At 42.6% G+C, this 70,706-nt stretch overlaps 2 protein-coding genes and 4 long non-coding RNA genes across 12 annotated transcripts in view; 3 read left to right on the top strand and 3 right to left on the bottom strand.

Moving 5' to 3' along the window:
- Window positions 1-3,809: 3,809 nt before the first annotated feature.
- Window positions 3,810-16,579, bottom strand: LOC107201896. Its single transcript, XR_001520466.1, has 3 exons — window positions 16,440-16,579; window positions 11,720-11,832; window positions 3,810-4,190 (listed from the first exon to the last, which is right to left on the bottom strand). It is a non-coding gene; the product is annotated as an uncharacterized LOC107201896 (long non-coding RNA).
- Window positions 16,580-16,718: 139 nt separating this feature from the next.
- NEK2 (NIMA related kinase 2) lies at window positions 16,719-25,453 on the top strand. Of its 3 annotated transcripts, none has more exons than XM_015623415.2 (10): window positions 16,719-16,884; window positions 17,068-17,285; window positions 18,314-18,551; window positions 19,268-19,350; window positions 19,605-19,731; window positions 20,491-20,710; window positions 21,660-21,714; window positions 21,797-21,867; window positions 22,735-22,782; window positions 24,306-25,453. In XM_015623415.2, the coding sequence occupies exons 1-10, from the start codon at window positions 16,789-16,791 to the stop codon at window positions 24,530-24,532; spliced, it is 1,383 nt and encodes a 460-aa protein (XP_015478901.1). In that variant the 5' UTR covers window positions 16,719-16,788; the 3' UTR covers window positions 24,533-25,453. The 3 variants fall into 3 exon arrangements, with proteins under 3 accessions (XP_015478901.1, XP_015478902.1, XP_015478903.1); XM_015623416.2 differs by having other exon boundaries at window positions 20,491-20,701; XM_015623417.3 differs by lacking the exon at window positions 22,735-22,782 and having other exon boundaries at window positions 16,720-16,884.
- An 8,106-nt stretch (window positions 25,454-33,559) lies between these two features.
- On the bottom strand, window positions 33,560-34,364 carry LOC117244116. Its single transcript, XR_004496594.1, has 2 exons — window positions 34,040-34,364; window positions 33,560-33,887 (listed from the first exon to the last, which is right to left on the bottom strand). It is a non-coding gene; the product is annotated as an uncharacterized LOC117244116 (long non-coding RNA).
- Window positions 34,365-40,930: 6,566 nt separating this feature from the next.
- On the bottom strand, window positions 40,931-42,681 carry LOC107202411. Its single transcript, XR_001520676.2, has 2 exons — window positions 42,473-42,681; window positions 40,931-42,022 (listed from the first exon to the last, which is right to left on the bottom strand). It is a non-coding gene; the product is annotated as an uncharacterized LOC107202411 (long non-coding RNA).
- A 377-nt stretch (window positions 42,682-43,058) lies between these two features.
- Window positions 43,059-53,074, top strand: SLC30A1 (solute carrier family 30 member 1). The gene is made up of 2 exons (XM_015623138.3): window positions 43,059-43,749; window positions 47,153-53,074. Exons 1-2 carry the CDS (start codon window positions 43,116-43,118, stop codon window positions 48,061-48,063), a joined length of 1,545 nt encoding a protein of 514 aa, XP_015478624.1. The 5' UTR covers window positions 43,059-43,115; the 3' UTR covers window positions 48,064-53,074.
- A 9,055-nt stretch (window positions 53,075-62,129) lies between these two features.
- LOC117244180 overlaps window positions 62,130-70,706 on the top strand; it is a 14,392-nt gene continuing 5,815 nt past the window's right edge. For 2 of the 5 annotated variants that reach the window (XR_004496759.1, XR_004496760.1), the window contains exons 1-3: window positions 62,131-62,581; window positions 63,166-68,346; window positions 70,389-70,706. The exon at window positions 70,389-70,706 is cut by the window's right edge and continues 4,046 nt beyond it. This is a non-coding gene — a long non-coding RNA (uncharacterized LOC117244180). Of the gene's footprint in view, window positions 62,582-63,165; window positions 68,347-70,388 lie in introns of all 5 variants that reach the window. The other 3 variants (XR_004496763.1, XR_004496762.1, XR_004496761.1) reach the window with 3 other exon arrangements.

The raw sequence follows: 70,706 nt of genomic DNA on the forward strand, positions 1-70,706 counted from the left end.
ATCATCTTGTTTCCTGAAGCATTCCAAATATCCTACTGATAAAAATCATAAAACTAATTGTTATACATGATATCTTTTTATGATAGTTGCTGAGATACACGGCTAGTTAGTAAAATAAGCCTATACCAGCTATTCAGAGTGAAGTCAGAGATGAGGCTCCTATTGACTTGAATGGAGCTGAGACTTCGTGTTAATACCTTAGTAGAACATTAAGTTCTGATTTTACAAATTCAGCTGCTGAGACATTAAAAGTTAAGGAAATTTCTTTCATCAGCTGGATAGGAACCTGTCCTTGCTTGCAGTGCCTGTCCTCACACGTCTTGGCATTTTTGCCATGTTTGGGTATCTTCAGTGACCAGCTCCAGCATCTGTATTTAGCCTGGCTCTCCACAGGAAGGGCACAAACTCATTATGTCCAGCAGGTTGGGATCAAGGAGAGGCCATGTCCGAGTCACTGGCAGTGAGCCTGGAGCAGCTCTGTGCCATGCTTCCTGTGCGTAAGTGCTGCAGGCTGAGGGGAATGCAGCTCTCTGCTGAGCAGGGATATCCGGCATGGCAGGAGCCAAGCTCCCACAAGGCAGGTTGAAATTGCATTTTATTTGAGAAATGGGAAGAGAAGTCCAAGGGAAGTGAAGTGGTTTTGACTGCAGTTTTAAAGAGACTGCTGCTCAGTTTTCTTCACCCTGTGCCATTCATTATTTCAGGACTTTGCCCTCATTCTCAGGATTGCAAGACCCAAATTACAATGTGGGAATTAATACATCAAATAATTGCAGACAGGGAGAGGATCCACTCCAATATTGTGTAGTGACTGTAGCCAGTTGTCTCTGTTTTATAATTATATTTGTCTTAGTACTATTCATTCTGCACTGATACCTGTGTTAGAAAGAAAGGAACTGCATATATTTTAAATTTAACCTGCACTCTTTTTTTCTAGTCATGTATACAGAATGCATCCTTCCACTGACAGTTTCTTTTGTGCGTTTTAATTAGAAAGAGAGCCAGAAAGAAAATAAGCATTTTTGCCTAAGATATTCTACAATTTTAACAAGATGTTGGACCACACGAATTCCAAAAATTCATTCTAAATAAAATTACTTTATGATTCTAGGCCTGACTCCTATTTAGAAGGAATTGCCCCTTCCCATGGACCTGTGTGCGTTATGTACTTTGATGCCCCATGCTGATGGGGTTGTTCTGTTCCTCCAAGCTACAGCTGCTGTATCCAAAGGAGCCAAGTCCAAAGTTGCTGCTGTGCCTGGACAGCAGGGTATATGTGTGTGCATTGTGTATGGGGTTATCTGCTGCTCAGAGATTCCTTGTAACACCAAAACTTGGGGGGGATGTGGGGTATGTGTGAAACGAGGACAGGATGACAATGTTCATAGCAGAAATACCTCACAGTAATGGCTGTCAACTCCATTACTGTCAAATTAATTCTGAATTGTTGCCCATCATACACTGCTTAGCTTGAGGGAAGTGAAATGGTGGCTTTGCCTCTGTGGCAGAAATGAGAGTAGCTCAGCTCTCTGAGGAGCCTTGCAGAGTGGCAAAGAAAATGTCAAATATCATTTGGTCAGAGAGCATTTTTAAAGTCCTCCAAGAAACAGTGCTTGCTCTATACACTATTTCCACTAGATATATGAAACAGAGGGAGCTCTTCGTTTAGGAAGTATCAGCTTTCAGACAAAGCTGGGGATGTTTGGAGTTGAGGCTATGTTGGGACTGAGACAATGTAATTTGATTTTACAGGCCAAATCTGCACCTCCAAGCAGATAAACTTCTGACTTGAGAGCAGCAAAGAACAGTAGATGCAAAATCAGACTAATAATAAGCATTATCAGGCTCAGTTTCTGGACCAACAGTTAACTTGGCATGTGACACCAGGCAGGTCCACAGCATTATCAGCACTCCTCCTCTAATCTGGCACAGTGAGAATCAGTGCAACAGACCTTATAGTCCAAATCAATCTCTATATTTGAACTCCTAGGCAATATCTCAACATGTTTACACACTCTGGTAAGTGTAAGCATATAAGCATGAAAAGGAGTGCTAAAGACCTGAATAAATGCAAGATTATCTATTTAGATGCCTAGTTAGAATTTAAATCCCCAAAGAAGTTTGTTTCTACCTCTGTAGTGCACATACTGTGTCCAGAGAAAGGAAAAGATAAGGACAGGCTGAAAACAAGGGAAACTGATCCTTCAGTGGACCTGAATAATTCCCTGGATGCTTTTCTGTTGAGCTACTGGTTCATTTAATTTTTTTTCCTTTCCTCACAAGAAAAGGTCTACAGGAGCTTTTATTGAATCTCCAGGCTTACTAAATTGAAATTTTGTGGAAACACATTGAAGGAGACACTGGAAAGGTGCAGTGTGAGTCTGTGAGCCAGGTAGGGATCTTAAGAAAGAAGCTGAGGGTGCGGAGGGAGTTGAATGTGACGCTCTTGTCTAGAAGGCACAACAAAGCTGAGTGCTACCAGACCTTTACATTAATACCAGAACTATCTTAGATGCATAAAGTGTGAGATAATGACAAGACCTTCTGATCTGTAATGTTACTGATGAGAATGCTACTGGTACAGGGAGAATTAAATGTTTAAGAGTTGTATACTGGGGGTGATCACACAAAACCTGGAGTCAAGCAACTGCTGTTGTCACTTAGGGCTTCACAGATTAATGGTCGTTCTCCATCTTGCAAAGTGACCTTAAAATTGCAGTCAAAAAGGAACTTAGAAATTACAATGACAGTCTGCACTAATTACTTACTCTGTGTACAAGTATTTTGCTATCCATGCATTCTGTGTGCCAGGCTAACAACAGTGCAAGATCCCAGCAGGTGCTGGGGATAAAACAGGTGTAGCTGATGGGGTGATCTCAAGGAGAGAACAACCCCTGTTGCAAACTTGTCTGGCAGGGACTATTCAGGCTCGATGGATTTTGCCCTCTCCCTTGCTTTCTTCCCTGGGCTCAGAGCGGTGGCCGTATGGCTCCCTGTGGCCAGAGGGAGAATTGCTTTTCCTGAGCAATTCCAGTGAGGATTTTATTTGTGGGGTCACTTTGACATAATTCTAGGAGGTGGCATTGTAACTTTTGACTTTTAAATGCTTCAGCCTTGCCCATATAAAGCTTTGGAGCATGACTAATTAATACAATAATCACCTCTTGCAGAGAACACATTAACTCCCTGAACTTCCAGGACTTAGAGGATCAGAGAGAATGCTGGAAATCACTGAGAAATTGAATTAACAGATTCTCAGGATGGCAGCCAGTAAGGGACTTCATGCACTTGTGTGCGGAGGGATGAGCACCATGCCCCAGGGACTCAGGCAAAGCTGCTGTCTTCACTAGGATTACACCATGTGGGTACTTCCCTGAGGACAAAGGGGAATCAGGTCCAGAGAGCTTTGGAACCCTGTATTTATTCAAACCAATATTCTGTGAATCAAATTATCTAAGAAACTAAACATGCATTTGACCACTTTTGACCACAAAAATGCTATTTTTGCAAACCTACATCAGGGTTGCATTTTTTTCTCACTGAAACTCTGTATCTATTTTCTAGAAAATTCCCCTATTACTTCTGCTTTAATTCATCAGTGGTCTGCATGACTGCTCTCAAATTTTGATTCTCAGAGCCTGTTATGTCTCTTCATCCTTTTTAATGATGCGATAAACTTCTAACAGAAAGCTAGACAGAAGTAATCAGGGTTTTTGAAATTAGTTTTACTCAACAATACAAATAATGTTTTCTTTCTGTTTTTAAGTAGAGAAAGAGAGGGCAATTACAGATCAATGTGATCAACAAAATTCGTTCCAATCTGGATTTTATTAAAGATTTCCAGGCTCCAAGATAAATACAAGATGATACTGAAAGCACCAAAATGGAAGCAAAATAGTCTCAGATTCTGAGTTTCAGCCCCTCCAAAACTGAATGAGGTATCACAGAAATCAGATTTCACATTCAGAAAGAGCAGTTCTCCATGGATTTAAGTATTTGTTTGTCACATACCACAATAATTGTAATCACCCTAATTTTACAGACTTTTGGGGACTGTAGACTGCCTGAGGTGTCAGCAGCCATTACCCTAAACTGTCTCATGTATACAGTAGCTACAATGTATCACCCTACAGTGTAGCATTACTATAACAGTCTGTTCCCTTCTCTCTTTCCAGAAGGATGGTAGCAATCTGTAAGGAAAAAAAACAAAACATAATCAAAAGCTGCACAGATGGTTGTGTAACAGCTGATAGGTAGCTGATAGGTAGCTGCAGTTGCTGGTGAGTATTCTGGAGGTGGCAGACAGCAAGGGCAATGAAGAATTACTGACAGCATTTAAAGGGACTCTGCCAGGCCATGAAATAATACCGATAAAAGAAATACTTATCAATTTTTCCAGCAATGAGACTACTTAAATGGGGAAGAATTTCTCCCAAGGACAGGGACATCCTTCCTCCCTCCCTTCCTCCCTTCCTCCCTCTGCTTTGCAGAAGCTTTCAGAAATTATTACCCTGGAAACATAAACGTCTTGCGTGTCTTGCAAAAACTTTTTGCTGTGCCCCACTCTGCATAAGCTGCAGTGACTTGTAGGAAAGAGGTTGGATTGTGACAATAACCACAGTTCCCATCAAGTCATCTTCTGATGGAGTGCCAGTCACGTATCACTTCAAACTGCAGAAGGTACCTACTGTGGAGTTTGTTTGGCACAGGAAGGAGATCTGTGGTGTCCTTTAGGAAAAGCCTTGGCAAGCACCATGAGACCAAAACCATCAGCAAGTGGTTGTTCATACCCCAGAGTGCTGCTGGCTCAAGGCACAGTCAGCCAGACCAGAACTGCTTTTCATGTTTTCCAGTCATCCTTAGCAGTGGGTTTGGAATGTGGTGTAACAATCACATATGAATCTGACATAATGTTCTCTCAAACATTAAGCCCTTAATGACAAGGACTGGTGTCAGTTTAGTTATGTTAGGAGCTTGTCCTCACTCAAAATTCAGTCATTCCTGATGCACTTAGCTTCTCTAGGCAGTCCTGCTCATTTTATGGGTGTCCTCATTTTGTTTGAGGGTCCACTCTGTGCACAGACAAATGAAGCATAGCCATAACCTGTAACTGAGTTCTGTTCCTACTGGGCATTTTCCCTAAGCACTCTGAGGTGCCTCTAATTTCTGATAGTGTAGTCCAGCCTTTCTAAGAAAGCCTGACAAAAGATAGCAACATAAAAATACAGAACTATCCTCTATTGCAGTGACTTTTTTACCCCCTATTGGCTGTCACAAGACTGAGGGCAAATAATCCAACTGACAGGTAATTCCCCCAGAAAATCCTGAGATCTTCCATACCGCAGTTTCTCCCTCTGGTCCCAGATATTTCCAGGTAGCTTTTGACATTTTCTGTTGCTGGATTTGCTGAGTGCCAGAATAACTCCCCTTTCAACATGACAGGAACAGCTTCAGTGACCTGGAAAATCACAATCTGTTTCTTCTCTTCCACTTGGAAGATTAGCCTTGAACTTCCTGTGCTGCCACCAGCAGCTGAGTCTCATGTTGTGATAGGCACCACGAGCCACAGTGCTGTGACCTTAGTGCTGAGCCTGCCTGCTGCCTGTGGCTACACAGGAACTGCAAAAGGTCCCCTGTCTCTGATCATAGGTGTCCTTAGCTCACTCACTGAAGTGCTCTGAGCCTGGTTTCCCAGTCACAGCTTCACACCTCTCCTCTGCAGTGAGGGTAATGAGTGTCTAGTCAGCACACCAGTGTGGGCTCCGAGGGGAAAAATCAGGCTCTTGCTACAGGATGGCATTCAGGATCATGGGTGAAATACAGAAAAGGCAAATACACTGTGAGTATTGGAGAGTCCTTCAGTAAAGGGCTGTGCTAGATTTAAGAGACAGCCTAAATTACTGCCACTAAAGGCAAACAAATATTTTTTTGCAGAAATAAATAAATAAATAAATAAATAAAATTATATATATATATATGTATATACTTTTGGTCTTGACATTTCATTCTCAAGGTAGTTCTATTTAAACAAAGTGTGAAGCAAAGGACAAGCTTTCATAAGCGTATTGGCTGTACCAGTCCTGCAATTGCTGTCTCTCTGCTTTCTCCTGTTAATCTGAATGTATTGTGTCTGTCTTTTCCATAATGAGTTACACTCAGAAGCTGGTGCTGCCTAGGCAAGAGGTCATATTGATGTCATTAAGTGCCTTCCTGAAAGCCTCCTACAGAAATAAAGTTTAAAAATTGTGAGAAAAAAGAACGGTGGCCACCTTGCTCTTTAAATACTTCTGTCTAACCACAGTGTTTGCTGATTGTTTCAAATCAGAACAGATGAAAATATTTAAACATACATGAGCATGAAAGCAAAATTTGCTAAAATGTATCTGTCAAATGTAAATGTTCTAGAGACATAGATGGGCCCTGCCTTACAGAAGGGATGTGATGAGGCAGTGAGTTCCTTAAAGAGTTATATGCAGCCAAGTTATTTCCCTTCTGTTATTTCCATTAATGACAGTGTCCCTACAAGCCCCACTGCCCACCTCTTACTTGCTCATAAAGTTTAAACCAGAAAGAAAAATGCTGCCATCTGTCTTAACTTTCTGATGAGATTTTACCCTGCTAATATAGATACAACTTTGGTTAAAGTTTATCTTTCAAAAAGAAACACTGTCCTGATCAGTAAGCATTAAAAAATCAGAGAACGTTACATTGGTTGTCTGCTCCTCAATTTACTTGCTCAGTTAAAAATCTGTACCTTTCCCTCTAATCTGTCTGATTTCATCTTCCAAAAATCAGTTTGTGTTGCACCTTTCTCCATTTGTCTAAAAAGCTTGTAAGTACCACGCATTTTCTCCACATGAAAGCACTTACTCACTGTAATCACCTTACTGCAATACCAGTAGAACTGATTTCAGTTTTGTTTGAGAATAAAATACCACAGATCGATAACACATGTAGTTCAGGAAACAGTGGAGCTAATGAAGTTCATATTCCTGAGGATTTGTATCTCATAGTTAAATTCACTAGTGCCTCAAGAGTACACAATAATCAAGGTCTTTCAGCAGTGAACCCACCCACCATCACCATCATCATCATTGTCATCCATTTGAACTCTGGTATAATAATATAGTTGAACACTTTGAGATGTTTCTTCCCTGTCTGCTAAGTTATTTTATTGGAATTTGTAGGACAGCAAGAGACATAGAGACTGAGATATATATAGGTGATATGATCAGTTAAGGTATATTTCCACAGGGAAACAAACAAACAAAAAAAAAATCAGTTTATGCAAAGAAAGCACCAGCTTTTAAACCTTTGCAGTAGAAAATATCACTCCAGATGCTTCCATTTGAACTGTCTTGTTTTCAAAACCATTTTTTTGTTATTGTCATTGGGAAACCCACATACTAAGATCCTCACTAAAGGTATGGGTATTACACTTGTACAGCAGCTCCAAAATTCAAATCTTCCTTGTTGAAAATCGGGAAGCCAGTTTCTTTTAATTTGAACTCAGGGACACCATGGAGTCCTGCACTATTATGCACTATATACCAGAATATTTGCTTTCTGAAAAAAAATTCTGTCTCCTCATCCTCTTCTACACATGGCCTTTATTTTCCTAATGTTCAGTTGCATCAGATATAACTGATATTCTTGGCTTAACAGTTTATTCATTCCTCAAAGCAAAGGATTGTTATGAGGTTTCTGTATGTTTTTACAAGGAGCTATAGGATATCATATACTTGCATTGTCAAGAGTACCAACAGTGACAGGTGTCTCTGTTAAAACACTACTACAACTATTTATGGATCTTACTACATGGAAAATACTGTCCCTAGCCCATCTATCTCACACTGGTCACCTTTAACATTGCAAAATCTGACCATGTATTATGGCCAGTGCACAATTAAATGAAGCACTGCTATTTGAGATGTCTGGTATGAAAACCCATTCCTTCAGTATCTGCTACCAAAAACCACATGGGTATTCTATTTGCAATAGATGAGCACCATTTTCTCTTCCCCTTTTGCTACTAAGTAAGAAAAATGTAGGACTGATGAGGACTAAACTCTGCCGTTGTCCAAACAGAATAGGAATAGGGGATCACACTGTGTCTCTGCTGGCATTGTTTTCTTTAAATACTAAAATATATGACCAGTTTTGGGGCTGAGAGATGGCAGTCATCCTGTGTGAAGAGAAATGTGTTTCATTTGATGCCTTCTTCTGGTGTGTGCAGGTAGAACATGTTGTAAGACATTTTATGTTCTGTTTCACAGCATCCTCCCTTGATAGCAGTGGATGTGGAACTTTGAAAGTTAGATTACAGATAGAACTACATGGAACAAGCCAAACCATGGTCTTCATAAGCAATAAGTGGTGGCCAGAAATTTTAATTTCTGCTGAAAAATCTTCATGCCTCATTACATATAGAAGGCAGACTTGACCATTATAGATCATCGGAGCATCTCCCTTAAAGACAGGAATTTCCAGTTGCTCTCCCAGTAGGACTAAGAGATGAAAGTATTAACATATTCTTATAATCCTTATTCTTGGTATTGGTGAGTGACTTCAAAATTTCTGAAACAACACTGTTAGATGACTTTACAATAAGAGGAGAGGTTCTTGCTGTCTTCCCGTCTGGCTCCTCCTGTGCAGCCTCTTTCACTGGGGTTATTGGGAACATTTCTCATCTTCAGCTACATCAGGACAGGAACAGTGTCTCGTTAAGTTTGGGCTGCTTTGTATTGAAGATTTTGGAAAATTGTGCCAAAAGAAGGTGGAACTCTCTTCCATTGTTATTTAATGGCCATACATAAATTACAGATTTGTGTTTCTGTAGTTTGCCTTACTTCAGAGACACTTTTTGCTATGTCTGACAGTGGTTGCTGTAGTTTAGATGGGAAAAAGGGTAATGGTATTGATGTGATTTGGGCTTGATGAGGTTTCTCAATAGATCAGGCTTTAAAATTTGTGCCTGAGGTTCTTCAGTAACTTAAAGAGGATATTTCAGAAATGGATGCTTTATCTTCTTGGATAGCATGAGTAAGTGAGAAGCCTCATTGCAGAAAGTGCTTTCCAGCTGAGGTTTCATTGCTCTGAGCATTAAAATCTGCACATAACTTTCCTCTGCCACCAGAGGTCATGCCCCTATTTTCCAGCATGCTGAAATCTTCCTCACTGTTCTTTTGGTGAACCTATGGCATCAGAGCATATACCCATTTCCTAAAAAGATACTTCCAACCTGGACTTAAACTGGCAGGGAGCTTCTGCCTGCTTCAGCAGGAATTTACCCAATTGTGCAAGCTGCTGGTAGACAGGACCTATTTTGTTTAGATGTAGCATTCACTCATGTAAGAAGATAGAATTCTCTTAGACACAACACCAGTAAACTCAATGCATGTTTTTAATAAACATGGTCTTAACTAAAGACCTTTACAATCAATTTTGCATTTTGCTTGCAGAGTGATCTCACTTCAGCAGTCAGTCCTAGCCTACACTACTCTCTGCTGTAGCACAATCAGACCCATTGCCATGGCATTTAATAAAGATGTCAAAAAAAAATAAATCATCAAGTTCAGATGCTTATCTGATACATATTGAAATTGATTAAGCACCTATGCTAGACAATCATAAGAACACAGCTGAATTTACTGTAGAAGGAAATGTGAAATTCAAATTGGTATCACAAAAGATGGGCAAAGACTGAGATGGAATAGAAACAAACTAACTTTGATTTAACTGCTGCTTCTCCAATGGTTATATTCTCCTAGGAATAACCTACTCAACACTACAGGCTTGATTTTGTAGAAAGGAAACACACACTCACATTACTTGCATATCAATCACACAACTCTAAGGTGTTTTTTAATCTTCCTAAATATTAAAAAAAAACCCCAAACAGTAAAATTTGTCTCCATAACTGCAGAGGTTTTACTACTTAACTTACAAAAAGAAATGTAATAAAGGTAAGTTCAGCAAACCTCTTTTAGGATCATGAAAATTAAACTTTGTGAATCTTTTTAGCTAGTAAAAATGAATAAACTGAAAAATAAAATTACATTTCCTCCTCATCTAGGAGGAAATATACATATACTGCATGCATCTAGATGTAATCACGTAATTCTAGGACTCTAACCAAGAATAATTAGAAATAATTATATCAATTTTCAACAAGTTATTTGAATATTTAATTGCACATATAGGAGAAATGAAACCTTCAGCAGAAGCAGACTGTAAATCCAATTTTTTTCCTTGGCTTTATCTGATAAGTGGGGATTTTTTGTTTTGTTTTTTCACTTATGGTTTTAGGAATTTTTACCACATACAGCACTGAAGTGTGATAAAGCTGAGATTGGTCTTCTGACCCAGAAAGTCTCCTAGTATGGTACAAACCACAAAGTCTTAGAAACCCAGAGACACTGCAATTAAACTGAAATTTAAAAAAAAAAAAAAAAAAAAGGTATGGAAAAAGGACATGAAAAAGGATAGAGAAATCTTGGTTAACTGTGAAGCCAGCATAAAAAGCAGCAAATATAGCTGCAAAAGAGAAAGTCTCCTTTATAGTCAGCTGTCACAGCTCTTCTGTGAAGGCTCCAAACTGACTGATGTACTGACGGGGCTCATTTGCCATAGTCTCCAACTTTGCTCCCTAAGATCCTATGCACCACTTTAAGTCTTCCTAGCCAGCTGTCATTGTCAAACAGTTCCCACAGAAAGCACAAAAAATCAAACAAAATATGTTTTGACAAAGAGACCAGCAAAATATAATCTGAACTATTGTGTCACCATGGTAGGAATGTCTCCTGAGTTCACAGACTGAAGGTGGCTCAGAGAAGGACAAGCTGCCCCATTCCTCTTGCGGGTGACCAGAAGCCTTGTATCAGCACTGCTAAAGCACTTCAGTTTCTCTTGCCAGCAGACACAAGGATGCACATTTAGTGTGCACACTTGGTGTCACTGCCACTGACTCGTGCAGAGGATATACTTCTTCCTCTATTCATAATGGAGGTGCCAAGGTCCCTTTGGGGAATTCACCTGAGAGAGCAGGGGATGTAACCGAGAGCTCTGACCAAATGTCCCTGTACTGACGGTGCTGAACTTGTGGCTTGTGAGCTTGGTGTGACTCACCCAAACAATCCTGACAGAATCACAGAATTGTTTGAGTTGGAAGGGGGCTTAAAGATCATTCAGTTCCAACCTCCCCTGACATGGGCAGGGACACCTTTCATTAGATCAGGTTGCTCAGAGCTCCATCCATCCTGGCCTTGAACACATCCAGGGATGGGGCATCCACAGCTTCTCTGGGCAGCCTGTGCCAGTGCCTCACCACTGCCACACTGAAGAATATCTTCCCAATAGCTGTTCCAAACTTGCCTTTTTTCAATTTAAAGCCACTTCCCCTTGTTCTGTCCCTATATTTTGTCAGTCCCTGAGTTTAGGAGAGAATCCCTTGTTCCATGGATCTCACAGTCCTCAACATAACTGAAAAAAAATAATTACTATATTCACATATATTAAAATGTCGTTATTTATACACTCAAACAAAAAATGTGTAAGAAATTCTTCTTCCCTCTCCCACCTTAAAAGTCACTGACTGCAAAACAGAATGTCAGACTTAAGAAACAAGCAGCCCAGATTCCCCTGTGACTTTGAGTCCACAGATACAAATCCTTGCCATCTGAAGTGGTCTCACAATCTGATTGTTACAACTGTAGCTTACCCTTTCCTGAGTGCAAGGCAAGGCAAGGTGACACAGATTCTTGCAGGGCTCCTCTGTCTCCTTTGTGGACACTGGCCTTTCACAGCACAATTTTCTGCACACTACTGAGGCACCTGACAAATTTTTGATTTAAAAACATTTTGATTTAGGAAACCCACAGAGTTTTTGTGGATTTTTATGCAGTGTAAGTGCTTCATTTACTATATACTTTCCTGAAAACATAGGTTGTCAACATAAAAATGCCAGAAAGCTTTCTTTCATTTTTGTTCCTCCTACTCTTGTAATTCTCTCTTTTATTTATAAAGCCTTCCACTGATGCATACAACAATTTATTTCAAAGCTTAATAAGAGAGACAGCAGAGTGGAAAATACTCTTTAACCAGAGGACTCTGAGAGGCAGAGTAACAGAAGGATGAATATCAGTCTTTGTTTACTGGAAGCAAATAAAACCCTGGTGACAGTCTCCCTGACACTGCTCTGCCACTTGTGGAAGCAAGGAGAATAGTCCTTAGCTAAGTACATAATTTTGTTAAAAATGTAAAAGGCAAAATACTGCACAGAGTGCATAAAATGTCAGTGATTTTCCCAAGCTGTCACAATTCCTAACATTTCCCTGGCTACAATTTATCTCAGAATTTTGGTGACAGGATAATCAGCACAACATTTCAAATCTTAAAAAAATATTTCACAATCTCAAGCCACTTCTTTCTTCCAATAATTTTTTATGTCAGTATTTTCAACTTTATCACCATGTGATTGAAAATGAAGGCCTCTTGCCCCAGGACACTTGTTAGAGCTCCCAGCAAAGGTAGGTGACTACATTTGCTATGTTCCCAGAGGCTCCCCACAGTACCACACTGCCTTAGGACCATCCTTTCCAAGAAAGATGCTGCAGTCAGGGAAAGCTGGAGCTGCACATCGTTTTGCAGGTGTGATGACCTGGGAGAGAACCTGGAAGAGATTCTGCCATCATTGCTCATGATGCAACTTTAATGTGAATTCTGTGCATTTTTCTCCCACAGGAGAAACAAGGTAGGGAGGAATCGTATTACTGGGATTATATCTACATGGGTTTGTAGACATTGGGAGTTAAAGAAATAGTGACTGAGCTGGTAATGAAAATATCTGGGACAATCATGGTGCACGGAAATCTGGTGATGGCTACACTTGAAAAACTTTCTCCCAATATATTTGAGGGGATTGTAAGTACAAATGAATTAATGGGAAAACATTTGAGACTGGCTGTTCCACAATAAGAAACTCCAATATTGTTGCTTTTTAAAAAATCAGGCAGCTCAAGTCAGCAAAATATTTACTTACTGTATCACTTAAAGCATTTTTTGAGGATTTTGAGAGCTCCTAGATATGAATTTTAATCTGGAAGGTTTCCCTTTCAAAAGAGGATAAATTGAGGCACAGATCCTAAACTTGTCCGCTTTCCTAGGAAGAACTTAGTAAGCCAACAGAAATCATGGATTATCATACTAGAACCCTTCCTTAGAGACAATTCCAATTCTTTAAATTTTGACTTATTAAGGATTTCAGTACACTCTGTAATTTCACTTTTGAAGTTTTATACACATTGAATAACCAGTCTTTAATCAGTTTAAATTAAGTTTAAATAGTGGCCTTAAAGATCAATTCAAGCACTTTCTGTTCTTAAGGTTAATGAATACTATTTTGAAAATTAGCATATATATGAAGACATATATAACATATAGGGCTGTTGGTTTCATTACAGGAAAGAGAGCTAAGTAATTGCATGCTTTCAAAATGTTCAGCTGTGCACTGTACTTAAATATTACTTTACAGAACATAAGGAATGGATAATAAAAAACCTGGAGTTAGTACAATTCATATGCTCCCCTCTGAATGTAAAAATGTGTCTTTTCTCGTCAGTCTCTTCCTCATTGATTCCTATCCTCTTAGCTTGTCAATTTTACAGTCCTTTGTGTAAAGACTTGACCTGCTGATGAATTTATTTCAGGTGGGTTTTGTTTTCCTCACCTGGATGGTTTGAAATGCAAAACATTCAAGGTACAGCTACTGCAACAAACTCCCTCAGTGGAGCTTGCCTTGCTGCACACATTGCTCTTGGAATCTCACTCACCTTTGAATTCAAACATCACAAAAGATGAAAAATAGCATGGTCACAAGTACTATAATTAATGCTGCTAAATTTTGCTCCTTTGCTGTCCTGTCCATGGCTGTGTTGTGCAGAATTTCTTCAATTAACATGTTGTTTCTCTCACAAAGCAATAGGGGGAAATTTTATCCTCTGGTATTTTTTAGAGTGTTTCTCTCTAATATCCTGGTATTTTATATGTTTTTATTGATCCTGTGTATGATTTTGTTGTTAAAGTCAGTAATATTATAATTAATAATACAGTAGTATTATATTATCATATTGTTAATATATATTATAGATTATTACACATTATATATAATACATTATATATTGCATATAATAATATATTATATATTATATGTAACAATATATTTTATACACCATATTTATCATTATATATTATATATATAATATAATATAACAATATTATTATATAATTATAAATATGTTATTGATAACTATTTGGTGGTTTTTGAGGGCCTGAAGTCAGCACATGTATTTTCAGGACTAGAAATCTGAGAGCTGCTCCTGAACTAGAGACCAGAATTTAAAACACAATACATGAAAAAAGAAGCCCCCATTTCAAACTTTATATGTATTTTTGGAATTATTCATGTCTGGGTTCACTTGTCCATATATAAAAGGAAAAAAATTCTTATAATTTTTATAAGTGTGAAAATCAGAAAGAAAGAAAATGGAGGGCCTGTTAAAAATTGTAATGACCACTTTTAGAAATGCATTTTTCTCAAAATTATCCAGCCCTTAATAAGTATAATAAAAAAATAAAATGACTCTGCTGCTGGCTTTTGAAGCATGAAATTTTGACATTTCTCTGATTCAAACCAACATTTCTAAAGAAACGTTTCAGACATCCCTAGACAAAATATAGTATTGAAATCCTAATATATTTCTTTTGAAATATAAATAGAAAGGCTCCCATTGATAGCAGTGGGAATGCACGATGACCTTTTGCTAATTTGAAAGTACAGAAGTTTGAAATGGAGATATTTGAAACCAGTAATGAAGCTTACAGCCTGAATAATACATACTGTACTGCCTGTCATTTTTATTGTGTAGTGCCATAATTTATTCACTATGCTAATGGTGCAGGTGAGGATTTTCTTTCAAGGTAATTGAAATCAGTAATAAACACAAACCCTTTAGATCACCCTGTTACTCATTAATTACAAAGCTGAAATGTCTTTACATTGTAGAATCCATTTGCTCATTTTTCCCTGTAATGGTAATACATTCTCCACAGATAGAAGTCTATAAAATTTTTATAATGGACAGCAGGAGTTTTTGTGCCTCCTGATGATAAAAGTAAAGGTTTCAATTTTTCTGAAGACTAATAGAAGAATATTTCATAAGTATTCAGCCATAGCATGACACCTACTCAAACCTATTTCAAAGCCGAAACAAAACTGGGAAATATTTGAGACCATGTGGAGATGCAAAATGAGGAGCTACTCTGTCCTGTTGCTAAATTTCTAGGTCAGGACATACTACTGTTCCTTTTCACACCTGATTCAGGAAAGGTGTCCCTGCCCATGGCAGGGGGTTGGAACAAGATGATTTTCAGGGTCCCTTCCACCCCAGGCCATGATGATTTTATATTATTATGTTATAATGCTTTGCTGAAGGAGGTCCTGTTTCAGTCACAGCTGCTACTACATGGATAGAGATTAAATTGAATGCAGAATTGCAGCTTGGCCTCATTCCTTATCATAAATAATGCTAGAAAATACACTATATTGTTCTTAAAATGTATATAATGACATTAGTATCTTGCGGTGTTACTCAGTGGCATTTCATGTAACCACAGTATTTGCTGGCTCAGCGTTTGGATGTGGACCCACAGTTTGCTGTTTCCAAATTTTATGTTTTAAGCCATTATATTTTTTTGTTTTCTGCATGATGTAGCATGGGTATTCCTATGTGGTGGGACAGGAGAGCTTCCATGACTTTGATAGTTTTTCATGAGTGATTTTTTAAATAACTATGAGAAATTTTTTGCACTGGTTTTAAAGGACGATTTTCACAGAACGTGGTGAGTTGGAAGAGACCCACAAGGATCATTGAGTCCAACTCCTGGCCCTGCACAGGACATCCCCAGGGTCACACCATGTGCATGACAGCACTGTCCAAATACTTCTTGAGCTCTGTCAGGCTGGTGCTGTGACCACCTCCCTAGGGAGCCTGTGTCAGTGCCCAGCCACCCTCTGGGTGCAGAACCTTCTAATATCCAACTAAATCCAACTTCTAATATCCAACTTCTAATATCCAAGCTTCAGGGCATTCCCTAGGGTCCTGTCACTGTCACCACAGAGAAGAGATCAGCGTCTACCCCTACTCTTCCCCTCACGAAGAAGCTGTACACTGCAATAAATCCAGACTAGATTTACATAATTTTAAACAGCTTAAGGTTATCTTAGCATTTCTGAATAGCAAAAAACTCTGCTAAGACGTTCCAGCTTTCTGGCATTCTATCCAATAGATGTAAGCATTTCAGGATAGGTGATGACTGTTATTTTTAATGGCAAAAACCCGCCCCTTCCTAGAAGCTCTGAATATGTGAGTTGATACTGATACCTGCAGGCCCGGTGATTTGTTTAATCAGGAAGAAGAGAAGACAAAGGGGAAAAGCCGGGGAAAAGCAAGGGAAACAGTAGGACACCCTGCGGAGGCGGTCTCCCTCAGCCCCGGGCGGGGCGGGGCGGGGGGCGGCCCCGTCCCGATCTCGCGATGGGCGCAGGCCCCGCCCCCGGCGGTAACGGCCGTACCCGCCGGGCCTCGCGGACGCTGTTTACGGCGGCGCAGCCAATGGGCGGGCGGGGCGCGCGGGCGGCGCGGCCAATGGGCGGGCGGGGCGGTGCGTTTGAACGGCGCGGCGCGAGCGTAGGGGCCTGCGCGGCCCGGCGGGGTCCCTGCGCTGCCCGCCATGCCCGGCCGCCCCGACGACTACGAGGTGCTGCTCACCATCGGCGCCGGCTCTTACGGGAAGTGCCGTAAGGTGCGCCGTAAGGCCGACGGCAAGGTGAGGAGAAGGAGGCGGCGGTGGGGGTAGCGCAGCTTTGCTGCTGCCGTGCGTCCCTGCCCGCTGGTGGCGGCTCTCCGCGACACGCGAGGGAGCGGCTGTGGCAGCCCTTCTTCCCCCTGCACGGCCCCGGCATCCTGGGGAGTGTCCCAGTCACTCCCCAGGATGTTTCTGCCTCCGCAGATCTTGGTATGGAAGGAGCTGGACTATGGCGCGATGACGGAGTCGGAGAAGCAGATGCTCGTGTCGGAGGTGAACTTGCTGAGGGAGCTGCGGCACCCGAACATCGTGCGCTACTACGATCGCATCATTGACAGGAGCAGCACCACCCTGTACATCGTCATGGAGTACTGCGATGGGGGAGACCTGGCCGGCTTGATCGCCAAGTGCGCGAAAGAAAGGCATGTGAAATGTGCTGGTGGCGCATTCCAAATGTCCTGTACAGTCCAGAGGGAAGGGAAAATTACTTTGTAACTTCTGAACAGTTTCCGGTTTAACTCCTTGGACCCAACAACCCTTCTCAAATGTGAGAGGTTTTGTACAAGGTTACAACAGTGATGGGAACTGTGCTAGTGAAGGCATCACCGGATTGGATGTTGGTGCTGAAGTAGTAAAAAACCCAGAGCTCTCCTGTGAGGCAGAAGCTTTTGAGGGGTTTCTGGCTACGAATAGGGGTTGAGAACATAAACCAGGAGGTCACAGCTCTTTTTGACAGGCAGCTTGTTCTGTGGGTTCTGGCCTTCCCCATGAGTAAGACTCCTGAGACCCTGGAACACAATGTGAAAAACTATTTTATCTGCCTATATATAAAGTTTGGAGAGACATCAAGTTGATAAGGCTTCACCTTGGTCTAATCTTAGACTTAGTATCCTACTTAAGTATAATGTTAGTTTTCACATTCTTAGATCAAACAGATACATGACAACACCTCTTTTACTTTGTGGGGGTAGTCTAAAACAGTTCTGCAGCTGCTTGCCAGCATCAATGTTTTCATTTAAGGAAGTTTGTATTAAAAAAATCAGCTGTGTTTTGTGTTTTAGCAATGGCTAGTTGCTCATGATTAATAGGTGGCAGTGTGTTGTTATCTTAAGTGATCAGAGGGGCACATCTCATTACAAAAACATCAAATTGATATTTGTGTTGTAAGTAGTGAAAATGCTATGTGTTTGTTAGATGGTTTGGGGAGAAAAGAAATACTGCAGGGATTCTGAAATTAAAGCTTCAGTGTCTTCTAACATATTTGTTGTGACTTTTTTTTAAAAAAAATCAATTTAAAAAGTAGAATACATAGATGCTTGTTGCTGGTAGTGGTTATTTCAGTGGTGTTTTATGATAGTAGTATTAAAAAGTTATGGAACTAAAACTGGCAGAGACTAATCAAACTGATGTGTGCTCAGAAAATCCATTAAATGATGTGTTCATTTTTCAGGCATTTTTTGGATGAAAACTTTGTTCTCAGAGTGTTGACTCAATTAACATTGGCCTTGAAGGAGTGTCACAGACGGAGCGATGGTGGAGTTACTGTGCACCGTGACCTGAAACCAGCAAACGTCTTTCTAGATGGCAAACAGAATGTGAAACTTGGAGATTTTGGACTGGCTAGGATATTACACCATGACACCAAATTTGCCACAACGTTTGTTGGCACTCCATACTACATGTCTCCTGTAAGACCTCCTTCTTATGATACGTTATCTTCCCCTTCGCCCCTCCAAGGTGTGCTGTGTTGCTCTCAGAGTCCATGGATATTGGGGAGGTTTTAATGAAGCCTTATTTGCCTTAAACACAGGTGACTTTTTTCATAGAGTACATATGTTCTGGAGACAAGGTTATTTTGCAGTTATTTTCATCTCCTTTCTTCCCCACACAATCAATTTCCTTTTAATTACAGTTGCTCTTCACTGTATAAGTTTTGTTCTGGGGACATTAGAGTTGTTGGAGAATATTGTTTATTGTTTTCGATATTGTACATTGAAAAGGAGCAGGGAAGTTAGAGAGCTTTTATGCTTCATACTGTTAAGGTAAGGAGCTTATTAAATTACCTCCTAATGATAGGATTTTAATTTGTAGTGGAAATGAGCAGGAATGACTTATTCCCTGATACAGGGCACTTCTTGTCAGTCAACATAAAACTTTCCCACACAGAGTTGCATCAATTAAAGATGGGTGGAACACTTCAATCTTCTACAGTGTAGTACTGCCACAAATAGTTAAAATCCTTCTAGTAAGAGTAGATATTGATATTAATTAAGATGGAATATTAGAACATCAGAAGTTGTTCCAGTATATAATGGTTTATTTCAGGTTTAAATAGTAGCTGATTATCCTGCAATAGTGAAACCATGTCTTTGTTAATAAACCTAAGATTGTTCTATTTCTTTAGGAACAAATGAACTACATGTCATACAATGAAAAATCTGACATCTGGTCGCTGGGATGTCTCGTGTATGAATTATGTGCTCTTTCGTAAGTATGGTGGTATGATAACAAACGTGGAAACATATAACTGCTAATGTAGGTGTGATTATATTTTTTGTAGATGAAAGCTTAAAGGTTTCAGAGACTAGTCCTAGATTTTTATTTCTCTATTTGTCTTGACATTGGGTAGTCAAAACAAACCTTGACTGCAGGGCTTCTTCGTAGTCTGATACTTTTTTTTTTTTCTGAAAATAAGCCTTGTAAAACTAGTGAAAGAATCCAAGAAAAAATTTCTTCTTCAGGCCTCCATTTACGGCTTACAACCAAAAGGAGCTGGCAGAAAAGATAAAGGAAGGGAGGTTCAGGCGAATACCATATCGTTACTCAGATGAGCTGAATGACCTTCTCAAGGAGATGCTGAATGTAAAGGTAAGAACCAATTACTAATTTTCCAGCTGTAATTTGAGCTAGTACTGAAATACTAGTTTTCCTTCTCAATTATGAAACAAACCAATCTGAAGCAGTGGTTGTTATCACCTTGTCACTGGCAGTGTCACTTGTAGAGGAAGGAGTTATGCTTGGAGTCCATCAAAGGCAGCAGCTCAGGTGTCATGCCAGGGTCACACGATGCCAAAAGGCTGCCTCAGTATTAGCTTACATGGGATTTCCTGACTGCATGCTTATTGAGGTCTTAGAATTTCAGCATTAAGATGGTTCCAGCGTGTTTGGAAGCTGAAAGGGGCTATTTTGTCTTCATTTTGGGGTTTGCTTTATATGGCTAATGTATAGCTTGTTCCCCCCCATGGCTGCTGTGGGGGTGCTGAGAAGAACATGGCATGGGACAACAGAGCTGCAGTAAGCACCCAAGCTTCCAGCAGGTATGGATTGTTCAGCAGAGTATTAGCTGAGGAATCTGCTGACAGCTGCCTCTCCAGGCTCACCCACCCCCTTCTGATCCTGCAAGAAGAGGGTCCCTGTGCTGGGAGACAGACTTGCAGCTCTGGATTTGGAGGCTGGTAATGGCCTCCTCCCTTAGCTTTTATCATCTGGTTGTGCTACTGCTTCCTAACTCCAGTTTTCTCCAATCTCTCCTTTGCTTTGTAGCACCTCAGCTGGTCTTGCTTGGGAACCTCTGGCCTTAATGTTTCTTTTTACAGATGGAACATGTTGGTAATGTGTTTCCTTTAGGATTACTGCCGACCTTCTGTTGAAGATATTCTGCAGCGCCCCTTGATAGAAAATGTGGTGACAGAAGAACTAAAACAGAATTTTGATAGAAGAGGCTTGAGACCACGGGAGCCAGAAAGGCAGCAGTACTCAGATGTTGCAGTGAACGAGCTGAAACGGAAGGAGCAACAATTACAGGAGCGAGAGCAAGCCATTAAAGAGAGAGAACAACGTCTGGAGCGTATGCTATTCCATTTTGGGAAGGGGGTGGCAGTGGGATTCTGATTCAGTGGGAGGAGGAAAAAGTAGAAAGTTTTCACAACCCTCATTTTAATGCACTAGGATACTGTAGTCCTGCATTTACCACTAGAATTGTCTAATGACCAAACCAAGAATGCTCAGGGCTTACTCTGCTATACTAGCTTCTGTTTTAAGTTACTAAGATAGAATTGGCAGTTTGTATATGGAAGTCTGGTTTGTGGAAGATTATTGAACATGAGTGGCAGTTAGGGAAGTATGCAGAAACATAGGGTCTGCACTGTGCAGTGTAGGTTGCTTTTCACCTACTGTGCAAGTAAAAATTGCCTATACTAACATGTAACCTATGGTGAGTCTGATGCTGGAGGAAAAAAAAATCTGAGTAAACTGTCAACTGCTTTTATAAAAGCTGTACCCCCACAGGTAGCTTACTTGTGTCTGTAGATGGCTGGTCCTCAGGTGCTGGCATTTCCTGCCTACATAAAATATCTCTCTGCATATGCAGTAGTCTCTCTGCAATACAGTTTTTAGCCATGTGTATGAACCTGAATAACAGCTGCTACTGTTGTGAGCAGTGTTTAATCATAGCTGAATTATAATATCTGGTATATAAATATTTAAATCTGTTGTCATGTGTGCCACGAGTTAATGTGCATAATAGAAAGTTGCTATCTATCTGTTATGTTGCAGATGTGTCAGAGTTTGGGGCAGAAGTGTGCCTGGCATTTCAGAGTACTTGTCAGTGCTTGATTAGTGCATTGATGAAGATGTATCTACACAGCAGTTACCTTTGTTTAGAGCCATAGAATCAGAAGTGTGGGTGCATCTGACTGGCTATTACTGCTGTCTTTCCCTGTAACAGAAGCCTACCATGCACAGTCACTCTACCATTTACATGTTCACACTGCATACTACCGTATTTCTACTTCCAGAGAGAGAACGGGAGCTCTGTGTTCGGGAGAGACTGGCAGAGGACAAACTTTCTAGGTATCTTACTAACCTATAGTAGTCTGTATTAGAAACTCTACAGTCTTACAACAAAAAGCTTAAACTTCTCTTCCCCAACCAGAGCTGAAAACCTGCTGAAGAGGTACAATCTCCACAAGGAGCAGCGGGAGGTAACGTGTGCGGAAGGTCCAGGTATGCAAATACGCAAGAAAGCACTTGCAAAGGTCCATGTAGGCTGGTGTGAACTGAAGAAAGTCCCTGGTGCTCAGCATGCTCGGCACAGTCCCCTTGGGGCACGGCAAAGCCCAGTTATGCCTGCACGGTTGAGAAAAGACTTTTGATTTTCCGCTTTGCAAAAGGACTTAATGAGTGATGCTCAGCCAAAAGTCTGTGTTAGCACTGTTTGCACTGCAGTCTTGTGCTGTCTGGGAGGTTAGGTTGTTGTGGTGAGCTAAGGGAAGTGCCTCCTTGTAACCCAAACCTTTCTCAGAGCTGCACTTATTTTATGTATGGATGTCTTTTTACAGATCTTTAATTTAATTAATTCTAATAAAATTGCATGTTTCTAATAAATTCAGCTTTCATTAAACCCCCAAAAGCTTTAACGTGGGAAATATTATTTGTTGCAAGGAACCCAGCTGTGAGTGGTGGGTGCATCATATAAACTATGAAGAATACACATTGCTATTATAAAGAAACTCATATTTGGAAATGTACTAAAATACTTCCTGACTGCCTCTAGTACAGGCTGTTTTACTGTAGTATTTTATACTCACTTTGCCCTTGGTTGTTCAGCCTTTGCTATCATAAGGGTATCATCTGTTAATTACTTCCATATTTTATTACTAAAAATAATATTCAAGTATCTAAATGCCTTTTAAAAAAGTGGTAGGAATAGTGAAGGGATGGGTCAGAAGTCATGCTCTGGAACAAAGCCATGTGAACACTCTTTAACATGCAGTAACACTCTTCATTTAGTTTTGGTCTGATAAAGCAGGATAAGCATGTCCCTGCCTCCCAACCAAATAAAACTGAAGTAGCTTTTTTTTTTTTTTCAAGAACTGCCTATCAGAGCAGGAAAGGACACAAGTAAAATGTCCCTAGAAAGTAAGTGCTCCTTGAGCAGTTTATAACATTTCTGTCAACATTGAGAATTCCACCCGTCTCTCAGCATCTTGTCTGACATCAACACATTAAAGAATTTGAGAACAAACTTGCTTTTGGCTTTCTGATGTTGCATCTAAAATTGGATGACTGAAGGCAAATGAGCTTTAGCTCTGACTTCTGTTCTCTTCTGCATTTCCCATCCATTTGCATGATATTTTGACCCTACCATATTAGTTTTTGAAGATAGGCAAAACCATTTTGGATGGTTAATACCTCAAGCTAGATAATGCAAAGTGAACATAGGGCAAGGTTTGTAAAAACTATCTGTAGAGCATGTGACTTGCTGCTCTTCCATTTCATTCTATGGTTCTCTTGTAACACTGTCTAAAATTATGCCTATTCTCATACAAATGGAATGTTTCTCCAATAGTGGTACCAAGATTGCTTGCTTGCATTTTCAGTTGCTCAAATATTACTGGACTGCATCTCACACATCTCTTAGATCCCTGACTTCTAGGAGAAGTCTATTGAGTGGTTCTCTTTTACAGTAAAATGTAATACAAAAAATCCTGGTTTTTAAGACATTGTCCTAGACACGACCCTGTTTTTGCAGGGATTTTTCTTAGTGAACCATTTAATGTTAAAACAGATCTGATTTACAGTAATGAAGCTAAACAATGCTGAAATATTTGCTGGCTTTTTTAATTCCTCCTTGCTTTTTAAATTCCTTCTTGCTCTTTTATGCTTACTGCATTCTTGCTATAGCCTAATAAATTGACAATTAAGGCTTCAGTGTTAAGATTAGAATAGTTAGACCTTTGATTAAATAAAAATCACACCTTAAGTTGGGCCTTGTGAAGTTGGCTCTTATGTGAGGCAACTCAGGTGTTACAAAAGCTTTGGATGGCAGTTGTTCTACTCTTGAGTCAGTAACTGCCTTTTGATAGTGGCACGCTGTAGGACACACTACGAAAATTCCTGTTCTAGAGGCTGCAGTGAAAGTAGCTTATTAATTTTTAATACATCTAAACTCATTACCCATCAAGTCAGAGCCTAATTTTGTACCCCAGTGACTTATTATAAGGATAGAGTTGGAACAATGTGGGTAAAATACAAAGACCACTGGAAAGGATGCAAAGGCAAGGTTTTTCAAAAAAATTAAGCTGAGAAGCTGAAAATTCATTCTGCATTTTCTTTTGAAATTGGCTTATGTTACTTTTTTTTTAATTCCTGTCCTTAAGAAGAAATATCATGTCTTTTCTTCTGAATCAACTAATCTTTCCTTAGGGATTGGGAGGTGCACCCTAAAAGCTACTCTGACATATGTCCTTTAGCCACCATAATTTAAAAGGCTTGTTTTCAAATTTTTTTCCCCTCAAAAAATAGAAAAGAATTGTTGCTAATACTTGAGATGCATTTAATTAGATCACTTAGAGCCATAGGTAGATGACAAAATGGGCACCAGGGTTAAAGGCAATAAATGCTGGAAGATGCACTAATGCAGTACTTTTTGATTTCTTAAGATAACGCACTCCTGCTTCCCCTTTCTACAACCAAGAAGAACTCACTCCTTGATGGAAGTGAAGAGAAAGCTGTGTCTCCTCATAATATGGAAAACTATTTCCTTTCCAAAGGGAAAAACTCTGATCTCAAAAGTCGTCTATATGCTGCAAATCTACGAGCTCAAGCACTGGCTGAACTGGAAAAAAACTATCAACTAAAGAGCAGACAAATCTTGGGCATGCGTTGAAACTGTAACAGATATATTTATCTTTGAAAAGAAGATTAAATGTATAGGCAGATACTTGTGCCTCCCTCTCTTAAGCTAGAACCTAATGAAGAATTATTTTTACAGTTGTACAAACTCTTAGTTTATGATAGGTAGTTTATGATAAATGCATAAGATGCTCTATGATGAAAATAGGTACTTTTGATACCAAATAAAACAAACTGAATTAATTGTATTCGTAAAGAAAAATATTTTGGTCCTCCTGTTTACCATACATTTCTGAAAATATAAAGAATGAATTTATATAAATTATTTGTTTAAAATCTGATGTGGAAAACTTTTCAGGTGGAAAATGTACAGAGATTCATAGTCTATAGGTTAAAATGATGCTGTATGTAATGCACAGTTGTTGATAAAGGAAGCGATATTCTGTATATGTGGGAAAACAGTGCCTTCTTTTCTGCAATTGTAAATATTTTATAGCAAAAAAGCACAAAGATTTTATGCATCTCTTCCTACTAAGTAAGTGACTTATCAAAGCAGGTTACTTTTAATGTTATGTTTTGACTAATGAGTGGGATGGGTCAAAATAATGTAATTTCTGGGTTTATATTCCTTTCCTGCCTGAGCAGCTGAATGCTTTGTCCATCCTCCTACAGGACCTGCATCAGGGTATGGCATTTGAAATAACAACTTCTTTGCCTTGCCTTGAAACTGTATTATAAACTGATCCCCTGAGACTGCTGTCTAGGATGGGACACTATACAGCATATTAGCATCTGTGTTTTGGGGTGGGGCAGTTGTCCTTTAAATAGTAAAACCTTATTTTCTTGAAGCTTAGGAGGTATCTCCATCTTACCCTTTACAATTCCCTGCTGGTGTAGGAGTTGCTCACTTAAGGTGGTGTAAGTTTCATAAACTTAGACTCAATGAATTTTAAAATATCCTTTGAAACTGGCATATGTTTTATATGAAGATTTTTTTTTTCTTTCTGGATTGAAATGTCATAAAACATACATTCTTGGAAAACAGCTTGTTTTCAAAACATCTCTTTGCTTATTGGGCTATGAATGTTATCTGAGGAGGTATTCTAGATGGTTTTTAGTTCATAAAAGAATCTTCATTGAAACATCAATTTAATTTGACATAGTAGATATCTTAAGGGTCTCTTCCAAGCTCAGTCATTCTGATTTGCAGGAAAGAAGTACTTGTGTAACCCAACAACAATATGCTCTAGCAGATTCTTAACAACCAGCAGAACTTAACATTTGCTTGCAGAGTGGTTGCTGTTTTCACCACAACCTTTGCTTAAAAGAATTAGACATCACTGTTTTGTTTGCTGATCTAAAACTAACAACGTTTTGGTGGTCATTCCCCAGCACTAGGTGTGGTGGGAATGTGCCATGTGGATCAGTGCAGCTTTCCTCTGCATTCCATCATATTTCTGAAGCTTCTCACACGTATGTGAAGGGTAAATCCCTGCTTTGTCACCATGTTTGCTCACTCAGGTTTTTCTGTTCTGTGCCTCAATCACCGCATTGCACTGCTATGCAGTTCTGGCCTTCATGGATCTTTATGGCTTAACCCATAAAACATTAAAGGGTGAGATGCACAGTGGTGTTAGTACAATCGGAAAAAATACAAAGGATTCAAGAATGTTTTGTCTGTAAAACTCAGGTGTCAGTGAAAGGAGGAAAACAAGTAGCCAAGAAAATAATACTGATTCATGAAATTCTATATTCATAGCGTCACAAAATGGTTTGGGTTGGAAGGGACTTTAGAGTTCATCTGCTTCCAACCTCACTGCCATGAACAGGGACACTTCTCTAGATCAGGTGCCTCAGAGCTCACAGCCTGGCCTTGAACACTGCCAGGGACCACCCAGGAAACATCCATAAATTCTCTGGGCAACCTGTTCCAGTGCCTCGCCATCCTCACAGCAAAGAATTTCTTCCTAGAATCTAATCTAAACCTACTGCCTTTCAGTTAAAAACCATTCCCCCTTGTCTTGTAACAGTGTGCTCTTGTAAACAAGCTTGCCATCTTCTAGGCTCCGTCCAGGTACTGGAAGGCCACAGTTAGGTCACCCCAAAGCCTTCTCCAGGCTGGACAATCCCAATTCTCTTAACCTTTCCTCACAGGGGAGCTGCTCCATCCATCCAATCATGTGAAAGGGCTGGTGTTTACAAATGCTTTGCTTTTAACACGACCAAGGTAAGAAAATGGCTTGAGAGTATTATTTCTTCTCTTGGAGCACACATTTCTGCATTTAAAAGTAAAATGCCTTGAGAGCATTGTCTGTGGCTTTCCTCTTTAATTCTCTAGTAACCTCAAGATGGCGCTGTTGACTTGTCATTTATAAGACCTTCCTCTATTATACATTCATCCAGAACCTAATATCTTATTTACATTTCTTTTTACCTGTTTTGTTCTAAGCACGTTGCTGCAAAGATGCTGACTTTCTCTGGCTACGGATGCTTTAGTACTTGCTGGTGCAATTAATTATAATTATCTCCGATTTTCCATTTTGCATCTTTATGCATGCATTATAAAAATAGCTGAATCAAGGTCCTGGTTAACAACTATGCTGTTATGAATCCGAAATGCTACAGAGAGTGCAAACTGTATCAGTCACAATGGCAGTAATAAATGAGAACAGCTTAGGTTACAACTGTAGCGTTAAGCTGCTTAACTGCATTTCTTACAGTGTCTTCTTGAAGTATTATCACTCTAATATGACAAATGTAGTATTTCTTGAGGTTTTTGAAATAAGAACTTCCTACCAAGATGTGCCAAACATAGTAAAAGGCATCCTGGAGATGGTATTCATTCTCTCAGGATTTTTGCTTTGAAATCCTGAAATTCACATTTTCCTACAAGGGCGTAATTGTTTTTCTAATAGAACGTGTGTAGCATTGGAATCACACTCAGGATGCACTTTTCAAACATATTCAGGAAATAGAACATTCACAAATAGAACATTTATGGGAATGGTGACTGCTTATGGAGTACTTCCAAAACATTGCCATCATGCTGGTGGATATACTAATGTCTTAGAAGGGAAGGGAAAAGTGTGCATATGGACATGGTACAGCTTAAGCCTTATAGGATTATAATAATGGTGTACACTGTGGAATGTTGTGAGAGAAATTAATTAATGTTTAATACAGATGTCAGGAATTTTAATAATATGACTAGTTGTGAGCACCTCTGGAGTTGCAGAAGTTTTATATGCATAAGAACAACAAGGATAACCTGGAGGGAAAGTTGTATTTTCTTTGAAAAATACGGACTAGTCTCCTGGTTTTCAGCTGTCGTGCCCTGTAACCTCTGCAGCCAGCTGAACAGCACTTAAAACAGTGTGAAAGGGCTGACTGGCTGGGCAGATAAAAAAATGAAAATCAGACATAAATATAGAGGACCATCAAACTTCTTCATAAAAGTGCAAGATGCCACTTCTGAGTCTCCTTCTCTTTGGGTCTCTGTGTGGCCCCTGCACCCCAGAAGGGTCTTCTCCACAGTGGTAAATCTGTATTTCTCCAGCTGTGGCAGACCTTTGGCTGTTGCTCATCACCCATTCCACCAAAGGGATGTGGAAAATATGTGGGGGGACCACAATGCCATCAGTGGAGCTGATGCCGTGCTGGAGATCCGGTAACCCCCCACATGGGGTGTTAATAGAATCTAGGTATAATAGCATATGAAACTTCTCAAAAACAATCTGACAGCCAGAACCCACTGTTCTCTGTCATGTTCTCCAACTCTACAAGAGCTGTAAAACATCAGTAGCAGCATTTCCATCTTTTCATTCAGCTTTAGTGGTTACTGCTTAGGGTCGATGGTTTAGCCTTCAGAGCTTGCCATAGATTGCCAGGGGTTTAGGGCTTACAGGGTAGGGTATCCCTGTGGTCCAGGGCCTTTGGTTTATTGATCCCTCTGCTGTCACGCCTCCTGCTTTTTTCATTTAAGATTCATAGCCTATATTTAGTGTTTTGTGGTTTGCTAGAGTAAATTGTAAACTCCTTAGAGATACAATTCTCAAATTCTACCCCTGAAGTAAGATCTGTAATCTTTCTTCACTGCACAGGGTTCCTCTCTCTGTGGTCTGTGTTGATTGATACTGGGACTCCTCTTAGTTCAGCTAATGAAGTCCACAGAATGGGTCAGACACGAGTGAGGGAAGGGGTGGATGGATCGGGAGGTGTCAGGTGTAAACCCAGGGTCGGCATTTCTCTTCATGAGGAGCTCGTGGGGATAGAAAGGAGACGCAAGAGACTTCTCTGTCTCCCACAATCCCCTTCTTCCTTCAGTATCCATTTTCCAATCAATAAACATTATAGTTTACTTGATCACTTTCCTGCCAGGGGGCACAAAGCGCTCCAAAATAAACCTTGCTAGAGTCCAGCTCTGCCTGGCCATTTTGCAGGGGCCTACAGGTGGAAGATGAGCAATTTGGATAGAGGTTGAGCTGAAATGCGTTTTGCCACTTCTGATTTTCATCCAGCTTTCACAGGGGGTCTCACAGGAGATCTCTGTCCCTGCAGCCCACTTGCTTTTCACATTCACATGTGTGCCTAGGTGGCAGTTCAGGGTCACTGAAGTGGCTGCTGCAGTTTGAAACAGAGGCTGTTGATTCATTCTTTGGGTTGCCTAACCCCTTCCTAACTGCAATAAAGCTAGTGAGCAAGGACACAAAAAATTGCCTTGGAGGAAGTGGGACCAAAAGCATAAAGTTTATTTTTGACTGTGAATAAAGTGTTCATCCTCATAAAAAGTGTTTTCTCCTAACCCCCTTCCTTCAGACTCACAGGCTGAGTGATGTTTTGGGGTGCTGGCACTCCAGGGAGAGGGAGAGAAGACAGAAACTGCTGGTCAGTGGAAGAAAACAACTGTGCACCCTCTCCCAGTGTCCCCAGTGCCCCCAGTGCGCAGGCCACACTGGGGCTTCTCAGAGCTGCACCCAAGCGTCCTAATCAATTCTACGTTTTGGAGAAGAGCAGGATGGAGGGTATGTGCCACCTTCTCCAGAGATGCAAGAACGGGATGCTCGTGTGTCACCCTTCACCCTTCCAGCGCTATTATTTGCTCTGTGCCATGAAGCCAAGTACCTACCTACCCCAAGAGTCCTGTGGTGTAAAGAACAGCCAGCCCTGGATGATGTCCTCACTGTTGTTGGCAGGAAGGTCCCCACAGATCACTATGTCCAGCAGGATGTCCAGGGACTAGATCATCTCTGAATGGCCACAGTAGCAGTGGAAGCAGATCCACTCTGGAGGGCTGTGCTTTGGCATTCCCGCAGGACACAGGCACAGCTCATCAAGTGGATGCTGCTCCCTCTCAAACCCTCGTTTGTCCGGGCATCCCTGGGGATGTCAGGGCTGCACTGGTGGCACAAGGCACTCCCACTGCCTTCTCACCAGTGCCTGAGTATTGTTTACAAATTTTGGGTTGTGAAAGAAAACCTCTGCTGCTGCAAGGGGACAGTTGAGTGGGGAAAACCCTGCTTTTATCCCCTTACCCCTACACATGTATTGGCAAAGAAAAAAATATCCTAGGCCAAAGCTGAAAAAGGGAGTAGAACAGCCCAAATCCTTCTGCGACTGAAAACAAAAAAGGAATCCCTACTCCTCCAGGACATCCCAGAAGTCCTGGGTGCACTCTGGATGGTCCATCACAAGCACGAAGCCGTCGGGGAGCTCGCACTAGTCCAGGAGCCTCAGGACGGCCGCGGAAGCCACAGAAGGACGCCGTAAGGAGCAGCACCGGTTCCAGGGGAGGAGGGGACCGCGATGCCGTCAGGGGGCTGATATTGCCCCGGGGGTCCGGATCCCCCTGCCACCCCCCCAAAGTGGATGCTCCGGCGTCCCCCTGCCCGGCCCCACCAGTGATCGGCACTGCCCGGGCCCGGAGCTCCACGGCCCCGGTGACTCCGCAGCGCCCCGGGGAGAGCCCGGCGGAGCCGAGACCGCGGCGGGGCCCAGGGGGAGGGCATGGGAGGGATGAGCGGGATAACGAGAGGAGAGGAGGCAGAAAACCTCTCGGGAGTCACTGCTCCAGTTGATGATGCTGCAAATGCTCTACTGGTCACTTTTTTTTCTTTTTTTTCTAATTTTTTTTTCAGTTTATATTCCATCTTCAAAGCCACTTTCATGGAAGTGAAGTAGCACTTGCTGCCGAGGTCACCTCGGTAAGCATTATTGCCGTGATTTGCAGAGTTTGCACGTGGCCTGACATATTTCCATTGCCTCAGTTGTGTGCAAGACTTGCTGTCAGAAATGGAAATTGATTCTACAACCTTTCTGCAGGTCCTGCCCCTGCATCCCTCATTGGGCTGTTTCTCCACATCTTCAGCTTGGGAATATTCACAGCTTTCTCAAAAAATCCCTGAAACATCTCAACCAAAAACCCCAAAACCAACCAAACAAACAAAACCAACCCAAAGAGAGCCACCTCCCTCCCCCCTCAAACCCCTACATTTAGAAAGTGGGATTGAAGAAACTACTATGCTGAAGAGAAGTATTTTGAGGTCTGTACATACTGAATAATGCTATTTAATTCTCTCTAATTAGTAGTGGATAAGATACACTGTATGTAAACAATTGGTACAAAGTTGGAGAAAAACTGTGAATGTTTTGCATGGATTTATTATTGTTATTATTATAAAAACATGTACTACCAAATATGCTGCCAACTTCAGTCCTAATCCATTATCTCACAATATTGGGTTGTGAATTAATATTTTTTAGTGATCTTACAGTAGAATCACCAACTGTTCTCTTACAGAAAATCAGAAGCATCGACAAGGAAAGCACTGAATAAAACCAAGTCTTTGCAGTGGACAGCTTTCAGTATATGCAAACACAGAATTGTCTCCTACTCTCCTTGTTAGTAACCAAACACAGAACAATGATCATCTTCCCCTATTTACAGGCTCATTCTCCCTGGTGACACAGCCTGGAAGAACAGGAGCTGCTCACTTCTTTAATGCCTGGAGGACTCCTTACCATGCTGTAAATCCTCCTGTGCTGTGCCAGCCCCAGCAGTGCTGAGGAATGGGACAAGAACCCAGCCTCACTCCACATGTCCCCAACTGCATTAAGACCCATGCAGTCTTAATGCAGTCAGGTTCCTTCCTGTCCTTGGCAAGTAATAAATAATAATAAATCCATGTAAGTAATAAATAATAATAAATCCATGAAATAAGCAAGAACATAATATGTAACATATAATATTGTATTCTGTGTATAAATATATAACATATGCATGCAAATATTAAAATACAAAATATAATGTCTAATAGATACATGTATGTAGTGTAAATATATAATATAATAAAGAATTAAGTAAATGCATGTACCAGACATTTCTCTGCCTGTGAGTTATTCTAAGAAAATTCCTATTTATGATTTGCATTAGCTGGCAGTGAGATTTTGGTCTGTTTTAAGCATGTAGCTAGAAGAAACAACCCCATGTTGTCTTTGCACAGCTATTGAGTCCCTTTCAAAACACCAACACAGGCCACAAGGTAAACTGAAAATGTCTTTGTGGCAAAATCCAACCCATTTTATTACTTAAATTAAGCCCAGTAACTGATGAGAGGAAGTTCACTATGAATTAACAGGGTGAGCCTGTCTGTATGTGCACTCAGTCTCTGCTTCCTCATCGAGGTTGCTCTGAGTAGTGTCTCTCTTACTTATGTGTTTTATGAAGTGGTTACTTCTTCAAGAAAGAGGAAGAAAAATTATAGGGAATTTTACATAGATTACTGAGGAGGTATCAAAAGACTATATTTGATATGCTTTCAGTTTTTAAAATTTTGTCTAAGCTAATTGTCCCTTGGGACAATGGGAGGGAGAGTGGATATTAAAACAATGGTACTTTCTTCACAGGTACTTGGGGTTTCACTGTAATTTCCCTGCAATGGTAGAAATGTTAACCCTAATTCAGCATCATTGGAAGCAAAGAATTTCCATGTAACTTGTAACTTCCATGTTTTCAAGGCACAGGTTATAATTGGGAATTCTAATTTAGTACCCATTTTACAATTACATCTTCCTCTGTGAGTTATGGAGAAACTTTTTATAAAAATTTGGGCTTAACATCATAATAAAAAGTCCATTGACCCCTTCAGCTGTTAATTAGGGTCATCTCTTTCCAGTGTATTATTTCTGGATTTTCTCTTACATTGATCATCATTAATGTTTTATCTATCTACTTCTGAAACATTTCCAGTGTGTGGACCTGAGTGATTGGGGCTGCTCTTGCCAGAAGACACTGGCAGCCAGGGGATAGCAAGACTGCAGGGCTTGAGATACTGAGGAATGAGATGGCTTCCCCACAACCTGAAACCTTTCCATCACTCCTGGATAGATTTCAAAAAGACAGTACACAATTTAGGTAGAAGTCCCTGATGTGAGAATCTCTGAGTCAGGGTTTAAAATTATATCAAAGCCACAGCTCCTAACGATCAGCCTTTGAGCAATAATTTCAGAACCTGCCCTCAAGATTTTCTGTAAATTTTCTTTCATGTCCCTTAGAGCATCTACAAAGGATGGGGAACTCCTAAGAAAACCTGTTCTTTTTCACAAAATATAAGTCCCACTAAGAACTATTGTAGTAAAAGCTGTTGACAAATGCATTTCCCCCATCCCCTGCTGGTAAGTCCTTTAAGTTTGAGGCATGAGTGACATCAGAAAAATGACAGTATGGGGGCTTCACAGCTCTGAGAGACATCTGCCATGCATCAGACACTGCTGAACTGAGGTTTGTAAACTACCAAGGGAAGTTGCTGCAGTAGGAAATGTGAGGGTGAGATTATTAGGTTTTGTCCTTGGATGGTAAATGCAGGAGGAATTCTGGCCCTGTGGGAGCTATTGATGCTATTGTGGCCTGGTTGCACACAAAGTCCTGTCCTTATGATTTAGAGTGCTTATTTGTTTCCAAATCTCTTTCCCCACCATCCCTCATTTCTACTCTCTCTGGGGATGATTCAGTGGAGTCAAGACACATGGGTATGACACCCATCCAGCAAAAACACTTGAGGACACATTTTAAACTGAGCAAGTGCTTTATTACTTCCTGAAGAAGAATGTTTTTACAAAGTGATACTTACGTTTATTACAAAAAATATGTCTTATAAACAAATCATTTTAACTAAAGGAAAACCCAAAGAAATTGTCCCTGTTGCCCAACAATCAAATGAGGCTGGCAGAAGGAAGCAAGAACTTTGGAATTAATAGAAATAACGAATTCTAACCCTGCCAATTACTTGCTTTGGATTTTCTTTTCCCTCTTGCTGTCTTTGTTCCTTCTTGACTGTCTGCTCCATTTCCTTTGTATTTTTCAGTCACACTGTTGTTTTGTTTTTTTTTTTTTACTGAAACAAATAAAACCCAGAAAACTACATTGTTTGTTTGACCACTGTGCTGAGAACTCTTTAGAGGGCTGAGGAACTCAGTTCACTGGAACTATCAGGGTAAATAGATAGCAGCACAGAAAGAAGTGTGCTCAGTGCAGGCTGGTATTTACCTTGGGTGTCTGCATATTCTTTTGATGTGAAAGGAGTATTGTACTCTCCTCGGTGCTTTGCCACAGAAGCATTTCTCCTGCAGTAAAACTGAGAAAGCAGGTTTAATCATTAGCTGGTTTGCACCTTGGTGGCTTCAAAAGGCTATGTGGAGACCTTGCTGATCATGGCACTCAGGCACACCCAAAGGCAATCTTGAAAGGAAGAGCTGGAGGTGACCATTCCCCCAGAAAGGCTCCAGCTGTCCCAGATAAGCACCTGTGCAGGAGTGAGGAAGGGGAGCTGGTAGCAGTGCTGCAGGCGGGAGGGTCCCCAGGCACATGTGCTATCCTGCTGGCCCAGAGGGTTCCCTCTCTGGGTAAAGCAGATAAGACAGAAACATGAAACTGGGCTGCCTCCAAGTCTGAGGTTACACTGGGGCCTGTCAGTCAGAGGGAACAGCGCTGGGCTCCTGTAACTGGGTGGTCCCTGCCATGGGCAGGCCGAGCACTGGGATTTGGCTGCCAGAGATCCACATCCATACACTGGGATCTCTGTCACCATCCCAACCAGCACAAGCAGGCTGTGTGACACACTTCACAGCAGGTCAGAGAGAGAGACTAAGGAGGTCAGGAGGACGCTGTGGTATGTGGGGCTCAGATGAATCACCTCAGCAGAGGGGAGGCTCACACATGCTCTGGTAGGAAGTGCTGGGCTCTTGCTGCCCCACCTGCTCGATAAGGCCAGAGCCAATTCCAGGAATTCATCACGTATGACAATGTAAAATTATAATGACAGAGAACAAGCAGCTCCTCCTCTCCCTCCTGTAACATTTCCCAGCCTACACAGTGCTTGCATATTGCCATAGAGAAGGTCTCAGGAGCGGCCACATGTGCACACCCAAACCCTTGCTCACCCACACAGTGTCCTAGAGGGCAGTCCACTGGGATGTAGGACTGTGTCAGCCTAGCCTTTTACAACTCCTTGGGGATATGTGAACACACAAACACTATTGGCTGACTTTCTGTGTGCTTATAGGCTGAAAACAAGTCTCCATGAATCATTCTCCATTAAACATTTTTCCTGCTTTTGATTAGATACAAAGGTGTTGCATATAATTATCAACAACATAGAAGCTTTGAAGATCAATTTAAAAAAGATCTCCTAATTCATTCATTTTTAGCAGTTAGTGTCTATACGTGTTTTGATAATGCCTATGGTGATTTTATATAACCACGGTGCTACAAAATGCATGTACTGGAGCTTTAAAAACAATATGTTACTGCTCCTCAAATATATAATTTGCTTATTTTTATATTTCTCTTTTTACAAGGAGAATATCTTTCTCTAGGGAAATTTCCAAGAAAGAGGTAGACCCTGGTTTATCTAATTGGCAAAGACACAAAGTTTGTCTATTTTATGTGTCTAGTAAAAAACTGAATGAGCATATTCCTCGAACTTTAGTTGGCACTGTTCAGGATTCTAAGGTTATTCACAGTTTAACTGCAACTTTTTGCACAAGAGCTTGACAAATGACATGAAAAAAGACCTTTATCCCCACAGTTAACTAACCAGATAATATACATTGTTAGTCAATAAGGGAGATGGAACACGTATTTCACAAACAGATTACTTGGAAACTTGACTGACAAGTCCTTCCTGGGCCAGCCCTGTAACTGCTGGGTTTAACAACTGCTTTGTCATCTTAGCAGTGATAGAAATGGGTTCCCTCCATGGGCTCTGCAGCCAACATCATTTAATCCACCCATGCGGACATGAACCCCTGTTTCCCCAAACATTCAGGTAGAAACATCTGCCTAGATATAAAGCAGGGTAACACAAATAAAGCTTGCAAGAAACAATGTTCACAGTCACTCTTTTGCTATGCAAATAGCCATTGATAATGAACTGCATGGAATTAGCTCATAAGATTTGGATGAAGGTGTTTTGAAACCTCATGCTCCAAGTAAGGCTCTTCTGTGCCTAATCACCTACATAAATGACCTGCTTTCCAAAAGCAGCCACCCCTTATGTTTGCTTCTGAGGGAACTGTCAACTGCCCAGGGCTGATGCTATCTATGCCTGTGAATTTTAGTTTGGAGACGCAGCCTTGAACATGACATTCCTAGCATGTTAGTATAACCATTGGTCTTGGCAGGACAGGCTACTGGATTCTACTCTTCCTGCTGGCATTGCTCAGTTTGTGACATTAAAGAACTCACTTAGCTCATGTTCTTTAAAAGAATGAAGAAAATCCTTGTCTTATAGTGGGCAAAACCAACAGTGGGGGCAGGAGCCACTTCATTACCCATTGACTTAATCTAAGCAATTTACACCAGCTTTCTTTATAATCCAGGACAGAAATGCGCACGCTAAGGCTGGAACTCATCTAATCAAGTACACAGCACTTTAGGAGGAGATAAACCACCGTTGCAGACTACAGTGACAAAGCTGATTAGATCTCTGCTGACTCTAAAGGGAGACTTGTGATCACAAGATGTTTGTGTATCAGCTACCAATTTCCAAACATGAATTCCTCCCTTGTTGTCCAGTTAAGGCTGTGGTTTCATGAGCAGCATCAGTAGATGCCAGTATATAGTCACACTCTTTTCCCTGCCCCAATTACATGGTCCTGTCTGTCAGCTCCAGCAATCCTGCTGCCCTAAGTAAATGCAATTAGCTTACTGAACTGGCTGAAAAGCAATGAAGATGAAAAAGAATTTGGTTTTTGGTTGCACTGGCAGGCAAAGCTGATGCCCCTCATGGCATCACACACCCTGATTGCTAGATCTGGGGCCTGATTAGGAGCAGGAATAAAATTTCTGAAAGGAACTTGCAGTGGCCCAGTTTGGAACCAGCTTTTAGTTGGACCATCTTAACCTGAGAACAAAATGGCCTCTGTAGAAGGCAGTTCTGAAAATTAATAGATGCAGCTACAGAACATAACCTATGTTTACTGCCTTGGGATATGATTTGACAAACATCAAATATAATTGATCCTTAAAAAGAGTCTTTCATGTCTCCATCCTTATGTGAAGGCCACGTGTGGTATCTGGGAAAAGCAGCAGTGTCCAGCAGGTCTCAGAGTTGGGATTGCAGCACATTCCAAGTCAAAGTATTTATTGTGTAATAAAGGCAAATTCATCTACCTCAAGCTGACACAGTAAATATCTAAAACATAAATGGTAAAATGACGAGTATGCTATTGTTCAGCCAGTTGAATGACTTTACATATTTTTATATGTCAGGACAGAAGGCTGCAGCTCTTGCCTGGTGTGTGTTGTGGCAGCAGGAGCAGTGTGTGGGTAGGTGAGCTGGCTGGAAACACCAGGAGTACCTGGGCTGCTGGGGAAGGTGAGCCTGAGGCTGCCCTCCAGATCAGACCTGTTGGTGCTGGGTCAGGGCAGGATCCTGCCAAGATGTGCTGCACAGGGGCCCCAAGCCTGAGCATGCCCTGCACGTCCTGTGCCACCAGGCTCTTTGCCATGCTACATGCAGGCCTGCCTCGCACAGCAGAAATGATAGGATGTGCCGTATCCTGCGCTCACGGCTGTTCCAGGAAGCAACCTGTAAACTCTGCATATACACAGCCAGGGGGATGGCTTCCTTTCCAATCTGCCTGGGGATCTTCCTCTTCTGGTACCATGTTCTTACATAGCCTAGCCCAGTTGCTGAGACTGAGGTCTTTGCACAGTGTGCCCTCGATGTCACTGAGCTCCCAGGAGACATGGAGATAAACCAGCACAGCTCCACTCATGAGGGCAAAATGTACCACCAAAGGGCATTGCTTCTTTGCAGCACTACATGGAGGTGCTCTGCAGCTTCCCATGACTCAGAGCTGCACTTGTTGAACTAGTTTTGAACTGCCTTTTCCAATGCCAGTACATGCACGTTTATGAGTTCCTACAGTATTAATTGTTCCTGTAGGGACTTACCTCAAAGGACCTGAGTGATCTTCTTCCAACAAGAGACCATCTAGAGATCCTTCACCAATGAAATCCAGCATCATATTGTGACAGGAAATCCCTGCCCCCAGTTAACCAGCTTGGGCACCAGAAAGTACTGTGAGCTCTCTGATCAGACCTGATACTGTAAATAGGTGTAGCAGGCCCCAGCAGTGATTAGCACATGTCTCTCTCAGTGTCTGTCCTCAGCAATTACCCATTGATTTGTTGATACTCATTAGCATGGCTCCAAGAGAATTGGCTTGTTCTCATGTTCTTTCTAAAGATAATAAAAGGCAGAGCTTAACAGTATGATTTATGGAAAATGCCATACGAATGATAATGATTTATTTTGGTAATAATTAAAAATATTATGAACCATTCAGATGCAAAGATATTTTTTTATTCCAGAATTCCATATTTACAGAATTTCCCATCCCTGTTGAATCATTGTTACTCTTTCCACCAGAGAGCCACACTGTGTGCAAAAGTGAGTAACACCACAAGTTTTCCTGCCTTTTTTTCCTTTAATGATTAATATGGTGGTGATTTTTCTAGTTGGATCCACTCAAGCACTGGCTGGATAAGGCATTAGTTCTAACTAATACCTTATCAGTATTAATTTCACAGCTGATTAGAGCAACTATTTTGCCTGCTTACTTGTGGATTTTAAGAAAATACTATTTGTATCATAAGCAGACAAACTGGTAATCAAAGCAGGCAGGAAATGCTCTTTAGTCCACCAAAAAGGGCATGCCTGTTCATTAGAAACAATTACAGATTGGCGTACAGCGGTGCCCGAAGTTCTGGAACAGTTACAGGAAACTGAACGCCATTGAATCAAGTAAGAGCTTGAAATAAAAATGCAAAATAAAGGAAAGATCAAAACTGGACATGAGAGGAGAGGCATATTATAAAAATCTGATGTTTCTTCATTAGGGAGAAAATGTTTTGGAAGGAAAGAAAAAAAAAGGGCTTTTAATCTGCTTTGCAAGGTTCAGAAGAAGTATAGCAGATGATATACTGATCCACTCAACTTGCCTGGAGTTCTGCCACCGACTTCCAAAGAGCCCAGATTTCACAGACACAGTAACCAGGTAGAAAAAGAAATCTCTTTAGAGAGCAAGGTGTCCTTCATTTCCTATCTCAGTGCCAATTACTGCTATAGTCTTTCTTCACATGTCACAAACAAAAGCATGTAAGCACATGCCTAACTTGCCTCTGTTCAAATAAGGCTTTTTAATTAACTGCAAATACATGTCTAAGTCCTTTCCTTGATAAAGCTGCTTTCCTGAATCAGTGCATAAGAGTGAATCCAACCTAGAGCTACGTGAACAGTAATATTCACTTCATTTGTGCTATTTCCTATTACAAGGAACAGCCTTTCTTTATGCAGGTAACTGGGCAGTGGGTGCTCCTGTTTGACTTTGGTGTTGCTGACTGCATCTAATTTGAAGAAACCTTGTAAGGACAGCTACCAGAGAGAGAGAGACACTGCCTGTGAGAAACGCAGCCTAAAATGAACACTGACAGCCTTGAAGTGGAACAGACAGATGGAGTCATATTTGCCACAGTCCCACAAGCCCTCATTAAAAGCCGACAGGTCTGATGACTGCACAGAAAGGGGAAGTTAGGTGTTAAAAGGAGGCAGTGTGCTCTGTAATATGTGACTGCATCGGTGGCTTATAGGCAGGGTTTCACCTTTTCCAAGTGGAAAGGCACAGAGTGATGAAGAGCCCTCCATGGTGGAAATCTCTCCACTTGCAACCCTGCGCAGAAATTCAAAGGGAAAAAGCAGTGGCTTTATTTACTCAGCAAACATGCTGAGTAATAGCAAAACTCACAGCCAAAGTCCTGTTCTTCACACCGTGCTCGCCTGGCTCAGGAGAGCCCAGCAGGACCCGGTACAAAACGTTTTGCTGCAGGACAAGTGACAAGCAGCAGCCCTCTGTTCAGACCTGTCACCTGGCTCTGGGGGGAGGAAGCTGTGTGCCAGACATCCACAGCTACTTTTCCCCTTGGAACACAGAGCATTTATGGTAAGTAAACAGATTTTAGATGGGTCCTTCCACATCTGTGGACCGGAAGCTGAGCTGAGAAAGAATTCTTTGAGTCATAAACAATGCCTGGAAGCCTAAAAAAAACCCAACAAAATAAACCAACAAAAAATCCAGAGTCCTCCCTACTCTGAGGACAAAGTATTGTCCCTAAAAGCATAAGCAGGAACATTGTGTCTCCTGTAAAACACCATTTAGGGTTTCATTAGGTACCTGTATCAGTCACTTGCCCATTAATCTTAAAACTGATGATGTTGCCAGATGGACAGCCATAAGTTTAGGAACTATCCCTGTTCCTCTTGGCTACTGGTGTACAGTAATACAATAGACAAGCCTGGAAACAGCAGCATACAGCCCACTGGTTTCCAATAAAGAGTGTGGGGTAGAGGTGGCAGCGTGAACTCCTGTGTGGTCTAGCTGCCGGTCCATGCCTGGCACGGTGGCAGCAGGATTGGGTTGCCACAGGGGATCATTCATCAAAGTCCCTGTATTTCAAGCCCATGGAGAGAGCAGTGGCTGGGTCAAAGCTATACGCCCAACTCTATTCATCAGGGAGCAGTGGAAGGCCTCAGGAACCATTTTTCTTCCCTGCCTGGGAAGAAACCACACCCTCCCATTCTCCTGGGGTATATGGTCCATGTCTTGTGGCTTCTGGCCCTGAGTGGAATTCAACATTCAGCCTGGTATAGCAGGACAAAAAGCTATTCCTGGACATGCCTAAGGATCAACAAGATGCCATGCTGTAAGTGGAAGGCTGAAGCACACTGATCAGTGGCAAGGGTATCCTTGTGCAGATCAGGAGGTCTTACAGTGATGTTAAAAAGATCACAAATTGATCTGGACATCATTTGAATACCAAGGAAGAAGCCTAAAAATCCCCAACTCCCCTCCTTAAATCAGGCAAAGCTCTTGACACAGTTTATAACGAAGTTTTATTCATCAGGGTTCTACTGATATTGATATCCTGTTTATTTCTCTCAGGAGGGGACTAAATACCTTTAATCAAGAAAATTATGATGACACCCCAGTGGCAACTAAAACCCAGTTTCACAAATTCCTGAAGCCGAGCCAATGAGAGACACCAAACTTGTTGTCCTCCTTTCCTTCCTAGCTAAATTCCATTGGATTAACAGCAATCCCTGCAAAATGGTGACCCACTTCACCTGCAGGAATTAAAGGAGGCTTGAGCTGTACCAGTTTCTTTGAACCATATATCCTAAATTTGAGCAATTCTTCCTTGTTAACTAATGCCCTGTGTGGGAGTGATGACGACACAACATGGGCATGTTCCATTTCCATGTAATTGCCATTCAGCTTCCCAGTTATTTACTTCTTAGTGAGTGATGTTTGGGCAACGGGAAGCCAGGCAGGTGAGGAGAATGTTATAGTAATCCAATTGCTGACTGTCTTTACAATGGTCATTAAAGAATTCTCTGTGGGCTGCTACCGCTACGTCCAGTGTGTAGCACACCCGGATTTTGACACAAGGATACTCTCACAGAAAACAGGGTTCAGGGTCATAGGTCAGCACAGCAGTGGTTGTGGTGCTCAAGCCAGCTCTGCCATGTGAGGAAGGTTAAGCAAAGGTGAGGGGATGGCACACAAGGATAACAGTGTGACATCCAGGTGTGGGCTCGCGGGGATGCTGCCAAGCACAGGGGAAGCCTGTCCTGAATCACTGCTCTCAGTTATTCTCATTGATAACGCTTTCATTGTGGATTTGTGAGCTCCTTCTGTCATTTTACTGCTGAAATGGAGTCAGGAACCTTTGCACAGATCCTGAATCACAATCCCTTTGAAATCTCCAAGTATAGGAAAAATATTTTGCATTCTGGCTAAGTCTTCCTTCTCAGGGCACCAGTTCTCTTCCTGCCTCCATGGGCCCACACACACAGCTACATCTCTACAGCTGCAAAGAGGTGCAAAAAGGCTGCTGTCTCCTCTCCATCTTCTGCTCATGGAATATTCTTCCACACTTCCTCTTGCTGCTGTGTTTGTTGGTTCCCTGGAACACAGTGGGCAAAGTAAGAGATCATCTCTGCCTTTTTGTAACTTCAGCTATTTTTTTCTTTTTTTAAATTTTGTGGTTACCCTTCTGTGATTTTTTTGGACGCCTCAAACACTTGCTTTCCCTTTCCTAACTACGAGCATAACAAACCAAAGAGTGTCCAGGGATTGACTTTTTAGCATTTACATATTTTCTGCTACAAAATTATAAAACAATTATTATAAAATTTAATAATTATTATTTAATATTATCGCAATTATTATATCTCTTATTAATATGTTTTTATATTATACAGCCTTTCAAAACTCCAAGCAAAACTTCTTTCTTCTTTTTCGAATTTGTTTAGCCGCTCATCAGTTATTACTGATCGCGTCCGCACTTCTCTTACTGCCCTCAGTGTCACGAACAGGAAAGGAATTAAACAGAAACCCCTCCGCAAAAACTCACAGAAAAAGCGCAAATCCCACCCGAAATCCCCGCTCAGGACGCGTGACGTCACAGCGCCCCTCACGCCGGGCCCCGCCCCCGCGGCCCGCAGGGGGAGCCCCGCCCCCGGGCGCGCGCGGGGCCGGGGCCGTGTGAAGCGCACCTTTTGCACGAGTCCCGCTCGCCGCGGGCGGGGCCTGCTGAGGCGGGGCGGGAGGAGAAAGCCGGCGGGATGAGCCAATGGGAGTCCGTCGTTCCCCGGCGCGTCACGCGTGGCCCCGCCCACCTCCCGTTTCAGACGCGGGCGGGCGGAAAGGGGCGGCCGCGGCTCGCTGGGCGTTACCGGGCGGGGGCGGGGCCCCGCTGTCGCGAGGGCGCGCGGACCAATGGCGACCGGGGCCGGGCGCGGGGGCGGGAGGGCACGGCCGGGCGGGCAGGGCGCGCCGGCCAATGGGGCGCGGGTGGGGGCGTGGCCGAGGCGGCGCTCGGGTTCCGTGTGAAAAGAGTGAGGGGGCTCGGGTGCAAAGTTTGCTCGCCCGGCGCCTGCGGAAGGAGCGGCGGCGGCGGCGGCGCGGGGGGAGCGGAGCGGAGCGGAGCGGCCGCCCGAGAGCTCGGGGCTCCGACCGCCCGCCGCGCTCCTCGCGCCCCCGCCGGGGCAGCCGCGATGTGCGGGGGGATGGCGGCGCAGGGTCCGGGCGGGCCGCGGTGCTGGCAGAACCGGCGGGCGCGGCTGCTGTGCATGCTGGCGCTCACCTTCCTGTTCTTCGTGGTGGAGGTGGCGGTGAGCCGCGTCACGTCGTCGCTGGCCATGCTCTCCGACTCCTTCCACATGCTCTCCGACGTGATGGCCCTGGTCGTGGCGCTGGTGGCCGTGCGCTTCGCCCAGCGCACCCGCGCCACCAAGAAGAACACGTTCGGGTGGGTGCGGGCCGAGGTGATGGGCGCCCTCGTCAACGCCGTGTTCCTCACCGCCCTCTGCTTCACCATCCTGCTGGAGGCCATCGAGCGCTTCACGGAGCCCCACGAGATCCAGCAGCCGCTGGTGGTCATCGCCGTGGGGGTGGCGGGGCTCATCATCAACCTGCTGGGGCTCTGCCTCTTCAATCACCACGGCGTCGGGGGCCACGGGCACGCCCACGGCCACGGGCACTCGCACGGCGGCCGGCAGCAGCAACCCCGCGGCGGCCCCAAGCCCGAGCAGCCGCCCGGGGACGGGGAGGCTGCGCTGCACCGCGAGGAGACCAGCACCTTGGTGGAGAACTGCAGCAGCTCCAACGGAGTCAACCAGGAGAAGCTGGGTAAGCCCCGCGGGGAAGCGCCGCTGCCCCATCCACACGTAGAAAAGCGGGAGGGATCCTTTTCCCGAGTAGGATGGTGGCCGTCCCGGTCCCACCTGGTGCGGGCTCTGTGAGGGTTCTGTGGGAACCATTTGTCCCTGGGGAAGAGGAGAGAAACTTTCTTAGCAGCTCTTGGGGCACATGGCTGTCGTACCTCTTCCTCACGTCTTTCCTTCGGATGCTCAAAGCTGCATGTTTGTTTTGCAGACAGGTCAGAATGTAAAAGAATGTAAAATAAAGCAGTTTGCCCTGGGAAAAAAGTTGGTTCTGCAAGGGAAGGCACATGACAAGCGTTTCTTGCCTAGCGACATGAGCTGTCACAAGACGCTCTTCTAATGCCATCCGACCTGGCTGCACATCAAATGGAGCGCGGCTCAGTGCCTCGGTCCCGGCAGCTGGATTGCTCCATTGGGTCAGTTACCAACTGCCTGGGAAGCTACTCTCCATCTAAACCACACGTACTGAAGTCTGTTCCACTGCCATAACGTTCTGCTTCTTCATAGCATCGGTATTAAATAGGAGGAAGTCTTGGAAATTGTCAGTCAGAACTGTGGAAGCCGGAATGTGGAGCATGCTGGTGTCAGGGCGCACGTGTGGTGTCTTGGAATAATTTTTCTTTAGCTTTCTAAAGCATGTGCCTTCCCACTCACCTGCACACAGACATGTGTTTAAAATCTTCCCAATTGTGGTTAAACGGTTTCATGGATAGGAGTTTTTGGGTTAATTAAAAATGAATCCAGAAGCCTGGATAGTTCATTCTGAAGCCGCTTGGTCGAAGCCTAGTATTGCGTGCTAGTGGAGTGAAAGGTGTGTGTGATTGCCACTTCTCTGTTCCTAGGGAATCCTTGTCGCCAGAAGGAATGGACTTCAGGCTTTGGAACCAATGCTCTCCTTCAGTTTCAGGGCGATTTCAGCAGACCATTGTCGTAGCTTAAAGGGAGCTTTAATTGACCGGGGTGAACTTTGCTACAGTTTCAGGTTTTCTGTGGTCAGAGGTTCCAATACACATTTGAGAAACTTAGTTTCTGCTTCTCGTACTCCATGCTGGCTTTGGAAAGACAAGTTTTTCAAGAGAATGGGAAAGTTCCTCTGAATATACTACACCATTTTCTTGACCACATAATAAGCTCTTAATGTTGGTTTAATTCCAGCAAAGGTATCCTAATAATTAGTTTCAAACAGTGTAAAATTCTCTTTATCCTTGGTGTCATGCATACCTTGGCTTGGGAGTTATTATTTAATGGTGTAAAGTTGTGCTTTTAGCCAAGTTTTGGACTAGTTAGACCCAAAGGTTATAGCGTAGATTAAAATGCATATTGTTGTGAGCTAACTTGTCTGGAATGTCTCATGGATGTGCTTCTGGCAACAACAAATAATTTGTTGTGGGTATTTAGATGGTAGTAGGGCATAATTTTGGTCACAGTGAAACTTTGAATTAAGTTTGTATTTCCTTCTGTGCCCTATCATGATTATGTAATGGATGGAGCTATTCATAGTTTGCCTATGGAAAAGTTACAGGTAAAGGTGATTTGAGGCTTGGGAGAATATGTAAGATGTAGAGATGGAGACAAGGGGGGGTCCTGTGCCTTCATTAGAAATCGCAGAGTGGGGTAGCCCTGATATCCTAAGGTGGAAGTGAAAAATAGGCATAGCCTTAGGGGCTAGTCCTGCACAGGCATTTCTGTGCATGCACTTTATGCAAAATAATCAGTTTTTTGGTACATTTCAATGAGCGTATTTCAAATGGACATGTTTTAACCATTTGTCATTAAAAAAACATTCAAGAGCTTTCTGGAACTATGTTTCCTGTTGCCCACTCTTACAGATATCTGTACTGACTTTTCAGATCTCCATTATTCCAAATACTTGGTACAAAGTAGAGCGTTCCTCTTTCCTTGCTCTCGTGATGGACCTTGAGGTCTGAACTCTGTAACCTGACATATTTCCCTCTAATGTATTTAATTCTCTGGAAAGTTACAGGTCCCATGCTCCATAACATTTAGAGGTAGTGTGGAAAATGTAGCTGGAGCTTCAGGGCAGAAGTGTACTGGATGAGGTAATGAGCTGGGGCTTGGAACTCAGCCTTGGTAGAAGCCCACTCCTTCTTCAGAGAGGAGAGGACTTGTGCCACTCTGCAATTGCAGAATCGCAGCCACGAGGGCAGAACAGCAGAAGCTGCACGTCTTATTAACGTGTTAATGTTTACAAGGCTCTGAACTCAATAACCTCAGAAGCAGTAAGAGCTCCTTGTTTCAGTTTGTCAGGCCAGGGGCCAGTGCCTGTTACTTGCTTTAGCACTGGAAGTATCCAAAGAAGAACTTCTGAAGAAAAACAGGAGGTTAATCATGTACAGTTCTCTTCACTTTGAACATTGGAAGATGATTTTCTTTCAGAAAGGATTCTTCTTTGTAATGATGTGTGTCTTTATTCCCATGCAGCTGGTTAGCTGTGTTGAAGTGGTAAATATTGCAGACAGTTGTGACAAAGGAGGGCACTAAAATGTTAATTTATGCACAGTCCATGACATATGACTATGGACATCAGAAGCTCTATGTCACTCAACATCTATATGTCACTTGCATTAAAATTATAATTTTACTATTTATTTATTTTTAAATATAAATAACAGTAGTTCATATCCTCAGAGAATTTCAATGATAACTTACGCTGCCCCATAGTCAATTCTGCTGGTAAATTCTGCCTTTCAGACCCAAAATTTCAGTTGATTGTATCTCATGGTCATGCTAACTCCATGCACCATCTTGGAAGAACTACCTTTTCCTTGAATTCACAAGCCTCTTGAAAAGGCTTTGGTAAACCTGAAAAGAAGCTACTACACAGCTGTATTCATACAGCTTTTGAACTTCTAGCTTCAAATTTTAATATGAAATAGCAATGCAGTCCTATGGTTAAAGAGAGATTTTAGCAATCAGTCAGTCTATCAGTGTTTCAAAAGAAGGAGCAAATGTAACTAACTGAGCTACTTAAACCAGCTTTTTTACATATCCTCTGCAATTCTGCATTTAGTTTTAAGAAACAAGCAGTGAATAGGCAAATGGTTAAACAGCTGGAAAAGGTGAAAGTAGTTTGTCAATAGAGTAAGTTAGAATGTAGTCATCTTCATTCTTTGCCACTGCACATCTTTAATCTCCATGTACAAACAGTTGCCTTCTAGATTATTTAGATCACTTATTGGGAAAACTGAATTTTCCTCAGCCAGAGAAGATGTTGCTAAGTGTGTGGGTTGAGTTGCTTTTCGGTTTCATACTCAGCATGCCATGATTACTGTTGGATATGATTTGATAAGGAATCACAGTAACATGTATTATAGCTCATGCCTAATTGTTTCATTGTTTTTTGTCAGGTGATATGAAAGATGACATGAGTGACGTACAAGTAAATGGGAATGCTGGCCATTATCCTCTGGATGAAGAGGAAGTTGAAGAAGACTCTAGTGCACAGCTTAACATGCGTGGAGTTTTTCTGCATGTTTTTGGAGATGCCTTAGGTTCAGTCATTGTGGTAGTAAATGCCTTACTCTTTTATGGCTTGTGGAATCCGTGCCCTGAAGATGGGCCTTGCTTTAATCCATGCGTCAATAATCATTGCATGGAAAATGCTACTTTATCCCAAGCACTTGGCAGAGCTAACAAATCTGAGCAAGAGAGCATTACGGTGGCTGGTCCTTGCTGGTTGTTATATTTAGATCCTGTCCTCTGTTTGATTATGGTCTGTATACTCCTTTACACAACTTACCCGTTACTTAGGGAGTCAGCCCTCATCCTTCTACAGACTGTTCCCAAACAAATCGATGTCCATTCTTTGAACTCAAAGTTACGTACCCTCGAAGGAGTTGAAGCAATCCACGAGTTACACATTTGGCAGCTAGCAGGCAGTAGGATCATTGGCACTGCTCACATCAAGTGTCCTGACCCTTCCACATACATGATGGTGGCCAAGCGCATCAAAGAGATCTTTCATGATGAAGGGATTCATGCAACTACCATTCAGCCTGAGTTTGCCAGCGTTGGCTCTGAGTCAGGGAGAGGGAAATGTGAGTTGCCTTGCAGGACTCAATGTGCTTTGAAGCAGTGTTGCGGAACAGGAGAAGATAGTACTGCAAAGAAGACAGAAAAATCCTCATCACTTAGTATTTCTTGTTCAGAAGTTGTCATTGAATTTCCGAAAACGAGGAGGACTAAGTCGGAGAGCATCCCTTCAGTGAAGCTGGAGGCGAACACCGATCAAAATGAGCAGTTTGAGTCATCTTTGTAACTCCCTGAGGGGTGCTACCTGAGTTGTGGAGACTTTGTCAACAGCTGTGTTGCAAGAGGAAGAGACAGACGTTTGAGATGCAATTTTGCCAAACAGTGTAATTGCTGAAGTCCTTGTTCTTGTCATATTGCTAAATATAGAATGCCTGTTTTAAAGAATATAATGTCACTGTCATGATAAAATGTGTTTGTGTTGACTTTGTTTGACTGAGACAGGCAGAAAGTGCACCCATGCTGTAACACTTCAGAAAACCAGTTTCAGCATGTCAGCAGAGACACTTTTTGCTGTGGTTCAGATTAAGATACTTTTTTCCAGTGAAAAGGTATTTGAGGGATAAGCAAGTAGGAACTCAATTTGTGTTACAGATTCCTTGGACCTACTTTTTCCTTTAATATTTGATTTGTAGATACCTTAATATATTGTTTATTTAGAAGCCCTAAGAAAACCAAAGTTCATAGAACATTTTAAAAAATATAACTACTAAAAACTGGAAACCACTTTGCAGTTTCACATATTTTTCTTAAAGCTATGTAATAATAATAAAAAATGTGAAGGCTTTTCTAGTGAATTTATTGCACAGCATATTTTAAAGACAACATCATGTGATTGCCAGAAATTGTCCCCTCTTCTTCTGGTAAGGTAGCGAGGTAAGTAAGGTAGCAAGGTAATTGAAAACAACAGATGTGAAAGGGTTTATTTTCTGTCAGAACAGCAGTTCAGGCTACTCTGTACTGCTCTGTGATCAAGACATGAGACTGGTCGATAAGGTAACGCAGACTTTTTACATTTTATGGATTTTCTGCTGTTTTTCCTTACTTCCAAGTTCTGTCTGGTGATGAAAGTCTTTGAGGTTTAAAGAACCCTTGACTCAACAGTGCTGTGAACAAATACTTAGCTGATACTGAGTTTACTAAGATAAAATAATTTGTTCTGTCAGTAAGCACTCTGTTGGGGAAGGTCTGCCAAGCACCAACAGTGTAACTCCTGCTTTCAAGCACAGACAGCAGCTCCCCAACAGGTAACGTAAAGGTGCATTTTGCTTCTAGCTGAGTGTGTCTGTAAACACTTGCAGTGATTTCAGTCCTGGTCCCCCACTGTGTCCTCAGAAGCCCTCCACTGACTTTTAAGGAAGTGGTGCAGGGAGTAAGATTTCATTCACTGTATTTCACTCTTTGAGATGTTTATGTATCACATAATTTCACTTACTCAGTATCTGAATCAATGGTTTAAAATCTTGACTCAGTTAATTGACAACTGGCTCTAAAGAAGCTGTTACAGTGTGCTGCCAATTTACACTTTAGGAAAGGAGAAACTGCTCTGTGGACTCTGAATTTGGCAGAGATGAGATGAGAGTTGAAAGATAAAACACCAGAAGTCTAATCTAAAACCCTGTCCCTTTTGATCCACTCTCACATTATGAACGGGAACTAATGTCTTGTGATTAACGGATTGCTCTAGTGTGCAAAACTGGAAAACAACTCAGATCTTCCATTCTTTGCTCTATGACTCTGGACATGATAAACACTTTGCCTCAGTTTCCCTGTCTTCAAATGGGGATAATACCTACCTCACAGGGGTGTTGTGAGGCTTAAGTATTGTGTGAAGAGCTCTGAGATATGTTACTGGAAGGCACTGGAAAGAGGATGAGCTACTAGATTACCTGGCATTTACTACTTTTACAAATGTATTGCAATACCTAGGCACAACCAGAGGGAACTGAGGATAGTTTTGGCCTTATGAAATTCTTTGATGCTGTGGTTTTCAGGTTTTTAACAGTATTTAAATATAGATTTTTTTAAAAGAATGTTTTGTTAGTGAAGGGAATGTAGCTTTGCCTCCAGATACAGAACACTTCCCTAGTTTGCATTTCTAATTTGTGTCTTGCATCATAATTACTCCTAAATAGTACAACAAATAGTCCTGCTGCTCATCAGACTCAGATTGGCCCAAGTCAAGTCAGTGGTTCTTACCCAAGCTCTCAGCAAAGCATTGCAGTCAACTCTCGATTATCCATGGGTGGATTACCAGTGTTGTGCATTAACTGTGCAGTCTGTGGAGCCAAGACCAGCCCCCCTTCTCATGCCATGCTCTGGCCAAGTGCTGTGTGCCAAAGCACGGGCAAGGTGGAGGTGCCGGCTCCGCTTCCAGGGAGCCCCATCACAGGCTGTGTAGTTGGGGCAGCACAGCACTGCCCAGGGGTTTTGCCCCTTGGCTGCTCAGACGCGTTCGTGGGAAGCTGTGGGCTGAGGATGGGTGGGATCAGCTTTGTGCTGGCTTGGGATGTTGGTGTTTTGCAGCAACCAGCATTACTCACTTTTTTCTGTGTATATGCTTGTTGTATAGTCTCATAAACTAACTTAAGTGTGTTAATATAGTATTTATATATGCTTTTGTTTTTCTGAATTATCTTAACTCTTTTTTCTGTTACCTGTATATGATCTAGAGTTGACTGTTAAATGAGATCTTGTATGAGACTGCGTTTGCCGAGTATGCTACCACAGCTACTATACTACAGAGTATTAACCAAGTAAATTTTGAAATGAACGAAGTACTATTTTTTTTTAAAATGTATATCCTTGCTTTCTATGGTAAACTTTCACTAATTATTTTCATCACTAGTTTAAAATTCATCTCAATTGTTAGTATGAATTGTTGAGGTTCTGCCATATATCACTAACGTACCATAGAACGTTCTTTAGTTTACTTTAAAAAATACCAACAAATCAAACCATGGTAGCACTGAGAGGTCTCATTGACTTCTCTCCTCTCTCTTATAAAAAGAGGGCAACTAGTAAGTCATAACACTTACCATCATTGGTTAATAGTCTCAGTAAATGCATCGGAGTAGAGGGAGTTGTAGTCACTAATTCCATTTTAAACTATTTAATTTTTTTAATTTTTTTTTTTGGTGCCAGAAGTCATATTTTTCTATTTCTGTGTCCATTGCAGGCAATGGCTAGCTAAAAAGACAAAAAGCTCTCCCCCTCATTATTTTAAGTATCAGGACAGGATGCAGAGGTGACAGTGATGATGGTGATGATGATGATGGGGGCAGAAGGGGGAGTTGCGTGGCCTCTCTGTCATGTGCCCTGTTGCACATGCAGCACCAGCTGGTGTTTCCAGGGCCCTTAAGTCTCCTTAGCCTTTGATGGCAAACTCCCTGAAAGCATAGAGTGAGGTCAAGGGGGTGGCTGTGCAGCAGCAGGAACACAATTTCTCCGTTCTGGCTGTAGGAGACCTGACTGTAGCCTGCTAGCTTGTGAAATAGCTTGATTTTTTTTTTTTTTTTTTTTTAAGTTGACCTGTCTGGAGTTACACAGACTTGATTTGTTCTGAAGATCACAGTTTAAGAATACTGAGAGCATTCAAAAGCACTGCACAGTCTCTCTTTATTTTACTTTATTTTTTTTCCACAAAGCATGAAACTAGTGAATCTCATGTAAGTGAACACTGCAGTGGTAGGGAGCTAATTATGTTGTGTATCACATTCCTGAATTTTTAAAATAAAAACAATTATGGAACACTGATTTTAAGGAAAAACAATTTTGTACTTCAGCATATAGATTGTTTAGGCTTCTGATTAAATGTGTCAGAGATGTACCAAACATCACTGGATGAAATATTTTACCCTGACTATGTCTCATCCAGGAACATGCTATTTTAGAATCACTTCCTAGATTGTATCTGCACCTAAGGTGCAGTGCAGAACTAATTCAGACACTCAGTGGGCTAGCCACAGTACCATTAATCTTCCTTTTTAGCAGAGTAAATTGTTTTTGTGGAACCCCGAATAATTGTAGCTGAATTGCTTTCAACACTCACTGTGGGCTTTGGTAATATCTGTAGTTGCCACATCGCAGTGTGTGGTATGGACATACACAGAGTTATGTAAAAGAACCAGCCCCAACTTGTGACTCCCCAAAAGTCATGGCAAGGGCTCACTCCTGAAAATTTCTGTATTCTTAAATAGTTTCATCAGGCTGACGAGTACTTACTTGCATGCCAGGAATTACTTGTGGGAGTGAGTCCAAAGCTTCTGCCAGTGTGGCCTGGCTTTTAAAGAAAAAAGTACCTAGATTTTATGGATGTATTAAAATCAGGACTGCTATGGTGTCTCTAAATTTGCTGCAGAAACACTGTCAGTTTGGTATAATTCCAGGATTTATTCCCTTTCCCCATTCTCTAAAAAGAAAGGGAGAAAAGCCCACTGAGTGTCCTAAGACTTGTTAACAAGTTCAGCAAAACTGACATTGCTGTTAGCTTCTGAAATCATGCCATCTGAATTTATTAAAAACTGCCTGGTGGAGTTTGGGGAGAAGGGATAAAGATTATTGCCATTTTCCTTCCCCTGCCCCCTGCTTTGACTGCACTTTCTAATCTCTTCAGCTATGGAGAGACCAGGGGAGATGGAGGGGGTGAATTTTGTAACTAGATGTTCTGAGTTCCATGTGGAGGGAATGGGAAATACTGCTAACTATATTTAAAAGCATATAAATATGCTCTGACTATTTTAGTTCCATAGCATAGCATCAGTTACACCCTTTTTAGGTATGCATTTAAGTGGTTCAGGTCCACAGTATCTTTGGCTTTTCCTTTCTCTGCTAGACAGAAAAAGGTGGATGCTCCATTTGCCTGAGCTAAAGCCAGAGTTGACAATTTTCCAAATCAAACGTAGCTTTGCTGATAACAGAAGGTCTGATTATTCCTTGTGACCTTTGCTTTGTGTGGTTAGCTGCCTGTGAGGTACAGCACCATGTTTTAGCAGGCTCACATTTATATTTTTTTGCACTCACCGTGTTGTCTAACTAGTTGAAAAGCAAAACCACAAAGCTGAAAAATATCTTTCATCTGTATGTCTCCAAAAAGCACATGGGATTAATTTGGCTTCTTTTTTTTTCATGTCCTGGATCCTGTTTCTGAACAATGTTAAAATATAATTGGCATAGCTTGTTCATTGATGATATTTCTTTTTGCCTTCTTTTAAAATAAAGAATAATGTTCTTTTTTGTTCTTTTTGTTTGTTTGTTTTTAAGTATTAAAATGCTGAGAAAATAAATGGAGCTCTTGACTATCAAATACATTTAGTTGGGATTTCTTTCTCAGATCAGCTCCCAGGAAGGAATCTAACTAGTAGAAATGCATATTCACCACCTCCCAGAACATCTAAAAGAGATAAAAAGAGCACAAATAGAGGAGGTGGAGATTAGTAAGTGGGTTTTAAAGTCCTGGCCTCCAACTGTCTGGGTTCCAGGTCCAATTAAAAGAAGAGTTGCTCAGTTCTAGTATCGTGAAGAGTTAATTATACAAAAGGTATTTTTTTTATCTCAAAGGAAAACAGCTTTTGAAAAGAATAAAATCTTCTTGACCCGTTAATTGGCCATGGTTAAATATCTGACATAGGGTCAATAAGGTAGGCTTCCTAAGAGGACTCTACTGCTCTTTCAATGTTTTGGAAGAAAGCTGCTTTAGAGCAGAAGATGCTTTGGTGCTTTTCAGCTTCATTTGTTTCAATTCAGAAACACTGCAGTTTGCCCAGGTTTTTTTGGGAGGAAAGGACTGACTGCAGTTGCCAGCACTAGTACTGAGAAGGGCAGGATGGTGAGCAGTACCTGTCTTGAGCTGTTAATAAGCTTGCAGTGATGAGTTCATTTTGGAGCCCTTCAGAAGCTTCTTTTTCTGCTTCAAGAGGGAAAAGTGATTCCACATTATTAGTTATATGTGCAGAAGGGTATGTCTGGTTGTGCTGTAAGCACTGCATGTGAGCTTGGATTTTGCCATTTTCCAAAGCTGCTTCTACCTCTTCATGAAAAGATGAGATTTGAACTTGCAATGAACATCCTTTATGAGACATGCTGGTGTGGGAATTTTAAATTAGCAGGAAGGGCAGCGTCAGGTCTATAGCTTACTTTTGCTAAATGTACCTTCCCCCAAGTCATTCCTAGACCTCCTACCGCAGATAGCTGCCTGACCACAAGGACCAGAGCCAGCTCCCAGAACAACTCCTTGCTGCTTTTCCATTGGACGAGCTAATGCCACAGGAGAAGGATAGGATGGGAGAGTCTGACTCCAGGAAGACAAGCAGGCACCTTCTCAGGCTGATCTGTGCTAGCATCCCAAGCCTGGCATGAAAGTCTTGCCACTGAAACTTTGGCTGGCATTTATATATATTTGTGGTTTGGTTTATCCGTTTGGGTTTTTGGTTTTTTGGGTTTTTTTTTTTTTGTTTTTTGTTTTAATTTGTTATTATTGTTGTTTTTTTTTCTTCTGACAATCAACACAAACCTTAAAGTATTGCTGAGACCAAATGGCAATCCCCACCCCCCATCACCCAAGCTCTGTTTCTAGTTACAGCATTGGTTGGCTTCCCAGCGCTTCCCTCCTGCACCAGCTCCTGCAGCTAAGAATAGCCCTGGTGATGCTGTGGAACAGGATGTGCAACCTGCTGGGCTTCCTGCATTTGTGTTCGTGTTGCTGGCCTGGGCTGAAGCCTGTCCTTACCTTCGCCTGGACTCACTGGGTGAATTTGTAAGATTTAATTACTTGGATAAGGTTTGCCCGCACTCGTTCCGGTTGCATTCTGTGCTATAGGCATTTTGCAGTGTAGGTAAGACCTCAGCTGAGAGAAATATTTACTTGCTGCCAGTCTTCTGTGCTTCAGAGTGTGTCTGCTGAGTGTAAGTGGATGCTGCTGGCCTGCTGCAGACCTGGATTCAAGCTTCGTTGCTTGGTTTGATGTTACCATGTGATCCCTGTAGCTGAGGATGCAGCGAGTACATCACAGGCAGTCTGCAGGTAACTGGGTCACTGTTGCTTACCTGAGCTAGGTGCTCATACCCTAGTTGAGGAGTGAACAACACTCCCACAGGTAAATTCTGCACATGTTGCTATACCCTCAAGATTTTTTCATTAGGCAGCACAGACTGGAGACTCAATCCATTGTTTTATCCTGTGCTGCCTTGGGCTCTCCCCCAGTCAGTTTCAGACGAGCACATTTTTCCTTGAGAAGGGGATTATGTGAATTAGCAAAATTTGGGTGATGATTTTCACTTGTATTTTTGTGGACATGTGGGAAGGTTCTGACCCAAATGCATGGGGTTGATTCTGCATGCTTCCAGCTGAGTGTTAGGAGGGGTTGAACTTAAGTACTGGGTAAAATCTAGGCTCAAGTAGTTCATCCTAAATATCCATACTGGCACAGGTCTTAGACTTGTGTGTTACGCTACTTTGAAGTGATTTTCTCTTCACATTGCTGTTCAAAAAGAAAAAAGGAAAGAACTTTGTTTAATTATCACAAGAATTATTATCCAGCCTAAGTAGGTGTGTTTCCACTTCGTTGAAAACCTCCCTGCATGCAGCAGCATCTCAGTAGAGACACTGACGAGTTAGTCGGCAAGTTATTGCTAAAAAGGAGGTGTTTGGTACATATGCTTGAGCTTGGAAGTGGAATGACACTTGGCACCATAATGTCCCAGTTATCTTTTTCTGAAGGAGTAGGAAAACTGCAGAACTAAATATTGAGTCAAGCTGCGTGGGCAGAGCTCCTGTGTCAGAGCTGCGCTGATGTCACAGCCGCAGCGTGATATCACGGGCCGTATGTGAAAAGCCCAGAGCATCACCCAAGCTCTTATGTGTTATTGAAAACCTCAGTAACTTTTACTGAAAACTTGCATGTTTTTTTTTTCCCCCTTTTTCCAATCCCTTAATGCTGAGAAGTTTAGCCACACAGCTAAGGTGAGTGTGTAGCTCAACTGCCTTGCTACACTGTGTGCTGCTCTGAAAAAAAAGGTGCCATTGAACCCAGAGTATGAAGGGCACTGCACTTGATGTGCCCTTTCTAAAAGTATCTACAAAAACAAGGTAATGTCAAAACAATGTTTCTCTGCTGAAAGCTGGTGAGATACTCAAGTCTACAGCTTCTGCAGAAGCTTTTTTTGCTGTGATGCTCTTATTTGCTGTCCTCTTCCCAGAGAGTTATCTGAGTTACTGTTACTGCATGTGCATGCAATAATTCATGTGTCATAGAAGAACAGTGGGGCAGACTGGAGTTCTTTAGATGCATTCTTTAAGAATAGAAAATCTGATCTACAAGATTTTTGCCAAAACTCCTTTCATCTTGGATAGTATCAAAAAGGCAGGTCACTTCTCCCGTGGTGGTCACTCTGGTTAGTAGAAAGCAAATGAAATTATGGCATCAATGGAGAAAAATGAGAAATGGAGTGTTTGGGTTTTGATTTTGGAATGGTTATATTTTCCCCCTCCTGCAGCTGATTTAATGAGGGTAATGGTTTTCTTTAGTTTTCCTCTATAGCTCTGCAGTGCTTAACAGCTTGTTACTGAGGGACCTACACACTTGGTAATCCATGGAAATCCAAGTTAGTGAAAGACATGGAAAAACATGTTTAAACAGATCACAGCTGAAGCTGAGAACTTAATCTTTCTGTGACAGAAGGTAGCCAGCACAGCCTCAGCTTCACACTAACCATCAGGAAAGGTTAGTGTGAAGTACCAAGCTTAACTCACTGCTGGAGAAATGGGATAGAAAATCAGGTAACAGCAGTTTAGTTTCACACCTGAGCATATGAGAAGTAGCCTCTCTCTGCAAGAGACTGCAGCTTGGCAAAAATAATGTCTTTGCATGGGGGTTTGTTGCTGGCAGTGGCAAAAATCCTGATAGAGCAGTATTTCTCCAAATGACTTCAGGTAAAAGTCAAATATGGAGGGTTCTTATGCAACATGAGAGTTCCCCTTTCGAAACAGTGGTTTGGAGAGAAAAAGTCATTGGTCTGGGTCTAGGACAAAAGTTAAACAAGATAAACAAGGATGGACTGCTGCCATCTTCCCCTTCCCCTTTATCTCTAAACCTTAACCTTAAACTGCAAGTTTGAGGTTAATGCAGTGCAGTGTGTCTGCAACTGCTGAAACCAGCTATGTTTTAATAGATCTTATTTATTTTGATGATGATGAAGGTCTGAAAGTTCCTCTAGGTAACAGAAATATTTCTATGCTTTTAAAGTTGAAATGCAAGTATTTTTTAATACTACTAAGAATATTTTCAAATTAAATAATTAATTCTCCTGATAAAACATTTAATGAATTATATACTTATTTTATGTCCTTGTTTCTAATCCAAAGAACATAGAAATAAGCTTTATTTTTAAAAACCTGTCCAATTTTTGCTAACATACGATTTTTCTTTAACATCAGCTAAAAAGAGAGGAAGTGTCAGTTCATAATATGTGGAGCTAACCACAGAATTTTGATAGCAGGTCACTCACCACTAACAAGTACTTCAGCACTTTGCAGAGCTCTGAGTAGCCATAGAATGTGCTGTGGACAGAGTCCACAGCAATAAATTAGGGTGGAAGAATGTTTTCTTGAACTTTACAAAGAGGAACCTGCTTTAGTGATACATAAAAAAATGTATCTGTTCCTAAGTTGGATTTTGGCTTGTACTATACATAGCGTTCTGAAAAACTAATCCTTCAAGATACTGGTGATGTGATGGTGACTTTATTCCATAAATACCAGATTAGATCCTGCCCTATGCACTGATTTATCCAGCCAGTTAAAGTATGGTAAGGAAGGAATGGAGAGATGATAGATGCAATACTGGACTGTACATCATTCAGCTACTCCTTCCAGTACATGTGAACCTTTTTTTAAATAATGTGAGAGTTTGTTAGGGATTTTACTCAAATGTGACCATCCTACTTTTCAAACAACTTGGTTCTGACGGGAACTTTGTTCTGACAGATTCTTTTTGAAGGGGGATGTCTTAGCCGAATTGGCTTCAGGGTACCTTCCTGTGACAATGCCTTCAGGGGCCACGTGCTGGCTGACTGAGCCAGTAACATTGTGCTTTCCTGTACTCAGTAGGAGTGCAAGACTCTGAACCAAGCTGAGCTGGATGGAGGATATTAAAGACCTGGAAATGTGGAAGAATGTGCTGAAGATAAGGCTACATTAATTCTCAGCACTTTCAGCCTTTGTTAATACAAGTTGAGCTCTTGGGTTTTGATGGGATTTTTTGTTTTGTTTTGTTTTGTTTTTCAGTTTGTTTGGTTAAATTTATTTTTTTTTTACCATCTGCAACTGTGACTAACCCCAAACAGAGCCACTCATATGTAGAAGAGGAAAACTTAATATTCATTGAAATTTCACTGAGGTACTTCTTGGTAAGTCCAAGATGTTTACTAAGTAAATTGGATAGAATGGTAGTGATTGTTACAGGACCCCTTAGAGCATGCTTTCCATCTCACTTTTCATCTCTGGTAAGTAGATTATGAATATAAGAGTCTGCCTTGTATTGGGAACTCTGACAGGTGAAAAGTGCTCTCTGTTTATAGCACATGCAGGGCCCTGACCTCTCTCATGCTTTTCATCCCTCAAACTCTGCTAGATAGTGCTTAAAGAAATATGAAGTGCTTGCTGAGACTCGAAAATGTGACCACGGTAGAAGCTGTGGTTCTCTGAGGGGTCTCATTTATTTCCATATGGACTTTGGTTTTCCTCAAAAGCAAAATTTCAGTGTAAGGATGACCTTGGAAACAGAGGTGTGGGGTGGCTTTTAAAATTTTCAAGAAGCATCCAGCAGGACTACAGCTGTGCTAAGGAAAGAAGCCATCTTCTCTTGGATTGGACTCCAACCCAACCAGAGGGACGGAAAACAGCTTTCCTTGGAGAGGTCTGGATTGCTTCTGGCTGATCCTGGCTGTGCTGCACTGGTTTTAGGGCCACAGCACATAGGAGAAGTGAGGACATGATTGCCATCAGCTGGGATGTGCAGGCCAGGTAATCTGTGCTCTGAGCATCTCCTGTCCAGAACACCCATCTACCAACAAATGTGTGCACTGCACTGCCTCTCAACGTTTGAAACTTCCCCTGTCTCTAAAGGAAAGGCCTCCACATCCACAGTATGTGTGGCATAGGTGTGGGAATGGCACCACCAGTGGTGTAACAACTCTGATACTAGGCTGCCACTACAGTTGTTCTGGGATTAATGCTGGTACTGAGCTTAGAACTGTTGAATGAGTCTTGAAACTCCATTTATGCATAAACGACTGCTTAAACCTGGTTATTTCTTGTTTCCTTGTGCATGTGGCTTTTCTAGGCTGTCTGCTTTTTCCACAGTAACTTCCGAGCCCTGCTTGGGCAGGGGTTGTCACCTCCCAGCATAGAGGTCATAGATCATAGAGGTAGGTATCCTCCAGGCAGGGGTGCTGCATGCTTTCTAATCCGGCAATTAGGAAAAACACCCACCACGAGACAGTTTGCAGTGCTTCACTAAATAATTAATAGATATTAAAGTCTCCAGGACTTGGGAATCAGATGGATGCTGACTTTTCATGCAATGCTGTATAGTGTTTAGGCAAAAGGTTAAAATTATACCTACTCTAATAGAAATCTATACCATAACATGGAGGCAGAAAGACAGACAGAATTAGTAGCAGTGCTTCCTCCTTTAGCAGGAATCAAGCTGAGACAGAGAGTTTATAAATATTTTCTTTTTTTGTTTTTTCCTTTCACATGACTTCTTGTTAGAAGGCTGAAAACAGACTTCTGTTAACTTTCGGTTATTAAAATCCAAAGAGCTGTCTGAGAAAGAAATCGGGGCCTGACAACCCAGCAGGGTAATGGGAAACTTAATAAATATCCTGTTGTTATAACATCTGTCATTTTAGCATTAACAAGCTCATGACTTTAGCTGTTGTATGATCCCAGCTCCACTCTGAAGATTAAGGGAAAGGCTGTTAGACCTTTAAAGTAAAAGACTTCTGCCCCACCAGCACGGTAGTTTAACCTCTTGTATCCTGAAGCAGTTTAGCTAAAGCAGGTTGAAAGTGATATAGAGACGGACTCCTGTGGAGGTCAATTAGGAGGCATACAGAAGCAGTTGGACTCAAGGATTTTCCTAATTTTGTTCTCTTTGATGTCCAGAAGAACCAGAAAAACAAAACAAAACTCCAACCAAGCCCAAAAATATGTGGTGGGGTTTTGTGTTTTTTGGTTTTTAATTTGGTCCCACTTTGATTTTCTTAAAAGTTATAGAGAGATTTATTTGGTCACACTTTGATTTTCTTAAAGGTTATAGAGAGGAGATTTAAGAGACTGTCTTATTAAATGAATACACATCACTGCAGCAAAGCTGTGGTAGATGTCCATTGCTTGTAAGGCAGTATGTATATGTCAACCACAAACAGAGTGGTATTTTGGTTCATTTAAAACAAGGCTATGTAAGAACCAGAGCAACTGCACAAATACTGAACTCCATACAGCATCTCTCACCACCTGTTTCTGAGATTTCTTTAGCCTGTTGACTCATGTTTTTCTTTTCTGGAAGCTAAAGAAAATGCATGCCATGCTGAAAATGCTCCTGGTTTGGTTTTAATCTTGGACAAAGTTCATCCAGAACAGTTCCATGGTGATAATGTTTCTGACTTCTTTATTTTTTGCTTTTATGTGTCAGGTGGTGAAATGAGACCCCTCCACAATCTGAATGCAGCCAGTGCTTCCCTGGTACACAGCTTCTCACGCAGGCAGAAGCAGAGGGGCTGAAAGAAAGAAGTTGTCTTGGTGCTCATGAGGAGTTTGTAGCATGTTGGGTGTGAGCAAGACCCAACATGCTACATGATTCAGGAGTTCAGCAGAGAGTAAATCCATCTTGTCTCAGATTGCTCACTTGTCCTCCCTCATTGTCCTCTCTTGGGGCAAGGAAGCACCAGATCCAAGCCACAGCCACCTCCAGGACTGCTGTCAGTCTACAAGTCTACAGAAGTGTCACAAAAAGTATCATGGATCTCACTGTCACACAGAACATAAGGACAAACCACCATGTTCTCATGCTGCTTAGATGGTTTCAGAAAGCCCAGAGGTGTCAGCAGCACTTCCAAGTGCTTCCAAGCCTCTGTGTACTTTAGACAAGTGATACTGCATAGAATTTAGGATACTTAAAGCAGGTTTGTTTGCTTTCAACAGGATTGTCTTGAAAATGCTACTATTCTGTTTGGGGAAAAAATCTTACGTCTACAGCAGAGAAGACATCTCCTGTGGAATGACTGGAAAGCCCAGACATGATCTGGGGCACTGGGGCACCCAAAGCCCTTGCTCAGGTCTTTCGTAAGTAGATGGTTTACTTTCTGTACTTTCAATTTCTATTCCTTTAAGTGATGCTAAGGCAAGAAGAGAAATCCATACCCTCCCCCCAAATTTTGAAAATACAAGCACAAACATTTCAGTAGCTGGTGGTGGTTTCACTGCAGAGACAGACTTGAGCGATGATGACTTTATGTTTTGTAAAACACTTTAACTTCCTGAAATAGTTATTTAAAAAAACCTGACTGCAAACCACTTTCCATTTTGAAATACTTTTGTAAATGAAATTACACGTTCAAATTCTCTCAGTGTTTTGAGAACAAAACATTTGGACCCCAGTAGCTTTTGCTAAAGGCTTACAGAGCTGCTAACATCTAGAAAGTCTGTTATTTGCATGGGGCTAATTAGAGCCTGTAAAAGAATAAGAGAAATTAAACCCAACAATGCAGTTCAACTGTAGTGCTAAGATCTTGCAATTAAACTTTGCTGTTGGATTATGCATATTAGCACATGAATTACTCTCTAAGTGATAAATGTTGAACCAAATAATTATCTAAAGCTTTTGGGCAGGAATAATCAATAAGGTTAGGCTGAGAAAAGACAGTACTATTTTTTTTTTTTTAAGAAATAGTAGTACGGCTTGATGAGAACACAACAAATTGTTCCCTGTGAATGAACTGACAAGTTAGTCCACATATTTTTTTTTTAATTTTTTTAAAATATGGGTGGCACCTTATTTTTTTCCCTTATAAAACGTGGAAAAAAGTTAGAATAATCAAAACCTTGAGGAACGCCTACCAGACCTCCAGAGGCGGGTGGCAAAATCCCACAGAGGTGCAAATTTACGTGCTCGTCACCCCAGCAAAGAGTGTGGTGGGGAGAGCAGAGGCCGGCTGCGTGTCGGGGAGCGCGGCTGTGCCGGGATGCTGCTGTCCCTTTGGTACCAACACAACCTTGCTGACATTTCAGTCTCTCACTCTGCCACGCCTGGGCTTGAGGGAGCGGCTGTCTCTGGAGGGGCTGCGCCACCGCAATCCTCATGCCTGGCCTCCGTCTTTGTGCACGGCCACAGTCACCTTGCACGGCTGCAGCCCTTGTGCCCAGATGTGCTGGGATGGCCATGGACAGGTGCCAGGGGACAGATTACAGAGGCCTGGCCGCCGGTGCAGGGGGACAGCCCCACACTTATCTCACGAAGCGGCCCGGCACCACCCTGCCTCTCCCCGGGGCCTGAGGCGGCGCGGGCATCTCTGCGCTGGGGCCGGAGCGGGCCCGGGCCGGCAGCGGTGCGGCGGCTTGCCAGCCCTCACGGCAGTTCCCTGAGCCCTCCAGCGCTGCTCACTCGCCCACGAGGTTTTATCCCAGCCCCCACGGCAGTGAATGGCCAGGCCACTGCCCGCAGGATCAGCCCCACTTTCTCGTGTCGGTGAGTCCCTGTCTGAAGCCGCTGCCCCAGAAGGCGCCGGTGCCGCTGTGCCTGAGCACAGGCCACAGAGGAAGCCGGCGGGAGAGGTTTGTGGCAAATGGAGCGACAGCGAGGCTTGCCACAGGGCCACTGCAGCACCCCAGTGAGGAGAGCGATTGCCCTCACGCTGTTAAAATGCAATTTGCCGAAAGGAAACCGCTCCGGCCGCACGCACCCGACTGCAGCGCCCAAGCAGCGCTGGAATCGCCGCCACCACAAGAAAGCAGGCAGCCCCCATTAGCAGGGAAATCAATCTTTTACAAGAGCCACAATGGACCATTAGCTTTTAACCAGGTTTTAGGGGTGGGGAACAGCCTTCCTGTTGGGCAAACCCTAAGAAGGAAATAACCGGCTCCAAACATCCAGGGGCGGTGGGGAGTTGAGAGCCGAGGTAGCTCTGAACTCCGCAGCTTGAGCTCGCTGCTACAATGCAGCCAGCTCCTGCGCGTGGATGAGCCGGTGGCGGAGCTGCAGGGAGCTGCCCTTATTTATTTGTTCCTACGGCACAGGCAGAGACAAGGGCCCTGTTTTATGTTTCCCTGCAGGAAGGTGATAAAGTGCCCGGGAGCTGCTGGAAACCATTCTCCAATAAATTCAAAGGAGAAAGTCATTTTTTTGTGCCTTGGAAGCTTGTGAGAGCTGAGGGATGCTGGAAGGCAGTGAAAACTGAGGCAGCACATCACACAGTAGTGTGGCAGGAAGCCACCGGAGCAAATTTTCTGGTTTGTTTTTATGCTTGTTCTTTTTTTTTCCCCTCAATGATTTTTACTCTGCCTGTGGCTAAGCAATCAATATCTCTTTGCCAACGATAAATATTACAGGCTTTTAAATGATGATGTATTCCAGGGTGAAACAAATTAGGGGTGTTATTGCTGCTTATACTCAAACTAATTTTGTGGGTTCAAATGGAAATTCAGAGAGAGATTCCTGAACCAGGCTCGCTGGTGGCAGCAGATCTGAGCAGATCTGGCTTCAGCTGTCAGCTTTGTTGCTGATCTCTCTTCTTTCACCGAGATGAGCAGAAATCCAGGAGAGCTGTGTGAGTAGCTCCGCAGGCTGAATCCATCAGGCAGATGCATGCAACTAAGCATGAGCCTGCCTGGAGCCCTGCAGCGCCCTTGTTTCCCTCGGCAGGAGGCTGCAGAGCTGGATTGGTGTGTCAAGCATGGCCCAGACTGAGCAGCACCAGCCCAAATGCTGACCCTGGGGTGCCACACCAGCAGGGACTTCAGCTCTGACCTCTTGGTGCAGTGGCTGGTCAAGAAGTGTTCCTCAAGGACATGTGACTAAAAGCAATTCTTCCCTTCTGATACGCACGCAGGGAGCCAGGTGGGAACCTGTTTGGAGCCCTGAAAAGTCTGTCAAGGCTGTGACCGCAACCAATCCTATTCCCATGTGTCCAAGGGAGAGCAAACCAGCTTAATTAGGCACCAAAGAAGCAATCTGATTTGGTTCTGGAGTTGGATGATTTGTGCAAATAAATTGTTACAGGACATATTATTCTCTCTGGTTTCCTACAGTTTCGCTGAGGTGGTGGAGGGATTGTGTAGCCACTCCTGCTGTGCATCAGTGCTGCTTGAACCCTTTAGCAGAGAAACTTTATAGGACAGTTCAGGAAACGTCTGACTCCATTTCCCACCTACTGCTACAAGAGGTCTTGCTCTGAAGGATTAAGATGACTGTGGAAGATGGAGGGCAAAGACACTGGGCATTTTTGCTAGGAGACAATATTGCATAATAAAACACAGCCAGCTGGAGCAGGTGGACACCTCATGTCAGTGACCATCAGCCCCACTCTCTTATCCTCCAGAAGTGTCACCCCCAGGTCCTAGCTCACTGTTTTTTAGGGGGATGAGGATCCATGTAAAAGGATGTCTCTCTTCCCTCCTTTTTTCTTCAGGGGGAGAGTGCTGCTGTTTTAATAGTGACAACAGTTCACTACTTGTGCATTAATCCTCATCAGCTTGTATGTGCATACAGGCAAAGCATGATGGGCTTGACATTTCTCATCAAGAAAATGAAATCCGCCCAGTTTCAGGTCACCCTGCTCTGGTTTTGTACCAAATCTTTTCAAATCAACAGCCATTTCATCTCAATAAGCTAATAATAACCCTTGCAAAGCCTGTGAATCAGCAAAAGACTCTCCACAGCTGCAACTGTCAGCAAAGCAGGAGCTAACACTGTGGAGGGGCGGGTGTTGAAGAAGTTTGAGCCCTGGCCCGTGGTAAGCCCATGGCAGCATTTGCTGAGCCAGACCCATCTCAGGGCTCTGCCTCTGTCCTAGACAACCTCCACCATGCTTGGCTGTCATTGTGAGAGGAGTGAGCAGCACAAATAACTACCAAAGTCTTTATCCTTTCTCTCTAAGGACAGTTCTCTGGATGCCAGAAGAAGCCAGATAAATGCTTTGTGTTTTCTACTACAACAGGAACCAGCTCTGCAAAAAAATCTGCATTGGTGTCTGGTGGGAATATCTGGAGCGTTGAAGCTTGGCCTGCTGCTTCTCATTGAAATCAGCAGGAATTTTGTCGTTTGCTTCTCTGGCCCAACTCTGCTTCTGTGGCTGGCTAAGGAAAAGCAGGTTCTGCTGCAAGGGTATTTGCAGTGGGAGTTGGCAGGTAGTGGGTAGGCTGCCTGCTGGGAGACCTTTTGACCTGAATCCTCCTGAGTTCTGATGTTCTTTCCTCCTCCCCCCCGCCCTTGTTTTGCCCCAGGGAGCCTGCAGCTTTGCTGCTGACCAGCAGACAGTGTACAAAGCTGGGAGCCCAGGACTGAGGATGAACTGGAGAGATAAGCTATCTGTGAGCACAAATGCCTGTCTAGCCTTGCACACCTTGTAGGAAAAGGAGGAATTTCTGAAAAGGAGGACCCGCCAAGAGAGGGACTGGGCAGTGCATACCTCGCTTCTTACTCTCTTTCCATCAGCACACACTGCTGAATCCTTCTGGAGGCAGGCTACAGAAGGAAAGACCTATCAGAACCAGGATGGCAGTCCCTAGTGACAAAACTACAGCGATTTAAGAGCTTATGAACATAGGATGCTTCAGACACTTTGCAAATAGAAGATCCTGCCTAGCAGCTAAGCCCTGAGACCTTTTAATGACCTTTTAATTCAAAGGCTCTTGTGGCTTTCTTCTTGTGACTCCTGAGTCTGGGTACCCTGATATTCCTCCACATGGCATGAGATTTGAAGCACATACTCCACAAGCCAGTCTGCTAGTCAAGAAACAGTGGTTTGGGCAATTTTTCAATCCTCCAGCACCATTTGGAGCATAACTGTCACGGGCTGTAGTGAAACTCCTGGCAGGCAAGGTGCCTGAGCCAGCAGAGGTGTTGCAAGGTGCTGCTGAGTGCCACTGCTGCAGCGAACGCTGTGAGCAGCCAGTGACTCAGGTCTCTGCTGTATTTCCTAATGAAAGTCTGAAGGATTTGGTGTCTTTATTAATCACTACAGCTCAGCTTCCACTGTTAGTATCTTCCTATGGTTTTGTGTATCTTGGCATGGTTTGATAGCCAAACAATTTTTTGAGTGCTCAGATGAGAAAAAAAAACACTGGTAGCAGACACCCAGGAGGCAGCACCATGGGCTGAGTTAAAAATCTAGGGCTGTTCTTTGTTACTCTTGTGGCCAAAATCTCAGGACCACCATCACCATATGGTGCTCCCTATTTCAGAATGAGCCTGACATGGATGAAAAATAAGAGCTGGAATGGCTGAGCAAACAGGTCTGCAGCAGAGGAGAGTCTGTTTCCACTATGCTCTGTGGAGTTTCTGTGAGTCCAGCAGCTCACAGGATGTGTTAATAAGCATGCTGCAGCATTCCTGCTAATTTGGTGTACTATACTCAGCACCTCCCTGAGAGCCTGTACAGAATGAGATGCATCTACTGCAGCCAAAGGGAGCTGCATCCTCTTACTTGCTCCATTGCTGCTTTAGGCAATTACAAAATTTTCTTTTGTGTCTGAGAGGTTTAGAAGCACCTGAGCACCTGGAATTCAACAATATGACCCCACCATATGTGCTACTCTGTGAGTTCAGTCTTGATGGCTCCCTCTTTGGCCTGGGAGCTTTTAGGTCAGGTATATTGCTCTGCCCATGGCCAGTGCACCTGCCTCAAGGTGTTCTGCCTACTGCTTTTATTTGCACAAGTTTTCAAAAGTGTCAGAGTGGTCAGACCTGATGGATTGCCTGCCTGAAGTAGGTGGATGATCAGCTGAAGTGTTTGTTTGAGCATATAGATTCCTACTTGTGTTGTGATATTTTAATTGCTGAGTTCAGCCTGCAAACTGACTTGGTGAAGTCTCTTTGGTATTCTCTGTTCCTGAAGTGAAACCCCTTTGTACACTTTCCTATTTAAAAGAAAACACAATTTTATGTTTGAGTAAGTAGAACATAAAGCGCTATCCAGAAGGTCAATTTAATGTGAGATTGCTTTATGCTGATTGGCAAGAATACACTTCTGTTTGTTATTCTTAGGTTTTGATGATATTCTCTTACTGTGAGAAATGAGCACTGCCAAGAAGAGATGAAGACATGGCTTAGCTATGAAGGGGAAGTACAAAAGACTGACAGTCCAGGAAAAATACACCGCAAAAAATTCACATGGGACCGATTCTCCTGAGCTGTGTGACTGCTGAGGCACCCAAAGACTTGTGGTTTCCTTAAAAGGCACCCACACGGACTTAATTTCCCTGCAGTGCATGCTCATGACCCCATGGTATTTCTGGCAAGTGCCCTTCACGTGCCTGCCAGCAGCTGTGTGTGTGAAACACAATGATCAGATGTGCTGCCAGTCTGGGGAGTTTGAAGCCTTCCTGAGGCAGAAGCCTGAAGATATTGAGGTAGTGGTCAGGAAGCATCATTCCAGAAAACCATCTTAAACAGAGCTAGATGCAGAACTGGCATTTCTCTCCTCTCCCAAAGTCTCCAGATGCAATTGCAGGTGCTGGTGGAGTAGCTGGCATCGCTTGGCACGTGTTGCAGAGGGGGAATGGGAAGGGGATGTGGTGCTGCCTCTGTTGGGGTAACGGCAGCAGAGCAGGTATCTCCTCTCCTCCTGCTGCTGCCAGAGAGGCGGGTAATTACCATATCCATTTTAGAAATGAAGAAACTAATGCAGAGTGCATAGGCGGAAGGGGAGAGTTTTAGGAATATGTGGGTGTCTGAGATGCAAATGCTTTGGGAAACACCACATTGCGCCTGATTTGCATTTGTAGGCAGCTAAATACTTGTACTGATCTGACCCAGAGGGCTGTGTGTGAGGGTGCAGGGAACAGGGTGAGCTCCCCACACTTCCTCACTGGGGATCCCTCAATCCTTGTGGTGCCTGGTCCAGTCACTCTCCTCCTTTGGATCTGCTCCAGGGATAAGTGTTCCTGTGTTCCCCTAAATGGAAGGAATGATGGGATGGCATGGGCTGGGATGATGTTTCCCTCTGCACTCTGCAAGGGCAGCCCATATTGGCAGCCCTTTTGATTTTGCCAGCTTCTCCTCCAAGCTAGCTTTTCTCTTTCAGGTAGAAATCTATTTCAGAACTCAGCAGATTTATTTTGCTTCAGGACCTATTGATTTTTTCTGTTTCGATATTGCTCCTACCCAGACTGAAAACTGTTTATCACCTGCCAGGTGCTGTTGATACTCCTGGGCAGGAGGCAGAGCCGATGCTGCTGCTTGCCCCTCCCAGTCCTTGCAGGACTTTGGACACTCCTTTTTATGATGATGATGATGTAAGTGTTGAAAACTCACCTGAGTTGAACTGCAAAATAGTGAGGGAGTTTACTTGAGTGGAAAACCGGATTATAATTATCGGTAAAAGATTCAGCCACTGTGTTTGCAATCATTTCCTCCTGAAGACCTTAGTACACCTGAGAAGAGAAACTTCCTGGTTTCTCTGCAAAGAGTGTCGTGATGATTTATCATTAATGAACCAGCCTGTTCCTAACCTTCATTTTCCAATTTTCAGTATCCCTGTGGTGTTATTTTCTCTAAAGAAACAGCTAGAGTCCACCTCAGATTTTTTTGGGAACTTTGAGGGTCAGTTTCATCAAACATCAAAAGCACTTTTTCAGCTGCAGCCAAAGGCTTTTCCTTTCTTTCTGACCTAAATTGGTGGGTTTCCTAACTTTGTCATGGCTCTGAAGTCCACCTGCGGGCATCTGCTCAATTGTTTTTTATGGAGCCTGGTCCCACCATTTTCCCAGAGGGCACCAAAACAAGAAGTAGTGCCCTTTTGAAGTGCATTCCCACTTTCTTTTTCCATATGAGCAAATAAACAAAGGTCTTCACTTCCAGTGCTGGAACTTAGATTCATCTTCATGTGTCAGGAAATACAAGGTTGCAAAATACTGTTGTTTTTTTTTTCAAAAGTCTTTACCATAACAGTAATAAAAATATTTTAATTTACTTCCTTGAGCTGTTTGACCTTAGTACAATATTTGAATGAGAGTATAATTTCACCCATGGTCACTTGCATGAGTCCAAAGTGCAAGTCCTTTTTCTGCAAGTAATATTAAGATGATTTAAAACCAAACCAAGCCAAAACACAACAGAAAGAAAACCTGAAAAAATAATTCCATTTTCCTTTTTGGGAAAAAAACCCAACATATAAAACAAGTGAGTAAGCAATATGATGGAATAGCACAGCCTCTGTGTGGGATAGACCTCTGCTATGGGTGTGTAGGTACCTTACAGAAGAAGCCAGAGCAGTCAGCACTGCTGTGAGCACTGGATGGCACACACTGCCATGTGGGGGCCTCACACCAGCACAGCGGGGAAAGGACCCCTTGCTGAAACTGGAAGTCATCAAAGAGGCTGATTGTTAACTGGGCAGCAGGATCAATGGAGGAGCTCTTGAGAAATGTGTGCTGCAACCTCTAATATTTCATCCCCTATCAGGTTTGAGTCAGTGTCTTTCATGACACAGTTAATGTTGAGAGGCAAGGTGGTTTCAGTAATAATGTGTTTTGTTCCACTGACCTAATTTTTTTGTTGAACATCTTGTCTTGGATCTTTTGCTATTGCTAATGCGTGTTGCTACAATGCCAAGAAGATGCCAATTAGAAAACCAGTGTGGTCTTTTCACACCACTTTCCCCAGCTCTTTGCCTAGGATTCTTCAACCTTTAAAATCAAATTACAAGGATGCATAAATACTTACTCCCCAGGGCACTGGCTCTTTTGAAGACTACCTGTCCTGCAGGAACCAGTGTTTGTGCTACATGGGTTTAGTGTCACCATGGGAGTGTCCAGGAGAGCCGGCATTTGCCTCTTCGTTCAGTGTGGCTGGAATACAGAGGTGGCTGGGCAGGATGAACTGTACCCTGGGAACAAATGAGTGAGCTTTGGCTCAGTGGCCCTCATGTCTCTTGGGTCCCCTATGACGGGTTAGAGGCCATGGTGGGGCTGGAGGTGGCACAGTTGGGAATGGAAGCCCTGGCCATGCAGAAGTGGGGCTTCAAGTGCACATCTCTTCCTGGATGGTTTTTTTACCGCTCTCATATTTAGTTGTATTTCTCTCTTGCATTTCATATCCACAATTTTTTCTTGCCTTTTTCTGTTTTTATTTTTAGTCTTGTTTGGAGCCTCTCTGCATGGTCAGAGGGGCAGAGAGGCATCCTCCCTCTTCCTCACCTAGGACATGGATTGCATCACACTTTTCCTTCACTTCCTGAGTGAACTTTCTGCTAAGCAATAGTGGGTGAAAACCCACACTGCGAGAGCAGTTATGTATAGCTGAGTATTGAATTGTCATAAATTTACTTTGCTTTCAGGGCTGTCATTCAGAAGCTCATCACAGAGCAGTGAACACATTCCTTGTGGGAGCTCAGCATCAGAAGAAGTTGCAAGCCCCTTCTCAGGAGGAAAGATGAGCACAAGCTGAAACACCCAAGCTGCAATCAGTGGCAGAACACCACTCCAGAAAGGATCATGCCTCATCAGCGGGTGTTGGCTTTCTAAGGCACCTCAAGTACCCTGCCAGGGTAATTAGCAGTGATCTGAATCAGACATCACTATGTACATGTCTGTCTACAATGGTGACATGTTTCCTCATACATCTGCAGCCAACAGCATTTTTGAGGTGGATACAC

The sequence above is a fragment of the Parus major genome, chromosome 3, assembly GCF_001522545.3.
Source record: "Parus major isolate Abel chromosome 3, Parus_major1.1, whole genome shotgun sequence".
NCBI classification, from domain to species: Eukaryota; Metazoa; Chordata; class Aves; order Passeriformes; family Paridae; genus Parus; species Parus major.

Coding starts and splice junctions, on each gene's coding strand:
- SLC30A1 (XM_015623138.3), top strand. CDS start 43,116: ATGTGCGGGGGGATGGCGGCGCAGGGTCCGGGCGGGCCGCGGTGCTGG. Junction 43,750..47,152: donor AGTCAACCAGGAGAAGCTGG/GTAAGCCCCGCG, acceptor GTTTTTTGTCAG/GTGATATGAAAGATGACATG.
- NEK2 (XM_015623415.2), top strand. CDS start 16,789: ATGCCCGGCCGCCCCGACGACTACGAGGTGCTGCTCACCATCGGCGCC. Junction 16,885..17,067: donor GCCGTAAGGCCGACGGCAAG/GTGAGGAGAAGG, acceptor CTGCCTCCGCAG/ATCTTGGTATGGAAGGAGCT. Junction 19,351..19,604: donor TATGAATTATGTGCTCTTTC/GTAAGTATGGTG, acceptor TTTCTTCTTCAG/GCCTCCATTTACGGCTTACA.